The following is a 50,698-nucleotide window of genomic DNA, read 5'->3' as shown; positions in this document are numbered from 1 at the left end:
CACACACACTCCTAATTAGGAAGACCAAAACAAAACCAATCACAAGCCCTAGCTCATCATCTCGATAGCCATTTGCTGTTATTTTCCTTCTCTGGACATTAGCCAACTCAGAAAAGGGTTCCAAAAAAATTTCAACACTGCTGACAGTCATGGTCATTAATATTATTGACACTGTTTATTTTTTTTTAATGGCCATCTTCTAAACCCTTATATCCAACCTTCCAGAAGAGTGTATTTATAGGAGTGGAGCCAAATGCAGCGCTGAACGCTATCTATAGAGAGTTTCCAGCCATTCTAATGTTAACTAGGCTTCAGGTCCAGGGGATCTCCCCTCCTGTTCCAGCTGCCCTTGGGGTCCCTTCTCCTTCACGCCCCCTTGTCACTGACACACCCTAGAGAAGGGGCAGGGGAGGTGGCCGTCTCTAGTTTCTCTCGGTTTCAAAGCCAATCTCTGCGGGAAGCAGGGATGGGGCACAAGAGGCAGGACGGGGGCTATTGATAATGCCCACTTCTGCTTCCCTCCGCCTTCTCCCCTTCCCCCCAGCTCTGTCCGCTTCCTTTCACTGGAGGTGGCTCCTGGCTCCAGCAAATAACTGCCTTTCTCTGCCCCCTTTCTGAGCAGGGAGAAAGGAAAGGTCTTGATTTTCCCCTGAAAAGGAGACTAATCCTACTCTCCTCTTTGGTTTTCCAAATAACCCCTCTCAGCATCCCTAAAACCTTTGATTTCTCTCCAGTGGAGGTTCCCAGTGCAGATTTTAGTTTACATAAGAATCCTCCTGGAGATTAGGTCAAAATGCAAATGTCTTGCGTGCCCCTAGAGTTTGTCTAGGGATTTGCAGGATTAACGGACACTCCTTGAGAGCCTGATGCTCTCATACCTTTTTGTACTGCTTGCACTTTTTTTTATTGGGCACGGGGTGGTCCAGGATAAAACTTTCTTAAATATTGGTGAAAATTTCTAAGAGGGAAGAGCAGCCAGACCAGAAGCTGGAGTTTTTCTGCGTCACGCAGGGGAAGCAAACCATACCGATGAAGACTGGCTCCCTGTGAAGGACTGGAGCGGAGCCCTAGTCATATTCCAATGAGTATCTGGAAGGGAGTTTTCTGTGATGCTTTTATGGCTTCCTGCAGTCTTTTAACTTCCTGTTAGTAGTTCTTTTCTAAAACCCCTGGAAGATGCCCACGGGGCTGTTACTGTTTTTAGGACTGTGAGGGGTCCGGTGTATAGTATGGTGAGGGAGGCAACGCAGGAAACCCTCTTTGGAAGCAATGTCAGGGCAGAGAGCAGGGTAGGACCTTGCCTCCAGCCCTGCCCCCAGCCCTGCCCCCAGCCCTGCCGCCAGCCCCACCCCCGCCCAGCGCGGCCCTGCTAACACAGAGAACCTGAAGCAGAATTTATTTTCCTTCTCCCTACTTCTTATTCACTGGGTTGGGCACACACCTGATTAGGATAAAGGAGGCAGAGCCTTGGAAAGGTCCAATTACCTTGAGGATAGCACACCCTAAAGGCAGATGGATGAGAAGGCTCCTCTGCCTCTGCCCTCCATCCCCTGTGCAATACAGAAGGGCCCCTTTGGGGTCGAAGTCCTGGCTACTAGGTCTGGAAGAAGCAGGACCCTGTGAATGGGCACAAAATGAGATGAGAGGACCAAGGAGTCTATAAAACGATAGATTCTGGAGCCGAGTTAATAGAAATTGTAACAAAGGTTTTTACTGTGAGAGAGAACATGAATGATCGAGGGTGTCCAGGTTAAGAGGCCAAGAGCAAGAGGGCTCAGCAAGGTCACACCAAGGACATTTCTCAGAGTGAGATGAACACCCAGACAAACAAGACAAAAAGGGCCCCGTCTCAGGGCCACATGAAGCCACACAGCGTATTTAGGGAGCTGAGGGTTTGGAGTTGTTGGAGCCAAAATGTGAGTGTGAAGAGGAAGAAAATCATAACCACACCGGGGTGTCAATGCAGAATCAGATTGGAAATGTAGTCCTGTCTGACCTGGCCCTGCTAGGGTTTTACAGAGGCGGGGGATCTTTTGAAAGCTCACTCTAGAGGCCAGGTGGACGATGACTGAGAGAAAGGGAGGGGAGGTGGACGAAATAAAGTTTTTGCAGTAATTATTGTTGCTGCTCAGGGCTGTAGAGTCGGTTCCAACTCATAGTGACTCTGTACAACTGAACCGAAACACTGCCTAGTTCTGCTTCAAGTCCTCTTCCCTTTCAGCAAGCGAGGTTGTGTCATCTGCATATCGCAGGTTACTAATGAGTCTTCCACCAATCCTGATGCCTTGTTCTTTTTCATATAGTCCAACTTCTCAGATTATTTGCTCAGCACACAGATTGAATAAATATGGTGAAAGGATACAACTCTGATGCACGCCTTTCCTGATTTTAAACCACAAAGTAGCCCCTTGTTCTGTTCGAACGACTGCCTCTTGGTTTATGTACAGGTTCCTCATGAGCACAATTAAGTATTCTGGAATTCCCCTTCTTTCAAATGTTATCCATAATTTGTTATGATCCACACAAGCTTGGGACTCCCCATGATACCAACACTTCTGGCCTGCCAGCTACGAATTCAGGGGCTCCCTCTACCCCCTCAGGATACCAGCTGCTGACTCTCATTATTACCTTCAGGTCAGTAATTCACTGGAATAACTTGCAGAACTCCATGGAAGGCGCTATATTTACGATCACACTTTTATTACTGTGAAAAGGATACAAATAAAGAGATGCATAGGGCGAGGTCTGGGGACACTCCCAACGGGCTGCTTCTATGTTCCAAAAAGGGATGCACTACCCTCCCTTGTGCATGAATGTCTTTCACCAGACAGGAAGCCCGTGGAGATTATGTACAGAGTTTTAATGGGGTCTCATTACGTTATACAAACCCCAGCTCCTCTTCCCTGAGGTCGGCTGATATCACGAGGTGATCATTAGGTTTTTTCACATGGTGGGTTTTTCTGGCCTGGCCAGCCTCCACCCCAGAGTCACCTCATCACCTCACCTAACCTGTTAGTTATGTGTGGTCTGGAGTCCTTATTGAAGACACTTAAATACCTTTTTTTTTTTTTTAAAGATTACGTCTCAGAAACTAAGGACAAGGACTAAATCCTTTGGGTAGAGTTAATGCAAACCCCACAGCCACGAATTCAACTGGCTATAACCTAAAATTACTTTAACCTTAGTGTATGCCTTGCACGTGTGATGCTAGTTTTCCTGTTACAGCAGCCTGGCGGCACACTTCTTAGTCTTATGTCTTGCTCCGTAGGTGAGTGGGCCATTTAACTGAGTTCCAAGTAAGTGAGGTGTGACAAAACTTTCACTGGAAGCAAGGCATAAACACACACATGCACAATTTTGTTTTATTTATTTTCTCACTGGCACTGACCTACCACACTTAAAAATTCCCATGAGACTCAAAAATAATTTTATTTCTGAAGAAAGGAAATATTTTAAATACCCATATAGCATTTGCTTTTATTGCTCTATTGTTAAGATTTTTTTCTTCTACAGTGGAACGTGTTTTGGATTCACCCACTGCAAAAGCCTTTGCTACACATTCATATAGACTGGTTACTAATACATCTTCCTTTAGTAAGAAAATAAGATGAGCATAACTTTGAGTGACTTATTTTACTGTTCCTGAGCCTTGGTTTCTTCATGAGCAAAATGCAAGTCAGTAAAGATTAAAACAAGGTTATGTGGGAGGACACAGTAAAAGGTGTTTATTATTTTAACATGAATTCAACCAAAATCCCAACAGAGCAATACCAATGACAACACAGGCAGTCCTTGTGTTACGAACATCTGACTTCTGTACAATCATAGTTATGAACCAACCTCCGTAAAGCCTACTATATTAAAAATTGAAAGTACATACAATGGCTCTTAATAACAATTGGATGCTACTTATATACTGTATTATTATGTTAAAGAAGTTTTAGTGTATCTGGAAGTGTTTAATTTTTTTATGAATAGAAAGGTACACTATATACTACATACTAAGACAAACATCTGATTTATGTACACATTCGACTTACAGATTTAGAATGGAAATGGTTTATAATCCGGGGTCTGCCTGTATATTTACTATATAGCTTTAAAAAATTGTTCATTGCTGTCCCCTTATCTACCCAGAAGGAATGAAAGCTAGCCTGGGAGGCTGCCTGGCAGGACCACGGATGTGTGAATTGGAAGCCAACTATTCTATCCAGTTCAACCCTCCCACCTAGCAGATGGGAGAATGGAGGTGCAAGGGGTTTGTGAAACTTGGCCACAGATAGACGACTTTGGGCTGAGCCAAGTCGAAGACCAGGGTTCTTTTCACCAATACTTTCAGTATGTGGCTCTTTGCAATTTTACAAAGCATCTCCTCAGCTCCATGGCCTGACTTCATCTATTACATTGTAATACTCAGCTTCTGGAGATGGCTTTTTTTCTTTTTTTCCCTTCTTATCTTTGGCAGAGAGTCTTGGGTATTTTTTTTGCATTCTCAGACCCCAGTGTTGCAGCAGCTGATTATACACTAAACCTTAAATATATATAAATATGTATATACATATATGTGTGTGTGTGTACACATATATATGCATATACAGAAGAACCAAGTCTCCCTGAGTCACCCTGTGCAGGCCACACCCCTTCAGACTCACAAAGCATGAATGCGGGATGGCCTTCAGTTTGAGAATTCCCAAGCTGCCTTAATTCTAAATGCCTCAGAAGTGTTTACCCTTTCAAACAGGCGTGGGAACATTTATAGTCTACCCTTTAGTCAGTCTCGTTTTGAGAAAGAACGGTGAGGTTGGCAAGCCACTCTTCATGTCATTTTTGCAGTTAAGTCCTTCAAAGAACAGAGTGAAGCTAATTCATTTCTCCTTCCAGAACTTTCCTTCTTATTATTTTTCTTTGTTGTAAAGTAATGATGTTAAAATATGGGTATGTGGACATTAAAAAAGAAAAGGGAGGTCATGTGAGAGCAGGAATCAGACAAGAAATAAAGCAAAAAAAAAAAAAAAAACTATAGAAATAAAAAATCAACACTTGGGGGTAGGGTGGGAGGTGACACATTCTTTTCACACAGCTGTGACACACAATGCAACTGTCCTCAAAGTCAAGAATGGAAAAGAACAGACACACTCAGCTGCAGAATGAAGCTGTGGTCTTGGATTTATAGCTTTTAATGTCTTCAAAACTGGGCAGGGCATCAAGTGCCTTTTCCTGAATAGGCCAAGGAAGATAAGTCCAATTTGGTTTTTAAAGCTTTAGAAAGCTCTGTGGCCAGCAGCTGGTGGAGGGATACGCCATCGTGGGAGTACACCCAGTTTTTCCCGGTCCAATCATAACGCTTGGGCCCACTGGAAGATAAAACAAACACACAGTCAGTCCACAAGGACAGCCCTTTAGAAGAGGCACATACTGATCCCACAACACCTGCCACCAGGAAACTGACCGGAGTGAAGTTCTAGAAAGTAAAACTTAATGAGGCATATATCTGATGTCTTGTCTTAGGGTTCTTCTATTTAAGAATATTTACACATTTTACCCTCTGGGACAATTCCCAGAATGATTCTCAAGGCCTTAAAACATCTGAACCTTATTGTTGAATCTCCATTTATCACATTCTGACCCTCTTTTGCTTTTTCCTCATTCACACAATACCTGCTACTGATAAGGGATAAAATAAAAACAGAGGCATCTAACCTATTTGTAAAATAACTGAGCTAACTCAAGCAGCTCCAGGTAATCTCTCCCCCAGACTCTGCCTTTGTTGCCTAGAAGCCAACCCCTATTATTGTTAAAAAAAAAAAATAAGTTTCTTTGCGGTCAGGCTAAAGAATGTGAACTTAATGGAAACTTTTGATCTCAGTCTCCTCTGGTTTCTGACATACTGGGCAAAGCGCTAAGGAGCCCTGGTGGTACAGTGGTTAAAGCAATCGACCGCTAACTGAAAGGCTGGCTCTTCAAAAGCACCAGCTGCTCCGAGGGAGAAAGACCTGGTAGTCTGCATCCATAGAGATTTACAGCCTCGGAAACCCTATGGGGTCACTATGAGTTGGAATCAACTCCACAGCAGTGCGTTTTGGTTCAGGCAAAGTGACAGATCATGGAAACTCTTTGTTCCCAATCTCCTCTGGAGATTGATGCTCTGAGCAAGGAACTTTTTTTTTTTTCCTGTGAAGTTTGATACTTGTTTGATGTCTGAATGGATAGGTATATAATTCTTTTTTTTTTAATTGTACTTTAGATGAAGGTTTACAGAACTAGCTTCTCATTAAACAGTACACATAGTTTTATAACATTGGTTACCACCACCACATGTCAACACTCTCCCTTCTCAACCTTGGGTTCCCTATTCCCAGCTTTCCTGTCCCCTCCTGCCTTCTGGTCCTTGTCCCTGGGCTGGTGTGCCCCCTCAGCCTCACCTTGTTTTATGGGCCTGTCCAGTCTTTGGCTGAAGGGTGAACCTCAGGAGTGACTTCCGTACTGAGCTAAAAGGGTGTCCGGAGGCCATACTCTAGGGGTTTCTCCAGTCTCTGTCAGGTCAGCAACTCTGGTCTTTTTTTGTGAGTTAGAATTTTGTTCTACATTCTTCTCCAGCTCTGTCTGGGACCCTCTATTGTGATCCCTGTCAGAGCAGTCGGTAGTGGTAGCCGGGCACCGTCAAGTTGTCCTGGACTCAGTCTGGCGGCAGCCGCGGTAGTTGCGGTCCATTAGTCCACTGGACTAATCTTTCCCTTGTGTCTTTAGTTTTCTTCATTCTCCCTCGAGCGAGGTACTTTTAACAGATCACTCCTGAAAATTTCCACCATGTCATTGCTTTGTACCCTACATGAAAACTCCCCTTGACCCCATGTCTTACAATTATTTCTTTTAGCCAGTCAATGTACTCATGTAACCAATAATGTTAAAGATTATGCTTTACTTATCCTGCCTTTGACTGCCCTTAACTACCGTAAACCAACAAGAAAAACTGTAATTTTATTCTCCCCCTTCAGCACTATAATTACTTGTGACTTGCATTTCCCCCGAGATCTGTGATCTTCAGCCTGAGGCTTCAAGGTCCCCCAGTGCAATGTTACTTTGGTTTCAATAAATCTCTTTTGATTGTACGTCAGTGGAGCTGGAGAGTCTTTTCTCTACAGCACTACTTTGAGCAGTGTTTTTAAAATTATGGCCATTTGTGTGCCACTGACATGATCTGCGCCTTAACTCTACTATTATTTTTTATTAGGTGAAATTCTTATAACATAGCCATTTTAAAGTGAACAATTCAGTGGCATTTAGTATACTCACAATGTTGTGAAACCACCACCTCTATCTACTTCCAAAATGTTTTGTTGCTGGTTTTGTTTTTGTTGTTGATTTGTGACTAAGGAGGCCCCATGTGTTACAGGGTAGACTTGTTCCATAGGGTTTTCTTTCTTTTTTTTTTTAATAGTATTTTATTGTGTTTTTGGTGAAGGTTTACACAGCAGTTGAGGCTCCCATTCAACAATTTCTACACAAATTGTTCAGTGACATTGGTTCCATTCTTTACAATGCATGAACATTTTCAATATTTCCGTTCTGGCTGTTCCGTTTCCATTAATCTAGTTTCCCTACCCCTTACATTCTTATCTTTGTTTTAAAGTAATTGTTGACTGTTTGGTCTCATACAGATGATTTTCATAGGGTTTTCTTGCCTGTAGTCCTTAAGAAGCAGATCGCCAGGCCTCTTTCTTCCGCAGTACAGCTGGATGGGTTTGAACCACCAACCTTTTGGTTACCAGGTGAACACAAACAACTTGTGTCACCCAGGAACCTCTAGATCCAAAACATTTGAATCACCCCAAAAGGAAACTCCAGGTCTATTAAGCAGTTACTTCCCATTCTCTCCACCCTCCACCACCACCAACTACCTATACTTATTTTTTTTAAACATTTTTCTTAATTGAACTTTAAGTCTGTGAAGTGGGGAGTCTGACAGGCTGGTCCATCCACGTCAAGCTCATTTAGTGAACAACGGTGGTACACGCCTTTGGGAAATGCTGATATGGACCCAGGTGTGGCTGGTTCTTGCCATGTGTTGTTATTCCAGATGGATACACCTGTGCACCCTGCCGCCTAGTGGAGGGGTGTGGACCTGCCAGCAGATAAGGAGGGTACGAGAGGACGTCTTGATGGAGGTGAGAGCAGAGTATGTTGGGAGCACACGAGGAGGGACACCTGAGTCCACCTGGAGCACTGGGGAGAACTTCTCCAAAGACTGAGACTGGGAAGAGTTTGCCAGGGAGGGAAACTTAGAAGTGAAACATCTTTTAGGGCTTTGAAAACATCAACGATTCCTGTATTATCAACCAGATGATGGAATTTGAACACTGGCAATTTGAGTCCACCCAGAGGCACCTCAGAAGAAAGGCCTGGCGATCCACTTCAGAAAAATCAGCCATTGAAAACCCTATGGAGCACAATTCTACTCTGACACACATGTAGTCGCCATGAGTTGGCGTTCGGTTTGGTTTTTTGGTTTATTAGTTTCCTAGGGCTGTTGTAACAAAGGGCCACAAACCGGGCAGCTTCAAACAACAGAAATTTACTCTCTCACAGCTCTGGAGGCCAGAGGTATGAAACTTAGATGTTGGTAGGGCTATGCGCCCTCTGAAGGCTCCAAGGGAAAATTAATTCTTCCTGGCTTCTTCCTAGCTTCTAGTGGCTCTGACAATCCTTGGTGTTCCTTGGCTTGTAGTTGCATCGCTCCAATTTCTGCCTCTGTTGTCACATGGCATTCTCCCTGTGTCTCTCTGTCCAAGTCTCCCACTCCTTTCTCTTATAAAGACGCCAGTCATTGGATTTAGGGCTTTCTCTAAAACCAGGGGAGCCCTGGTGGCACAGTGGTTAAGAGCTCGGCTGTTAACCAAAAGGTCAGCAGTTCAAATCCACCAGCCACTTCTTGGAAACTCTATGGGACAGTTCTACTCTGTCCTATAGGGTCGCTATGAGTCAGAATGGACTTGACGGCAATGGGTTTGGTTTTTGGTTCTAAATCCAGGATGATTTAATCTAGAGATCCTTGTTGCTACTGTTAGGTGCTGTCAAGTCAGTTCCGACTCATAGTACTATGACTCCGACTCATGTACTACAGAACGAAACACTGCCTGGTCCCGCGCCATACTCACAATCATTGTTATGCTTAAGCACATTGCTGTAGCCATTGTGTCAATCCATTTCTTAAGGGTCTTCCTCTTTTTCGCTGACCCTCTACCAAGCACGACATCCTTCTCCAGGGACTGATCCCCCCGTGACAACACGTCCAAAGTACGTTAGACGTAGTCTTGCCACCCTTGCTTCTAAGAAGCATTCTGGTTGTACTTCCTCCAAGACAGATTTGTTTGTTCTTTTGGCAGTCCATGGTATATTCAATATTCTTTGCCAACACCACAACTCAAAGGTGCCAATTCTTCTTCGGTCTTCCTTATTCATTGTCCAGCTTTTGCATGTATATGATGTGACTGAAAATACCATGGCTTGGGTCAGGCGCAGCTTAGTCTTCAAGGTGACACCTTTGCTTTTGAACACTTTAAAGAGGTCTTTTGCAGCAGATTTGCCCAATGCAAGGCATCTTTGAGATCCTTAACTAACCCTATTTCCAAATAAGGTTACATTCTGAAGTTCGAGGTGGACATGAATTTTGGGGGACACTATTCAACTTACTACAAACATTTTCCAAATAATGGAGATAAAAGGGACAAACCAAACACAGAGGGGCCTTTGTTGAATGTGCATGAACGGCCAAACACAAACTGTCTGGAGACATACAAAAAGGAATAATAATCTAGACTAGATTCAGAGAATGTTCCCTTGGCCTCCTTGTACTCCGACTCTACTGCTGGGATGCTAGGCTGGGCCCAGGTACTCTCCAAGCCCTTCCACGCTGCCACAGGGGCTCTGCACACAGGCACTGATGATCCAGGTATCCGCCAGGCCTCTCGGGGGGGGCAAGGTGGCTGGGAAAGGGCACTGTTTTCACAGGAACAGAAAAATTGTCAACTGAAAACAAAACGAAACAAAAACCCAGATATGCACTCCTGTGAAAGTTATTTTGGACCAAAGTGGAAACCTGAGGGAGAATTAAAAAAAAAAATTTTTTTTTTTTTTTTTTTTGAGGAACACAGGAATCTGTGACAGTAAATGGCTGCTCAGATGATTTTATTTCCAAATTCCCATCATGCATTACAAATTAAAACAAAGTACAACTTGGATTTTCTAGGAATTTATTATTACCTCCTGGTAATTGCTGTTGTTAGCTGCTGTCAAATTGCCCCTAATTCAGTGACCTCATGCACGACGGAATGAAGCGCTGCCCAGTCCTGCACCATCTCCATGCTTGGCTGTGGATCCGACTGTTGTGATCCACAGGGTTTTCATTGGCTGATTTTTGGAACTATATTGCCAGGCCTTTCTTTCTAGTCTGTCTTAGTCTGAAAGCTCTGCTGAAACCTGTTCAGCGTCATAGCAGCACGCAAGCTTCCAATGACAGATGGGTGCTGGCTGGGCATGAAGTGCATTGGCCGAGAATCAAACTGGGTGTACAAAGCAATGCAATCTGTGAATGAGGGCCTTGCTAGAAAGCCCTGAGTGATTTCTAGTGTTCTTTTGGGTGAACTCTAACAGATCACCTAGACGAAGCTGGGGTGGAGAAGGCATAACGCTTTATTTATTCTGAACGAAGTATTACACATCACAGCATGGAAAACAGTATAATATTAACTGCCTAAAATGATGTCAACACTGGGGCAGGGGAAAGGTTATTTATATATATGTATTTTTTTACATGCTAATACCATTAGGCGTTCAAAGAATTCCTGGCTGGTTAGATTTCAGCCTTTCCCAGTTCCCAGTTAGCAAATTCCCCCGGAAGTGCTAGTGAATGCTTTGGAAGGTCTGAGAGGCGTCTCTCTAGTTTCTTACAAGCACTTCAACAGCAGCCAGATGGGTGATGGCCCTCTCTCCCTGCATGTTCTCAGGCCTTGAGACAAGGCACAGGCCGGTCTCCCACACAACCTTTTATTCATCTGGATCAAAAGCACATCAATAGACAAGTCAAGGAAGCATTAAATGCCCTGGAATAGGAGCTTAAAACGCTCACCCACCTACACGGGGCACCCAGCCCGATTCTGCAAATGGAATTCAACTAACCTTTAGCTGAAATGCTCAAAACAAATCAAACTTTAACTTGCTTTGAAGACAAAGTGTAACTTGCTTAGATGCTGAAGTTATGTAACATCAAGAAGTTTTACTAATGGCAGGGCAATGACTTAATAGAGAAAAGCTGTCTAGGCCAGATTCTGAAAAGTTATAAACTTTTCACCTCAGATCTTGCTAACAACCTGATGTGGCTTATAGTAGCCGAATTCTCAGCAGGGAGAAGCTACATAACCATAGTGAACTTTCCTACTGAGAATGAGACATGCCGTAAAACACCAGGAAAGTTCCACTTGCACAGTTACCAACACACAAGGGTGACGCTTTCTAAATGTCCACATTGTCATATTCTAAACAAGTCTAATGATGGCAGATTTTGGCTTTTGAACATACCTGGAAGGAGAAGATAGCCAGATTTGCTTGTTTGGGGTCTGCTTGTTGATCACGTAGGTTCCGAGATCTCCACCCAGTTTAATTGTTAAAACACCATTCTAGTTAATTAAGTGGGAAAAGCAGTGAAGAAAATAAAAACAAGACAAAGTTGGCATTTAGTCATAATTGACTTACATTTTCTTGTACCTCAACATTTTCCATATATACAAGTACACAATGTATACCATAAATGTCTTTAATTTAGTGTTTAGATATAGGAGATCATGTAGAAAGAATACTGCTCTCAGAATCAGAGTATGATTAATCATAATAATACTTATATTTCATAGTTCTTTCCCTCATTCTCAACAAGGCTGGCAGGGGAGAATGATCATTTTTCCCGTCTGAGATGAGGGAACAGAAGCCTGGAGTCTAAGTGACTAGTGTAAGGTCTTGCAGTTGGCAAATGAGAGGATTCATATCCTAACTGTTGGCTTGGTGCCCTTAACTACCCACCAGAACATACTGGAGAACATTAAAAACGCATACACCAATTCTATTAAATTACCATATCAGCCCACTTGAGATCAAAACATTCGATATGACAAGTGCAATAGAAAAAAAAAAGGAAGGAAGGAAGGAGAGAGAGAGAGAGAAAAGGGGTGGGGAGGGAGAGAAAGAGAGGGGAAGGAAGGAGGGAGAGAGGAAGGAATTAAACCACCTGCTTTGCTTGTCTTCGAAGAACAATAGCTTGAGCTCTATTGGTAGAAGGCAGAAACTGCAGACTACAAGTTTTTTTATTTCCTGATCCTTCCCACGCATCTCACAAGCTTCTCAAACATTCCTCTCCAGCTTTACTTTCCACTACCAAAAAAACCAAAACCACACCCATCGCCATCAAGTTGATTCCAACTCATAGCGAGTCTATAGGACAGGGTAGAACTGCCCCACAGGGTTTCCAAGGAGCAGCTGGTGGATTCGAACTGCCAACCTTTTTGTTAGCAGCCAAACGCTTAACCACTGCACCACGAGGGCTCTCTTTTTACTACCAAAAAAAAACCGTTGCTGTGGAGTCGATTCCGACTCATAGCGACCCTAGAGAAGTCATGAATTCCTCCAAAGCGTAGGTTCATCTCATTTAAATTTGAAAACACGCTATCAACAAAGAAACTCTTCACTCCCAAGGCCTAGTACTCTCTTGAGAATGCGCAGAATATTAAAGAAACAGCAACACAGCTAAGCTGCCTTTATACAAACTGCTGAGGAGGCTGTCTCTGGCTGTTCCCCATCCTGTATGTAACTCTCAGCGGCCTTTCTCTGTGCCTTCTAGAGCCCCTGTCCAACCAAGGTGCTCTGGATGAGTTTTATAACACACTTTTGCAAACGTTGTTCGGCACTGTGGATTTGGACTCATAGAGACCCCATGTGACAGAGCAGAACTGCCCCATAGGGTTTTCTAAGCTGTAATCTTTATGAAGGAGCCCTGGTGGTGCAATGGTTAAGCGCTTGGCTGCTAACTGGAAGGTCAGTGGTTCAAACCCACAAGTGGCTCCATGGGAGAAAAGGCCTGGCCATCTGCTCCATAAAGATTACAGCCTAGGAAACCCTATAGGGTTTCTACTCCGTCATATCGGGTCACTATGAGTCGGAGGGAGCCCTGGTGGTGCCCTGGTTAAGAGCTCGGCTGCTAACCAAATGGTTGGCAGTTCGAATCCATAAGCCGCTCCTTGGAAACCCTATGGGGCAATTCTGCTCTGTCCTATAGGGTCGCTGTGAGTCAGAATCGACTTGATGGCCGCTGCTTATGAGTCAGAATTGACTCGACAGTACACAACAACAAGACATTTCACTTATTTTTAATTTTTAAAGAATTGTACAATTTGGTGATTTTTAATAGATTCACAAAGTGTGCCCCCATCACCAGTATCTAATCCCAGAATACTTTCATTGCTCTATTAAGAAAGCCATACCCATCAGCAGTCACTCCCCATTTCCTCCTCCTCCTTACACACAGTTTTACAGCTTATTTTTTCATGAGACCTGATACCAGGCTCAGGGTATCAACACACTCACTTCTCATTTGCCCTATTTATAGCCCTTAAATGTCCTCATTGTGTTGAGAAGCATATGATACAGCGAAAAGACCCATCTCATCACTGACCGGCTGTGGGACTCAGGCAAGTCACATTAACCTCGCCTGTTTCCCCATGACAGTATCTGTCCTGCTTTCTTCAGAGACTTAGTGCGAGAGTCGAGGGGCTAATGTGTGTTAGGAGTCCCTGGGTGGCACAAATGGTTAATGTGCTCAGCTGATAACTGAAAGTTTGGAGGTTTGAGTCCACCCGGAGGTGCCTCGGAAGAAAGGCCTGGCAATCTACGTCCCAAAAATCAGCCACTGAAAACCGTATGGAGCACAGCCCTACTCTGATACGCATGAGATCTCCTTGGTTCGGAGTTGACTTGATGGCAACTCGTGGTACTGGTAATGTGTGCTCAAGGGTTCCATACCTGCTACGGATGGCCGCCATGCCTTAGAACAGGAGACCAAATCAGGGGACTTTGATAGATATAATACCTGAAAGCCAAAATCGACTCTTTCTGACCTGAAGTCTTTTGAGCTGGTCACTCTTCTAAAGAGTACACATTAATAAAACAGTGAGAATTTTCTAGATCCATAGGTCTCCAGCTGTTTCCTCTACCTGGCCCCTTCTCCAGTCTATGCCCTCCCCACACACCAGCAACTCCTCAGTCTCCACCATGCTCCAGGTCCCAGCTGAGGTGATTCTGAGAAGATTACCCTGATACCCCTCAGCTAGGTCCTGCCTCTCTTCTGTCAGCCACCTTAGCACTTTCCTCACTGCCTTTTAGCTCCTTGCTTGATTGCTTGGTGCCTTCCCCCTTCCCGCCAGTACTTTCAGCGTCTTGAGAGCAGATTTGTCTTTTCATCCTACCATCTTCAGTGTCAGATCCCTGGGTGGTACAAACAGTTAACAGGCTCAGTCTGCTAACCAAAAGGTCAGAGGTTCACATCCACCCAAAGGCACCTCGAAAGAAAGGTCTGGCAATCCACTTCTGAAAAATCAGCACTGAAAACCCTGCAGAGCACAGTTCTACTCTGACACACGTGGGGTGACTATGAGTTGGAATCAACTCGACAGCAACTGGTTTACTGGTTATCTTCAGTGTCCAGCACATTCATGCTTGCAGCAAAATACTGGATACAAAAATACATTTGTGCGTGAATGAATGAGTGGTCAAATGAAGAACGAATGATACCCAGGCACTGTAATAACAATGCCCCAAGTTAAGGGCAAGGTTACTTTACACAAGGCAGAAAATCTCAACACTCAACTTCCCCGCCACCAGCTCACTGCTGTTCACTGTGAGTAATTAGATCTTTTCCCCATGGAGCCTGAAGCTGTTTCCAAAGGAAAGCGGCAAGAGGGAGGAAACTAGCTGCCCTCCTGGTTCACCCAGAGTTCTTACTGCTTTTGGAACTGTCTGCAATTAGACCAGATAAAGAGGGCTTTTTATTCATTATTATTGTTCCTTAAGGGGCGATCTGAGTCTATTTTGGGCATGTGGGCAGACTTCAGTGCAGGGCAGGGGGAAGAGAAAAAGTTTCGCAGCTGCTGAAACATGGGCACTAACTAATCAGAACAGACCCTGGCCACAGCTGGTGAGGCTTAGAGACGCCCACCACATACCTGGAACAAAAACAGCAATTATTGTTGTCACCAGCTCATTTTTAGAAATACAGATGAGATGGCATGTTAACAGATAACACTGCCAAGAAAAACCCTATTACCCCAAAAAAAGTCACACGAGTGCAGGGGTTAGGACTTCAGCATATCTTTCTGGCGGACACAATTTGATCTGTAACAGGCCTGAAACCAGACACTGGCATCACCTGTCTCCTGCCCCACTGGACTGGATGACACAACAGGCAAGAAGCTGCTCAAATCTCCCGCTCCACAGGGAGAAAAGAAAACAAACATGTTCCTGGGTATATCCGGATTATTGGTTTCATTTTTCTAGTTGGCCAATGGCAAGATGGTAAAATACCTATAAATGCAGAGTGGCATCAAGGAAAGCATGTTTTGGAAAAGTATGCGGGCCCTGTTTCAATTACATAGTGAATCAACACTTATTAAGCCCCTACTATGTACTCAGCAAGGAGCGCTGGTGGGGCAGTGGTTAAGTGTTCGGCTGCTAACCAAAAAGTCAAGGTTCGAACCCACCAGCCACTCCATGGGAGAAAGACGTGGCAATCTGCTTCCTAAAGATTTACAGCCTTGGAAACCCTATGGGGCAGTTCTACTCTGTCCTACAGCGTCACTATGAGTTGGAATCAACTCGACGGCAGTGGGTTTATGTACTCAGCAAGGACAGTGGTGGTCCAGTGGTAGAATTCTTGCCTCCCATGCACGAGGCTCAGGTTTGACTGTAGTCAGTGTACCTATGTGCAGCCACCTCCCATCTGTCAGCGGAGGCTTGCATGTTGCTATGATGCTGAACAGGTTTCAGTAGAGCTTCCAGACTAAGACGGGCTAAGAGGAAAGACCTGGCAATCCACTTCTGAAAATCGGCTAGTGAGAACGTTATGGATCGCAGTGATCTGATCCTGTTGTGCAAGGGGTTGCCATGAGTCACGAGCCAAATCAACAGCAGCTAACAACAGCCTGTACTCAAGGCCTTGGGGATACCAAGAATGGACAGTGTTCCTACCACAAAGGAGCTCAAGTCTATCTGGGGAAGCCAATGTGTAAATAAACAACTACAACACAGGGGATCAGTTCTCCCCAGTCGTCCTCAGAGCGCTGGGTGAGAAATGAAGGGTGGTCTCTGCTTGGAGCATCCAGGCGAGCTTCACAAAGGAGATGCTTCCAGCAGGGACCCCGAGGGCAGGGAAAGACTGCACTCTGACAAAGCTCAGGTAACATGCCTGTTCTAGTGTCCATAAAGTACTTTCAGCTGATTCATCCTACAAGTTGTACATAAATTAGCATCTGAAGGTCCCTAATCAGGAATTCACAAGACAGGGTGGATAGTTAGCATTTCAAAATACTTAATCAGAAGCCCAAACTATAGTGGCAGCTACAATGAGCCGTTAGTTTTCAAAATCTACACCAGAGGGTTTCCTAATTAGCAAACGATTTGTTAGAAATACTTTTTCCCTGGTGAGTAGAGTGGCATTCAAGGCACGTGGTTTGAAAGGCACAGGCATCTCAGCCCTTGCAGGAATGGGCTGATGCCTGTGGAAAGCCCAGAACTGTTGTTAGCCGCTGCTGAGTAGATTCCGACTCATGGTGACTTTACAAACAACAGGATAAAATGTTGCCCGGTCCTGCATCATCCTCACAATCACCAGCATGTTCAAGTCCATCATTGTGGTTATTGTGCCAATCCGTCTTATCACTGAGGGTCTCCCTCTCCCTCAGCGGCCTCTACTTCACCAAACATGATGTCCTCCTCCAGCACTGGATCCTTCCTGATGACATGCCCAAAGCAGGCAAGTCGACAATGTTCTGTTGTGATCCATAAGGTTTTCATTGGCTAATTTTTGGAAACAGATTGCCAGACGTTTCTTCCTAGTGTTCAGGCTCCACTGAAACCTGTCCACCATTTGAAATACCAGTGGCATAGCTTCTAGCATTACAGCAACATGTAGCCACCACAGTATGACAAACTCACAGACAGGTGGTGGAGCCCAGCATTAGGAAAACTTAATACTTTTCAGAGAGACACTGGGGTGGGATCCAGGTAAGGGCCTGTGGCCCATCCCTGAGCAGGTTTGTCACTTGATTCGACGAGGTAAACCGAACCCTGCTGTTAGAAAACTGGCACATTTGCTTCTAATGAAACATTCGTGAAAAGCACTTGGGTAAAGCTGGTCTTCACTAATCCTACAAGAACAGGCTGCATGACTGTTTTTGTGGCTTGCTAATAAATGTTTGCACATGTGGCAGACAGAAGGCAACCTAAAATGTGCCTTCCCTGTAACTTAACCCCTGGTAGGTAGGCTGTGGGGAGTGCTGGGCGGTACAAACATTAAGTGCTGGACTACTAACCGAAAGGTTGGCAGTTCCCCCCACAGGTGCCTTGGAGGAAAGGCCTGGCAATCTACTGTCAAGAGGTCATGGCCTTGAAAACCCTATGGAATGCAGTTCTACTCTGACACGCACAGGGTTGCTGTAAGTCAGAATCAACTCAACAGCAATGGTTTGGTTTTTATTTTTTAGGGGGGCTGCAGGGAGAGGAGACCCATAACTTCCCCATCTCTCCATCATCACAGAATGGTCAAGCTGGGAGGTCAGTTTGTAACAGTTCTCAAGAAGCTCTGCCTCCGGGGCATCTGCATAAGCATTTTTAAGGCTCCACCCCAAAATTTAATAATTTGTGTAGCTGATTGATGGATATATGGGGTTTGTTACAGAAAAAAAGTGGTATCAGCTTAGCAAACTGAGTTAACAGAAGAACCAAAACCCAAAATGCTTGAAAGTAGGTGCCTATGAGGAATGGGACTACGGGGCAGCCACTCTTTACTGATTAAATTTTTACCTGGTTTGTGTATTGCTTTGTTAAAAATAAAAGCAATTTTGCAGAAGGAGAATTAATAAGTCAAAATCAGATGTATGTTAAAATCATGTTTTTCTTCCCCTATGTGAAGTCACTAAGTTGTATCAGTCAGTTAATGATAAATGCAGTTAAAAAAGCTCTGCCCCAACATTGCTACATTTTCTGCAGTGGACAGTAATAATTTAATCCACCTGGAAGGTATTCAATCCTTTCCTGATCCTCTGCCCCTATTTTTACCACCGAGTCCCTCACTGTCCCTAAAAGCAGGCTTGGCACCTTCTCCAAGGCTTTGCTGCCTACTCCATCTGATGGAGACCCTTCTCTGTCTATCCAGGGCTCCCAAAACAATATCCAACACCGTTTACATCACTTTGGCCTGATAGCTGATTGTCATATGTAAACCCATGATTTAATCCAAAATACATACTTGATGCAATTTCCTGGTATTAATTAATTGCTTTCAAGAGGATTAACCTCTGCAGGGGATTTTCTCCCACTGGCAAAAAAGAGCTGCTCTAAGACCCAAGTCCAAAAGTGGGCACTTGCTTGCTCAAGTCTGCCACCTGGTGGTCAATCAATGGTGGTCAATCAATAAAGACCAGCATTCCCTTGGCTTCCAGAAGCTGGAGCTGGTTTCATCCAACGCAGAGGTTCTCACCCAAGATGCACCTTCGAGCTTTAAAATCCCAACGCCCAGGCCACATCCCAGACCAATTAAATAAAAATCTTTGCAGGTGTAACCCAGGAATGCATGTTAGAATCCCAGGTGAGCCTTTCAAAAATGTGCTTCCTGGGGGCCTCCCCCTCCAGGGTGGAGCCCATCTCTGCAATCTGAATAACTCCTGGGCCTTAACCTACTCTTGCTCAAGAATTAGCAGTCTAGTTCAGTATTCCCTAAACCTGCCTGATGAGAGGCATTTTTGTAAGACAAGCAGATGCTCAGGTTCACATGCATAGATATTGAGGAAGCTTGAGAATCTGTCTTTTTAAACCAGAAATGAGGCTCAAAGAGGCCGAGGGGGTGGCCCAAGGTCACAAGCCTGGTAGAACCAGCTGGAACTTGAACCCTGGTCTTTTGGTCCCACCCATAACCCCATGCTTCTTAACTCTGCTGGAGCGGAATTCTTTATTTTAGTGAGCTAAAATTCTTATGGAGGAAAAAGAAAGATTAAAATAAGCCAAGAGGTACCCCAAATGAGACATCATAATCCTCAAATGTATAAGGTTTGTCTGCAAGGTCTTCAAAAAACTCTGCTAGGGAGTCCAGTGTCTCCTCTGCCAGTCTTTCATAGGCGGTCTCGTTTAGAGAGCTGTGGGGGGGGCGGGGAGGACAAAAAAAAATATGATTACCAAACCACCTCATTTTATTAATATCAAACGTACACATTTATTTTTTATTTAAATTTTAAGAGAAGGAAACTAATACATTTTTGCTGTTGTTAGGTGCCGACAAGTCAATTTTGACTCATAGGACCCCATGTGATAGAGCAGAACTGCCCCATAGGGTTTTCTAGGCTGTGATCTTTACAGGAGCAGATTGCCAGGTCTTTTTATTGGGTTCGAACTGCCAACCTTTTGGTTAGCAGCCAAGCGCTTAACCACTGCACCACCAGGGCTCCTTATCTAACATGCACAGAGTAAAAATTTAAGTAGCATGAAAGGGTTTACAGAAAGAAGTAAGCTTGTCTTCCCAAACAGGCAGCACCCACCTCCAGAGGCAATTATGATTAATAGTTCATTACGTACTCTTCCAGACTTTTCTCTTTTAAAATTATACACAAATTAAACATCTTGCGTTTTTCATTTAATAGAAATTGTTGCATATGTGTACATATGCATTTTTTAATTGTTGTAAAAACAAAAATATATATATATATAACACAATATTTGCCAATTCAACATTTAAGCATATATGCATTTTCATACTATTTTATTTAACCAGTCCTCTTCAGCCGGACATGGAGGTTGTTTCCATTGCTTTTGTTATTAAAATTTATGTTGGGCAAACCACAAAGTGGGAGAAAATATTTGTATTACGTATATCTAACAAAGGATTCATAATCCAGATTTTATAAAGAGTGCCTACAAATCAATAAGAAAAAGAAAACTCAATAGAAAAATGGGCATCAAGAAATATCCAAACAGCCAATAAACATATGAAAAGGTGCTCAACTTTGTTGATCTTCAGGAAAATTCAAATTTAAAAATCACAATGAGATATCACCAGAATGGCTAAAATGAAAGAGACAGATAGTATTGAGAGTTGGCCAGGAAGTGAAGCAACTAGAGCTTTCAGACACTGCTGATGAGCAAGTAAACTGGATAATCACTTTGGAAAACCATTGGGTAATATCTACCAAAGTGGAATACATTCATACGCTATGACCCATCACTTCCACGCTTGGGTATATGCCCAAGGGTATATATATACACGAGTTCACCAAAAGATATGCACTAGAATATTCGTAGCAGAACTCTCCAATAGGCCCAAACTGGAAACTGCCCAAACGCCCATAGGTAATGCAACAGATAAATACACCAACTCCTCACTTATCGACTATCTCATTCTCTGACATTTAGCATTTACGACAATAGTAAAAAACCTACTATGTGACTATTTTGCACGTTAACGACACACACCTGGCGGTAATGAATGCCTAGGTGCGAGGCAAGAGTAACGCTGGCTGTGATGGTTAAGGTTATGTGTTAACTTGGCTGGGCCGTGATTCTCAGTGGTTTGGCAGTTGTGTAATGATGTAGTCCTCCTCCATTTTTGTATAACGCCGATTTTCACATACCGACCTGGTCTTTGGAACTTACCTATGTTAAGTGAGGAGTGGGTGTAAATTGTGGTATATTCATATAGTGGAATACTATGTAGCAAAGTAGAACTCTCTATAGCTACAAGAGCATTATGGGCAAATCTTACAAACATGATGGTGATTGAAGGAGCTACACACAAACATATTTATACTTAATGATACAGTTTATATAAAGTATAAAAACAGGCAAAACTAATCTATATTATTGGAGGTCAGGATGGTAGTTACTCTGAGGCAGGAGAGGTTAGTGTCTGGAAGTGAGCATGTCAGGGAGCTTATGGGGACCTGGTAACATTCTATTTCTTGAGCTGGGTGCTGGCTGCATAGGTATGTTCAGTTTTTGAAAATTTATCAAGCTGTATACCTATGACTTAGAGACATTTCTGTATGTATACTATTTATCAATTTTAAAAATTGCTACAAAACCATAGAGGCAGAAAGTAGACTAGTGGTTGACAAGGCCTGGGGGGAGGGGGAAATAAGGAATGATTGCTAATAGGTATGAAGTTTTTTTTTGCGGGGGGCAATGAAAATGTTTTGGAATTAGATAGTGGCAATGGTTGCACCCACCACCCATCTGTCAGTCTGTTGTATCGTTGGTGGTTTGCATGTTGCTATGCTATAGATATTTCAAATACCAGCAGGGCCATCCACGGTAGACAGGTTTCAGTAGAGCTTCCAGACTAAGGCAGACTAGGAAGAAAGGCTTGGCAATCTACTTCTGAAAATTAGCCAATGAAAAAAACCCTGTGGACCACAAAAATACTGTCCAATATAGTGTTGGAAGATGAGCACCCTAAGTCAGAAGGCACAAAAAATATACAGTGGCTGCAACAATGAACTCGAGCATACCAATGATCATGAAGATGGCATAGGACTGGGCAATGTTTCAGTCTGCTGTACACGGGGTCACCATGAATTGGAGCCAACATAAAGACAACTAACAACAACAAAGATCCTAGGGGATGTAGAGCCACAAGTCAAAGGGTCCTGGGTCCCTACAACATCTCAGCTTGGGGGAGACCTGCCCAGACTGTTACAGTGTGAGAAATAAATTTCTATTTTCCTTCAGCTATTACCTGTTGGGTCTATTTGTTGAAGTGCTCAGCCTAATTCAACTAATACAGAAATTACTGGAAGGCAGAGCACGAAAGCAAACACCTAAAATATGCTGCATGCAGCACTGGCTTACAGACCATGTGGCAGGGGTCAGTGAACAGACTGAGCAGGCTGGGAAGCTCGTGGGGTTCACGGGACTTGTTAGCAACAGCAAAGCACCTCAGAAATCTGTCTGCAGTGATAACCTGGAAGGCAAACGGTGTGCCTATTGAACCAGCAGCTCTGAGTGACTTAGTATTCCTGTATTTGGTCAACTCCTTGCTGCTTTAAGCAGGCACTACAAGAAAATGGTGAACCTGGAGGGAACTGGTGTGTATGCAAGTAGACGGAATGAAATGGAGCGTTTTGGGATTAAAGGCCCTACAAAGATGGAAAAGCCAAGGGGAATATATAAAGTTTTGAACAACAACAACAAAAAAACAGTTGCCCTCAAGTTGATTCTGACTCATAGCGGCCCCTATGTGTGTCAGAAAAAAACTGTGTTCCATGGGGTTTTCAATGGCTGATTTTTTGGAAGTAGATCACCAGGACTTTCTTCCAACGTACCTCTGGGTAGACTCAAATCTCCAACCTTTTGGTTCGCAGCTGAGCACTTAACCATTTGCACCACCCAGGGACTCCTTGAACAAAGGCCTCCCATTAAGCCATAAAATGGACCTGACCTTGTTGCAAAAATCAAGTTAAGGGTGTTGCTGGTCCCCAATCTTATCGTTTGATACTACGTCAAAGTACCTACCCTTGGGTTGAGAGAGCTTGGCATGGGGGCAAGGATGCAGAGAAACAAAGGCAGCCTGAGGCTCCCATCCAGGAAATTAATTCGGATGTGGTTACTGCCACCTGGGAGTGGCTGCGAGCAAGTAGGTCAGAAGCCAGCTAGGTTTTTGAGGGGATCATAGTACCAAAGAAAAATGAGCCTGGCCTAAAACAGCCTTTGGAACCCCAAACTGTTATCAGCAGGTGGCAGATAGCAAAAGCGGTTCACCCACAAGGGGGGTCACACTTCCCACTCCCTATCTCCTCTGTGGGTAGAACCAGGGTTTCATGAGGAACTGCCTCTTTTGCCAGGGGAGAGGTCTTCCCAGTGCTGCCAGCAGGATTCCATTGCTGCTATGGGCCAGAGACTGTCTCCTTCTGAGTGGGAGTTGTTAATGCAGGTATCCTGCCCCTCTCCATCACTGGGTGTGGGCGTATGCGCGTGTGTGTGTAGGTCACGAGAAGCCATTCCCAGACCTGACAGAGAGGATGCTGAGGTGGATGGAGTGACTGTATGGGCCTCTAGCTGACTCCCTTAGGGCTGGGGGTGAATGTGTGTGAGCTTCCCACTGGAATCCCCTGCCCCCTCCTCCAGGGCAAAGATCAGACTACATTTCCCAGCCTCCCTACAGTCAGCTGGGACCACTGGAATGTGAGTGAGGGGACAAGTGGCACAGTAAGGCACCGACAGGTGATGCTGATCTAGAAAGTGAAGAAGCCTGGTGCCCTGAGTCATTTCATGGAGGAACACTCACCCGGGATTGTTTGGAGAGGGGGAAATAAACCACTATTGGTTTAAGCCATTACATTTTGGGGTCTGTTTGTTATAGAACTTTGCCCTAACGCCTCAGATGAAGCACTGGTGGTTCAGTGGTGGAATTCTCACCTTCTACAGGGGAGACCCGGGTTCCATTTCCAGCCAATGCCTCTCAGGTGCAGCCACCACCTGTCTGTCAGTACAGGCTTGCATGTTGCTATGATGCTGAACAGGTTTCAGCAGAGTTTCCAGACTAAGACAGACTAGGAAGAAAAGCCAGTGATCTACTTCCAAACATTGGCCAATGAAAACCCTAGGGATCACAAAAATCTGATATACAGCTGATCCTGGGGATGGAGCAGAACCAGGCAGTGTTTCGTTCCATCGTACATAGGGTCAGCATGCGTCGGGGGCCACCTCACCGGCAGCTGACAACAACAATGGCTAACTACTACGAGGATATCTGAGAATAACAAAGCTCTGGAAACAAGGTAAACGTCCAGCTCTCTGGGATGGGTTAAATAAATGATGGTAGATAAATGTAATTTAGTAGTATTTCATTAAAAATAATGAGCTATGTAGTTAGCGATAAGGAAAAACGCTTATGAGTACTGCTGCTAAGTAAGAAAATAGGTTCTGGGAGGGAGGGTCTTTTTTATTTGTTTCTTTTAAAAAAAAGCAAGAAAAGAGGAAAAAAAAATTAAAACTGTATATATAGAGAGAGAAGTGTGTGTACATGTGCATATGTGTGTATGGAGAAAGAAAGAGAAGAGGGAAGGAGGGAGAGATTGCTGACATGGAAAGTGTTTTTATCTTACCTTGGATCACTCAAAGTTCCTGTTTTCCTCAAATTCATCAAATGGACACTCTGCTTTTTGACATTCAGAATCTGGTTGAGGCAGTAGAGGTTCAAACTCTAAAAGCAAAAAGTTAAAAAGAACATTGCTACTTTTCAGGATATTATAATCTGTTGTTGTTGTTGTTAGGTGCCATCGAGTTGGTTCCAACTCATAGTGGGACCCTACATACAACAGAACGAAACACTGCCCGGTCCAGGACCATCCTCACAATCGTTGCTATGTTTGAGCCCACTGTTACAGCATTATTTAGTGCATAGTTAAATATAAGAGTAGTCACGTTAAACTTCTTCAGGAATATTTCTTAGGAATAATTGTTTCCTTCTTTTAATGCATTATGTTGAGTTCTCCTGTCTCTCTCTAAGCCTGTGCTGTCCAATGTGGTAGCCATGAGCCACATGTAGTAAAATAAAACGAAAAATTCGGGTCCTCAGTGGCACTAGCCACGTTTCTAGTGCTCCGTGGCCACATGTGGCTAGTGGCACAGACAGAACACTTCCATCTTCACAGAAAGTTCTATTGGGCAGAGCTGCTCTGCACTGTTTGGGTTATGTGGAGGTTAGCCAAGGGCAAAATTCAGCTCCAGGTCAGGGGCATTACAACTGCTGCCCCTGAAGCCACCAGTGACCACCCTTCCTTCTGATTCCTGGTCACCAAGGAGCCCTCGGACTATATGTCATGGGAGATTTGCCAAGCTTGAGTCTATGGGGTTCAATCACTCTGTGTGCTCAGCACAGGGCCAGGCTCATGGGATGCATCTGAGTCAGGAAAGCATCAGCAATGCTCCTAGAATTTGACTTTAAAAAGCAACAAAAAATAGCAAGAGGCAGAAGTCCGCGGAAGTCCAAAAACGAGGATTTGACTGCTATCTGATGGATCTTATTAACATGTTCTGCAGGAGGCAATGTGACCTGTTGGTTTTTTCAGTTTGTCACTGCTGAGAGCCCAGGGCCTGGCCCTGAGGAGATGGGTCTGAGCTGAGAACCACCAGCTCTGTTGTGTGGACCCTACTGACCAGCTGGAGAGAGAGATGAAATAACTGGATGAGCGTGAGATGGTAGCAGAAGTGGGAGCCCCATCAGAAGGACCTGGCCCAGTGCAGAGAGGACAGAGTCCATCGACAGAGAGAAGTAGTAGAGCTAGGGTGGGGAAAGCAGGGGTGGTGATGGCTGGAGATGATAGAGGGGGCTAGAGGCATGTGGAAATGGCCACAGGGCCTTGTGAAAGAATGCAGTGAGTGGACTTCATCCTGGGAAGACGCCAAAGGGTTTTAAGAGGTTGGTGATAAGATTTACATTTTCTAAAGATCACTCTGGTTGTCATGAAGAGAAGGGGTCAGGGGCCATTAGTTACTGCTCTTGAGCCATCAGGACTCTTGGCAAGCTCAGAAAGGGGAAGGCAGAGGGCCCTATGATAAGGAGTGAGCAGACAAGGAGGAAAAAGAGGGTGGGGAGTGGCAGACAGCACATTAAAAAAGGTTGGCTCTTTCTGTAGAAGAATCCTGATCAAAAGGGAGGAAATGCAGAGCAGAATTTCAAATTCTCATGGGATCCAGACTTTCTGGAGCCACTGAAGCTGGATGAACACCCAAAGCTATTGCTTGAGATAATCTTTAAACCGTAAACCAAAAATATCCCCTAAAGGTCTTAAAAGCCTGTGAGCAGCCATCTAAGATACTCCACTGGTCTCACTCCTTTGGGAGCAAGGGAGAATGAAGAAAATAAGATACAAGGAAAAGATTAGCCCAAAGGACTAATGGACCACAACTACCACAGTCTACACCAGACTGAGTCCAGTATAACTAGATGGTGCCCGGCTACCACCACTGACTGCTCGGACTGGGAATCCCAACAGAGGGTCCTGACAGAGCTGGAGAAAAATATGTAGAACAAAATTCTAACTCACACAAAAAGACTAGACTTACTGGCCTGACAGAGATTGGAGAAATCCCGAGAGTATGGCCCCTGGACACCCTTTTAGCTCAGTAATGAAGTCACTCCCGAGGTTCACCCTTCAGCCAAAGATTAGACAGCCCCATAAAACAAGATGAGATTAATGGGGCACAACAGTCCAGGGACAAGGACTAGGAGGCAGGAAGGGACAGGAAAGCTGGTAATAGGGAACCCAAGGTTGAGAAGGGATAGTGTTGACGTGTCGTGGGGTTGTTAACCATTGTCATAAAACAATATGCGTAGTAACTGTTTAATGAGAAACTATTTGTTCTGTAAACCTTCATCTAAAGTACAATAAAAAATACATATATATATATCCCCTAAAGTATTCTTAAAACCAAACAACAGTTTAGCTTAATTAGTAAAGAATATCTGTCCTGAGCATGATGCTCTTTTAAAGAACTATACGGGATCAAATAGACAACAGCAACTTGAAAGGTTAGACGGAAACTTAGGGGGCAGTGAGTTTATGTTAATAGGGTAGCATGGATTGAATTGTGTCCCCCAGAAATATCTTTCACCTTGGCTAGGTCATGATTTCCAGTATTGTGTGACTGACAGCCATTCTGTCATCTGATGTGATTTTCCTATGTGATGTAAATCCTATCTCTATGATGTTAATGAGATGGGATTAGCGGCAGTTATGTAGACTCAATCTACAAGATTAATCTACAATTTAAGCCAATCTCTTTTGAGATATAAAAGAGATAAGCAAGCAGAGAGATGGGGGACCTCAGACCACCAAGAAACAAGAGCCAGGAGAACAGCATGTCCTTTGGACCAGGGGTCCCTGTGCTAAGAAGCTCCTAGTCCAGGGGAAAATTGATGACAAGGACCTTCCCCCAGAGCCGACAGACAGAGAAAGCCTTCCTCTGGAGCTGATGCCCTAAATTTGGACTTCTAGCCTACTAGACTGTGAGAGAATAACCTGTTGAAGCGTCCACTTGGGGTATTTCTGTTATAGCAGCAGTAGATAACCAAGACATGGGGAAAGAACAATTAGGAAAAGGAGGGTGAGAATGGTTGTACAACTTGAAGAATGTAATCAGTGTCATTGAATTGTGCATGTAGAAATTGTGGAATTGGTGTATGTTTTGCTGTGTATATTTTCAACAACAATTAAAAAAAAAAGGCTGGTTCTGAAGGAGACTTGAGAGAGTAGCCATAATAACCATAATCCTAGCTACGGCACATTATAGAGTATTCACTATGCTTAGCACTGCTCTCAGTCTTCATACAAATGGACTCATTAAGTCCTAACAATACTGTGAGGGAAGTACTATTATTATCTGTATCTTACGGATGAGGAAACTGAGGCACAGAGAGGCTAAGTAACTTGCCCAAAGTCACACAGATACTAAGCGGCAGAACTGTGGATTTGAACCCAAGCTGTCTGGCTCCAGAGTCCCTGCCACAAGGAAAAGGATCATACACCTGGGAATCAGAACAGGGTCCAAAACATTGAGGGGAAAAGTGTTTGAGGATGTTGGGCTCACCTCGGGGAGTTTTCCTTTTGAAGTCCTAGCTGTCTTAGTCTCTCTGATGCCTTCACACAACTGTTTTTCTGTGTTTTGTTTTTGTTTTTAAATTTCATATAATTCTGATAGTTGTTCTTGGTGGAAGGTTTGATCCGATGCAAGCTACTCGTTCATAGCCAGAAGTAGAAGACTTTATTCAATTGGTTTTGATCAGAAAAAGGTTGGCTCTGAAGAAGTGAAAGCCGTTGCCAAATACTCCTTGTTTCTTGTCTGTTCCTGCCATCCTTACACTCCCTGGGCAAACTGCTTAAACTTTCGTAGCCTTGGTTTCCTCCTCTGAAGCAGGGATCATAATCCTCTCCTTGTAGACTGGTTATGAGGAATAAACAAGAAAACATGAACACCCCCAGTAGAGGGCTTGAGGGTGTTCAGCAAATTTCTGCTTTGAAACATGTCAGCAAAAGCCTGGAGACACAGGTGGTCAGAGGCACAATTCAACCCCAGCCCAGGAGAGAGGCTGCTCTGCTTCCCTAGAGGGAGGCGGATGGAGCTCACTGTGGGGAGGGTCACATTACCACTGCTGCCCCTGAAGCCACCAGCGGCCACCCCTACTTCTGATTCCTGGTCACCGAGGAGCCATTGGACTCTGAGGTGGGTTTGTCTAGTTCAAGTCTCCAGGGCTCAATCATTCTGCACGCTCAGCACAGGGGCAGGCTCATTTAAGGAAATGCATAAAGCATGTATTTAAGGAAACATCAGATAGTTTCTAGGCCTAAAGTCTTAGGCTCAGACCCTGGGACCAGATGACCCAAATAGTGCCCATCCCCTGGTGAGGCCTGGCCTGGGTGGCCAGCAGGGAGGCTAGCCTTCATCCTGATGTCCCCTCGTCACCCTGAGCCTTGTTAACAGTGGAAGAGTGAATCGGTTCTCACCCACTGCTGGGGGAGGGCAAACTGGTACAATCACTCTTGGCATCAGATGAGTTGAATATTTGCCAACCCTTTGACCAGCAAATCCATCCTGAAGAATTTGCCCAAGAGGAACTTCCGTTCATATACAAGCAGACTCACAGCAGCACTGTTGAGCAGAACACTGAAGTCAACATGAACGTCAGCAGAAGGGGACTGTATAAAATGAGATACTTTAAATGACTTTAAAATGAACTAGGGCATAATCAGCTTGTCAGGCCTAAGGTCAAAAGGTCACAGGGATGGTGATGTCCTTCTAGGAAAAACAAATGGTGTCTAAAAACCTTCCAAATTCCAGAGCTCTACACACAGTTTGGTTTGAACCTTACCTGTCTCCTCCTTCACCCACAATACACCCTGGAAGTGACCCCCTTCTACTCTCCTCGCCTTTGCTGTCCCCTCCCCTTGGAATGCCTGCTGCTGCACTCCAAGTTAAACATCTGCTGTAAAGTCTTCCTCAGCCCCACAGCCATTCTTTGGGATTCCCCCCTCAAGTCGTGAAGAAACTGAGTCAGATATTTCTTTGCATCCTCAAGGGGAAAACAGACCTATAAGTGCTGAAGACTTCATATATGTTAACTCAATTTAATCTTCACACCAGCTTCAGAAAATGGGTGTTACCCTTTATCACCTCTCTACAGAAAAGGAAACTGAAGCTTCGAGAGGTTCAGGGGATCCCCTGAGGTCACACAGTTCTGCTGAGTAGTAGATGAAGAAATACCGTAAAAGCATTTCATTCATTAAAGCCAAGGCTTGAAAACGTTGCACTAATATACCAAAAAACCAAACCAGTTGCCATTGAATTGATTCGGACTCATGGTGACCCCACGTGTGTCAGAGTAGAACTGCTCTACCAGGTTTTCAATGACTATCACCTTTTGGAAGTAGATGGCCAGGCCTTTCTTCCGAGGTACCTCTGGGTAGATTCGGACCACCAATATTTTGGTTAGCAGCTGAGTATTTAACTGTTAGTGCCAGCCAGGAACTCTAAGTATACAGTTGTTGTTGTTAGCTGCTGTCGAATCAGCCCAACTCACGGCAATCCCGTGTGTTGCAGAGTAGAACTGTTCTCCTTAGGGTTTTCTTGGCTGTAATCTTTACAGAGCAGTTCACCAGGCCTTTCTTCCATGGGGCTGCCTGGGTAGGTTCAAACCGCCAACCTTTAGGTTAGCAGCCTATCCCAAATGCTTGTACCAGCAGGCTCCATACATACTGCATGTTGTTGCATGCCCTCGAGTAGATTTCAACTCATAACAACCCCACGTGACAGAGTAGAACTGCCCCATAGGGTTTCCTAGGCTGTAATCTTTACCAAAGCAGATGGCCAGGTCTTTCTCCCGTGGAGCCGCTGGGTGGCTTTCAGTCGGCAGCCAAGTGGTTAGCTGTTGTACCACCAGGGCTCTTTATACACTATAGATTATTAAATTTCAGTTCTAGCATCAGGATTGGAATGACAAGCTTAGAGACAGCCATGATGGGTACAATATCTATCTTTTCATTAGAAAGCAGAAGCCAATTCACCCTTCAGCCAAAGATTAGACAGGCCCATAAAACAAAACAAGATTAAATGAGCATTCCAGCCCAGGGGCAAGGATGACAAGGGAGGAAGGGTCAGGAAAGCTGGTAACAGGGAACTCAAGGTTTAGAGGGGAGAGTGTTGACATGTCTTGGGGGTGGCAACCAATGTCACAAAATAATATGTGTATTAATTGTTTAAGGAGAGACTAATTTGCTCTGTAAACCTTCATCAAAGCACAATAAAGAAAGGGGTGGGGGGAGGGGAGAATACAGAACAGAATTTCAAATTCTCATGGAATACAGACCTTCTGGAGCCATGGCAGCTGGATGAACCCCTGAAACTACTACCCTGAGGTAATCTTTAAACTTCAAACCAAAAATATCCCCTGAAGTCTTCTTAAAACCAAACAATAGGAGGACCTCATATCATCAAGAAAGCAGTGCTGGGAGCAAAGTGCGCGTCCTTTGCACTGGGGTCCCTGTGCCGAGAAGCTCCTAGTCCAGGGGAACACTGATGAGAAGGTTGAGAGAGAGACAAAAAGGCTTCCCCTGGAGCTGACGCCTTAAATTTGGACTTTTAGCCTACTTTGACAGTGAGGAAATAAACTTCTCTTCGTTAAAACCATCCACTTGTGATATTTCTGTTGTAGCAGCACTAGATAACTAAGACAGAATTTGGTACCGAGAGAGTGGGGTGCTGCTCTAACAGATACCTAAAATGTGGAAGCGGTTTTAAAACTGTGAATGGATAGACGTACGGCAGTGACAGAGGACCAGCAGCAGCAGAGAACCTACAGCAGCAGAGAAGCGGTAGTGGCAGAGAACCAACAGCAGCAGAACCAGGAGACCGGTGAAAGATGGTGCTGGAGCCAACCCTCGGAGCGAGAGAGCTGAGTGCCTGTGAGCAGGAGGCTTCCTGGCGGAGTGGGGTGCCTCTGGGCACTTATCGGTGGAGCTAGGCTTGCCGACCCACGGAGCAAGAGAGCTGAGCGTCTGTGTGCAGGAGTCTTTCTGGCGGAGTGGGGTGCCTCCAGGCACTTATACCGGTGGAGCTACAGAGCTTTGGAACACTTGCCCCAGCAGGGCAGATGCGGGCATGAGGCCCGAGGGCCAAGAGACCACAGGAAACAGAAGCAGAAGCTGAAGAGACACGGGACACAAGAAGCCGAGCTGCCTGAGTCTCAAAAGGTATGGCCATGACCTCAGGGGTTTCAAAGGCTGGAGCAATGGCCTCTGGTGCTTCTAAGGGTGGAGTCGCCACTCAGATGGACTAGGAGAATGGTGCCCCTAAAGCCAAGGGAGCAGAGTTGCTGTCCCAGGGGGCCTGTAAGGCAGAGCTGAAGCCCAGGGCCGAGGGGCCTCCACTCAGAATCCAATACCTAGAGTCTGGAGGGCAGGGCCATTGTGTAAATTGTCTCAGAGAACAGAGGATTATTTTCAATGCGTTGAGGGCTAATGTAATGCGTTCTGCTGACTTGCTTGGTGCCTGTTATCACTTCTTTTCCTCTAGTTTCTCCCATTTGTAAGGGAAATGTCTAACTTGTGCCTGTTCCGCCATTGTACCTTTAGAAGTAAGTAACTTATATTCTAGATTTCACAGATGCAGAGGAATTTTTGTATTTTGGACTTGGAGTTAAGACTTTTGCTATGATATGATGGGGTGAATGTTTTCCATGTTGCAAGGATGTGATTTTTGGCGGGCCAAAGGGTGGAATGTCATGGTTTGAATCATGTCCCCCCAAAAAATGCGTGTATCAGTTTTGCTGAGCCATGATTCCTGGTACTGTGTGATTTTCCCATATGTTGTAAATCCTGCCTCTATGATGTTAATGAGGGAAGATGGGTGGCAGTTGTGTTAGTGAGGCAGGACTGGATCTACAAGACTGGACTGTGTCCTGAGACAATCTCTTGAGATATAAAAGAGAGAAGTGAGCAGTGAGACGGGGGACCTCATACCATCAAGAAAGCGGTGCCAGGAGCAGAGCGCGTCCTTTGGACTGGGGTCCCTGCGTGAGAAGCTCCTAGTCCGGGGAACATTGATGAGAAGGCTGACAGAGAGAGAAAAAGCCTTCTCCTGGAGCTGACACCCTGAATTTGGACTTTTAGCCTACTTTGACTGTGAGGAAATAAACTTCTCTTCGTTAAAACAAAAAAAAACAAAAACAAAAAAAAACCAAACAATAGTTTAGCTTAACTAATAAAACAATGTCTACCTTGAGCATTATGCCCTTTTAAGAACTATCTAGTTGGGATCCAGTTGACAACAGCAACTCAAAAGATTAGATAGGAAGCTTAGGGGACAGAGTTTATGTTAATGGGGAGGAAAAACTCAGAAAACAAGGGTGGGAATGGTTGCACAACTGGAAGAATGTAATCAATGTCACTGAATTATACACGTACAAACTGTTGAGTATATTTTGCTGTGTATATTCTCAACAACAAAATAAATAAATTTTAAAAAACAAAACAAACAAAAAAAGCTGAAAGTCAGCGAAAATGTAACCCAGAGAAAGAGTAAAGGGTAGGTTGCAACGTCGCGCGGCCAGCCCAGGCCCCCGTCCCCAGCAGGGCAGCACGTTCCGTGACCGCACAGCGCCCCCACCCCCACCCCCCGCCCCCCCCCCGCCCCCCACGCAGCGCGCGTCCCCGACCCGCCCGCCACCGCCAGGATCCGCCTCCAGCACTCAGCGCGTCCCGGGCCCGAGCCCTTGGCCCGAGCGGGACGAGCGTGCCCGAAGCGCGTCCCCAAACCGTGTCTGGCGTGCGCGGCGCCTTCCCCCGCCGGCGTGCGGCCCGCGGCGGTCGGGGCGGTGCTAATACTCACAGCTTGGCACGGCGCGCAGCCCGCGGTGGTCCCGATGCGCAGGCCCCGGCGATCGCAAAGCCAGGCGTCTTCCGTCGGCCGGGGGACCCCGGCGCGGGCCTGGGTCAGGCCCTGGGGCGCCGCCCGGGGCAGGAAGCCGGCGGCCGCGCGGCGCCCGAGCGTCCACATGCCGCTCCTGATCTGCTGCCTGCTCCGCCCTCCCGCGCGACGACACCTGGTGGCCGCGGGCCGCAGGCGCACCAGCTCTGCTCCCGCGCTCCGGTCCCCTCTTCTGTAGCCTTTGTGGAAACGGCTGGAGGTTAGAGCTCAGGAAGAACTTACAGCGTTGCATCCGTGCGTTTAACAAAAATGGAGAGCCTGCTTTGTGCAAAGCACGGAACTTACCCGTTGGCAACGTGGTGACTGCGAAACCAAGGTCCCTGCCCTTAGGGAGACTTCAGTGACTCCCCTCCACTGCAGAAATTCTGTACAGGAGGGATTTGGGATCAGCAATCTGTCTGACTGTGTGGGGTACCGGCCTCGGCCGGTATAGTTTACAGCGATTAAGAGTGTGCAGCCAGGAGCCAGACCCTTAAATCTGGACTCTGCCCAATTCCTAGCTGTGTGACCAGTGGGCAAGTTAATTAACCTCTCTGTCCTTCATCTATAAAATGGGGTTAATAAAACGTACTACTTAGTAGGGTTGTTGTAAGAATAAAATTAGTTAATCCCATGTAAAGTTTTTAGGATGAGGCCTAGCCCTTGTTAAGTGCTCAATAAATGTTAGTTATTATTAATACAAGGTCTCCAGGTGGGGCAAACGGTTTGCTCTCACCTACTAACCAAAAGGCTGATGGTTGGACTCTACCTAGCACTGCCATGGAAGAAAGGCTTGGCTATCTGCTTCTGTAAGATTACAGCCAAGAAAACCCAATGGATCAGTTCTACTCTGAGGTACATGGGGTCACCATGAGTTGAAATTCACTCAGTCGCAATGGGTTTGGTTTTTTTGGTTTTATTATTAACACAATTTTAAAGAAAAATTTACTTAGGTTGTATATTATAAAGGAATGCAAATTGTGAACGTTTTCTTTACATTTTGTATAAAAACCAAACCGGCTGCCATTGAGCCAATTCCAGCTCTTAGCAACCCTATAGGACAAAGTAGAACCGCCCCATAGAGTTTCCAAGGTTGTAAATCTTGACAGAAGCAGACTGCCACATCTTTCTCCCGCAGAGAGGCTGGTGGGTGTGAATCGCTGACTTTTTTGTCAGCAGCCAAGTGCTTTAATCAATGTGCCACCAGGGCCCCTATCCATTTTATATGTGCGTTAGAAAATGTCAGCTGTTCGTACCAGAACCCATTGCTGTTGATTCGATTCCAACTCATAGCGACCCTATAGGACACAGTAGAATTGCCCCGTAGGGTTTCCAAGGAGCAACTGGTGGACTCAAACTACCCACCTTTTGGTTAGCAGCTGAGCTCTTAATTTTTACCGGGAGGTAGTGGGCAGAGAAGATGAGAAGTTGCTAAAGTTCCTCCAAAACCAAACTTGCTACTTTGTGAATAGCAGAGATAAGACATGTGCTTAAACATGACAAGTGTCATTTGCTAAATAACAAGTGTCAAAAGAGGGACTCAAACTATGAATGTCAGCATTGCATGGGAAGGAGCCCCAGTGGTGCAATCATTAAGCGCTTGGCTGCTAACTGAAAGGTTGGTGGTTCTCTGAACTCCCCAGCAGCTCCTCAGGAAAAAAGACCTGACGATCTGCTCCCGTAAAGATTTACAACCTAGGAAACCCTATGGGGCAGTTCTACTCTGTCCTATAGGGTTGCTATGAGTCATAGTGTAAAGGAGGTGGGTTTTGACTGGCCATCAGAGAAATGGTCCGGGACATTCTTCCGGGTGAGAGGCATTCTTCTGCGTTTAATAATTTCCAAGCAGCCATTTATCGAGCACCTGCTATGTACACGCCAGGTGTGGAGAAGCCCTCACACTGAACCCAGCAGTTCTCGGTCAGGAACGATTTTGCTTTCCAGGGGACATTTGAAAATGTCTGGAGATGTTTTTGATTGTCACACTGGAGGGGTGGCACTGGCAACTAGTGAGTAGAGGACAGAGATGCTGCTAAATATTCCACAACGTACAGGGCAGCCCTACAACAAAGAACTGTCCTATCCAAAATATCAGTGGTGCTGAGGTTGAGAAGCCCTCACTAGAGCCACCCAGGAAGAACCCATTGGAGGCAAAGGGGAGTGTTTTTGTTGTCAGCCATGGTCCCAAATACTGCCACAGTGACTAATGAGGTGAGGGCCCCCTCTTCCTCTTACCTTCAGAGCTTTGTTAGACACTTCGTTAGACACACTTAGAAAGTTCCTGCAAATTTGATATCACTGCCTCATCTTTTCAGCTGAGGAAACAGGCTCAGAGCAGCAGACCAGAGACTATTAAGGCCTCACAAGAGCCAGGCCATCTCCAGTGGTCAAGGGATCAGGCACACTTGGTCAGAAGCTGGGGTGTTGGGGCTTGTGCAGACACAGATGTTGAAGGCCCCTGTGGTACTAAACCAGTGCTAATGGTAGGTATTAGGTAGGGGCCTGCAGCCAAACCTCAATGCTTGTCAGGCTGGAGTGGGTTGGATTTCCCCAGACTCACATTCCTTGCCTGTAGGGTACTTTGCTAGGACTTGGTCTAAGGCAGCGATTCTTAAAGTATGGTCCCTGGACCAGCAGTACTAGCACCACCTGGGAACTTGTTAGGGAGGCATAGTCTTGAGATCTACTAAATCAGAAACGCTGGGGTGGGGCCCAGCAATCTGTATTTTCACAAGCCCTCCTGGAGATTCTGATGCTTACTAAGGTTTGAGAACCACTGGTCCAGGGTAAGTCTTGGCCAAATTGTGAATTAAGCCAGTGTCACCGGGGTGATATTTCTAAGTCTAAAAATTGAAATCTAAAATGTGTATCTAACCATAGCACTGTCTTTCAGTTCCCTTATGCCACCATCAAGATAAATTCCAGTGTCCTTAGTATGACAAACTAAGCTTTCTTGCCCAGTCTAGCTCTCCAGCCACCCTCTTTCCTCTCCCTGCCATGCACCCTACTCTCCAGCTAATCAAGCTGTATCAGTTAGGATTAGATGCTGAATATAACAGAGAGCCTGAAAATAATATTTTAAAGAAATTCAAATTTTATTTCTCTTTCACATAAAAAGATGTTAAGAAATTGGCAATCCAGGGTTCTTGGGGCAGCTCAACAAAGTTACCAGAGACCCAGGCTCCTTACAGCTTACTGCTCTAATAATCGGAGTATGACCCTAGTCCTCATGGTCCAAAATAGTTGCTAGAACTCCAGCTATCACATCTGTATTCTAGGCAGCAGGGTAGAAGGAAGGATGCCCTATCTCTTTAAAAGACACTTTCTGGAATTTCCACCGAATACTTTCACTTACATCTCATTGGCCAGAATTTAATTATACAACCTTACCTAGTTAAAATGGAAGCCAGAAAAAATAGTCGTTTTGCTGAGCAGTCAGTGTGTCCAACTAAAATTTGGAATTCTGTTATTAAAGAGGGAAGAATGGATACTGGAGACATCCATTTGCCTCTCCAAACTAAAGTAGTTCCCACAACCAGCAATACTTTCTTTCCCCTCTGGATTATCCCTCACGTTGTCCTTTCTTCTCTTTGCCTGGTGTGGCAAATCCTGGTGATCCTTTTGTTTGTTGTTCACATTTAAGAGTTAGGCAGTAGATAAGCTAATTGGGAACTCTGAATAATTGGGTAGCACTTGTCAACTGAGAGGCTTTGCTTAGGGTGAGCAGGCAGGAGGCTGGACATTTCATGGGGGGGACTCCTGGTGACAGTGCGGATATTGTTGTGTGGTGAAATGAGTTCCTTTATGTGGCCTTTTGCCTTGGTTCTTTGGAAAAACAGCTCGAGAGATTTTCTCCCCCAAACCCCGAGGAGTTACCTTTGCCCTAGTTTTCTGCCCCAGAACATTTATTACTTTTGTCCAGTTGATTGACATTTCCTGGGTAAGCTGTAAACTACTTGGTTTGATACTTTTTGTCTGGCCCTGGGCTGCAGCGTGCCCTGTGATTGGTATATACTTTGCAGACATTGGTCAATGGACTATGCAAATGACGTGACTATAGCCTACTAAGCAAATGAAGTCTGTCCCACCTTGAGGGGATTGGTCAGTTTGTGCCACCCCCAGAAATTGACAAAAATTATATGTAGGCAGCCAACCCCGCAGAGGTTTTTCAGACAGAAAGAAGCAGAAGGAGAAGCATCAGGAAGAAACAGAAGGAAAAAAGAAAACAGAAGAAGCAGAGAGAAGAGGCAAGGAACCTCCTGAAAGAGCTGTAACACAGCTCAAGGGCTGTAACACTGAAGACAGCAAGAGGCGTGGAAGGGGCCCAGTGGCAGAGCCGGAGACAATAGACAGCAGGGCCAAAGAGGAGCCTATCCTCAGGGGCTAGAGGAGGCCTGCACAGCGAAGAGGAGCTGAAGAGAGCTGTCCTGCACTGCAGAAGGAAGACTTTGCCTGCATGCTTCCTGATCCTGATCCTGAGTTGTAACCTGTTCCTTAATAAACCACTTAACTGTAAGTATGGTCTGTGAGCTGTGTGGCCATTGCAGTGGATTATTGAATCCAGCAAAACAGTAGAGAGTGCTGTGGAAGGGATGGCTGGTGTCAGAATTGGTAAAAAGGTTGGAGAGTGGAGGTATGTCTAACCTCCATCTCATAGGGATCATCCTTGGGCTGATGTTGATTTGCATTATTCCCCCTGAAGTTAGACATGTTCTGATATTATTACTATTACTACTCCTACCACTTTACATGTTGTTAGTTGACATTAAGTCGATCCCGACTCATGGTGACCCCATGTGTGCACAGTAGAACTTCTCCACAGGGTTTTCAAGGGTGTGACCATTTGGAAGCGGATTACCAGTCCTGTCTTCTGAGGAACCTCTGGGTGGGTTTGAACCACCAACTTTTTGGCTAGTAGTCAAGCACTTAACCACTTGAGCCACCCAGGGGCCCCACACAGAGTGTGGTTGTCTTGAGGCTAGAGCGCGGGGGTCCTGCAGGAGCCTGCCTAGTTCTGGCTTCCCAGACAGGTCTTTCTATGTTTTTCAGACCATAACCCTTCCTCCCTTCATTCCTTTTTTGGCCTGGAGGCTGATGAGCTATGAATCACGCTGATTCTCCATCCTTCGGTTTTTGTTTTTTTGGTTATTTTTTGTCATCTTGCAGAAAATGGAACTCTTTCATTCACTGATGATGTGGGTTTCTATCATTTTATATTACTTTCCTGTCATTTTAATGGGGCCTCAGGAAGGACAACAGATAGGAACATGTGGTCAGTCATTCTTTTTGATGGGTCTCCTTTTGTGAGACCACAAAAGCTGTGAGGTACAGCTTCTGAGAATGGAAATTTATCTGCAAGGTACATGAAGAGTATACTCCTCAGAGATGTGTATTTCTTCTCACTCTGCACTATTCCAGAGAAATAACTCAGCATTATTCTTGAAGCTGGTGTTGTCCATTTTGAATTGGACAATCATATAGTCTACTATACTGGGAATGACAAATAGAAGAGGAATGGTGTCACATTCATTGTCAAAAGAACATTTCAGGATCTATCCTGAAATAGGTCTGGTGGCACAGTAGTCAAAACACTCAGCTGCTAACCGAAAGGTCAGTGGTTGGAACCCACCAGCTGTTCGGTGGGAGAAAGATGTGGCAGTCAGCTTCTGTAAAGATTTACAGCCTTAGAAACGCTATGGGGCAGTTCTACTCTGTCCTGTAGGGTTGCTATGAGTCGGAATCGACTTGATGGCAGTGGGTGGGTGGGTATCCTAAAATACAAGGCTGTCAGTGATAGAATAATAGCCGTATGCCTACAAGGAAGACCAGTTAATATGACCATTATTCAAATTTGTGCACCAACCACTAATGCCAAAGATGAGGAAATTGAACATTTTTACCAACTTCTGTAGCCTGAAATTGATCAAACATGCAATCAAGATGCAGTGATAATTACTGATGATTAGAATGTGAAAATTGGAAACGAAGAAGGATGAGTAGTTGGAAAATGTGGCCTTGGTGATAGAATCAACACGGAGATAGCATGAAAGAGTTTTGCAAGACCAACAACTTATTCATTGGAAATACTGTTTTTCAACAACATAAACAGTGACTACACACATGGACTTCGCCAGATGAAACACACAGGAATCAAATTGACTACATCTGTGGAAGGAGATGATGGAGAAGCTTAATATCATCAGTCAGAACAAGGCCAGGGGCCAAATGCGGAACAGACCATCGATTGCTCATATGCACGTTCAAGTTGAAGCTGAAAAAAATTAAAACAAGTCCACGAGAGCCAAAGTACAACCTGAATTGAGAGACCATCTCAAGAATAGATCTGATGCATTGAACACCAATAACCAAAGACCAGATGAGTTGTGGGATGATGTCAAGCATATCATACATGAAAAAAGGAAAATGTCATTAAAAAGACAGAAAAAAAAAGACCAAAATGGATGTCAGAAGACACTCTGAAACTTGCTCTTGAATGCAGAGTAGCTAAAGCAAACAGAAGAAATGATCACATATAAGAGCTAAACAGAACATTTCAATGGCAGCTTGAGAAGACAAAGTAAAGTATTATAATGAAATGTGCAAAGACCTGGAGTTAGAAAACCAAAAGGGAAGAACACGCTGGGCATTTCTCAAGCTGGAAGAACTGAAGAAAAAATTCAAGCCTCAAATTGCAATATTAAAGGATTGTATGGGAAAATTTTTGAACGAAGCAGAAAGCTTCAAAAGAATATGGAAAGAATATAGAGTCACTCTACCAAAAAGAATTTGTTGATGTTCAATCACTTCAGGAGGTAGCATATGATCAAGAACCAATAGTATTGAAGGAAAAAGTCCAAGCTGCACTTAAGGCATTGGTGAAAAACAAGCCTTCAGGAACTGATGGAATACCAACTGAGATGTTTCAACAAACGATTGCAATGCTAGAAGTACTCACTTGTCTATGCTAAGAAATTTGGAAGACAGCTATTTGGCCAACCATATTCATGTCCATTTCAAAGAAAGGTGTTCCAACAGAATGCAGAAATTATCAAACAGTATCATTAATATCATACACAAGCAAAATTTATGCTAAAGATAATTCAAAAACGGTTGCAGCAGTACATCAACAGGGAACTGCCAGAAATTCAAGCCAGATTCAGAAGAGGATGTAGAACAAGGGATATCATTGCTGATGTCAGATGGATCTTGGCTGAAAGCAGGGAATACCAGAAAGATGTTTACCTGTGTTTTATTGACTATGCAAAGCCATTCGTCTGTGTGGATCATAACAAATTATGGACAACATTGCAAAGAATGGGAACACTTAATTGTGCTCATGAGGAACCTATACTTAGACCAAGAGACAGTCGTTCAAAGAACAAGGGGATGCTTTGTGGTTTAAAGTCAAGAAAGGTGTGTGTCAGGGTTGTATCCTTTCACCATACCTGTTTAATCTGTATGCTGAGCAAATAATCCGAGAAGCTGGACTATATGAAGGAGAACATGGTATCAGGATTGGAGGAAGACTCATTAATAGCCTGTGATATGCAGATGACACAACCTTGTTTGCTGCAAGTGAAGAGGACTTGAAGCACTTACTGATATAGATCATACACTACAGCCTTCAGTATGGATTACACCCCAACACAAAGAAAAGAAAAATCCTTACAACTGGACCAATAAACAACATCATGATAGATGGAGAAAAGATTGACGTTGTCAAGGATTTCATTTTACTTGGATCCACAATCAACACCATGGAAGCAGCAGTCAAGACATACTGCATTGGGCATATCCGCTGTAGAAGACCTCTTGAAGTGTTAAAAAGTACAGATGTCACCTTGAGCACTAAGATGTGCCTGACCCAAGCCATGGTATTTTCAGTCACCTCATATGCATGAGAAAGCTGGACAGTGAATAAGGAAGACCAAGGAAGAATTGACGCCTTTGAACTGTGGTGTTGACGAAGAACATCGGACTGCCAAAGATAAACAAATCTGTCTTGGAAGAAGTGCAGCCAGAATGCTCCTTAGAAGCAAGGATGGTGAGACTTCGTCTCACATACTTTGGGCATGTTGTCAGGAGGGACCAGTCCCTGCAGAAGGACATCGTACTTGGTAAAGTAGAGGGTCAGCGAAAAAGAGGAAGACTCCCAATGAGATGGATTGACACAGTGGCTGCAACAATGGGCTCAAACATAGCAACCATTGTGAGGATGGTGAAGGATTGCACAGTGTTTTATTCTGTTGTACACAGGGTTACTGTGAATTGGAACAGACTCAAGGGCACCTAACAATTCTTGAAGCCTGCCCCATGAGGCACCTGCTGTGTTGATCAATATGTTGCATTTCCATGGAAGCCTTAGCTGTTGGTATGTCAACTTTATTCTCCAAGCAGACTGGTGCAGAGCGTGCGTTACAGATATGTAGGTCACCAACTGTTTCTTGCTATCTTCCTTGCCTTTTGTACCTTTTTCCTCACATTTCAAGAACCTTCATCTATGACTGATGTTACTAAGAGGGCTAGGGTTCTATATAGTAAACTATGGCCCTGGTACATTGTTATGGATTGAACTGTGTCCTCAAAAAATGTATTGTAAATCCTAACCTCTATGCCTGCAGTTATAATCCCTTTTGGGAATGGGTTGTCTTTGTTATGTTAATGAGGCAGGATTAGTGCAGGGTGTGTCTGAAGTCCATCTTTTTTGTGGTATAAAAGATTAAACAAGCAATCCAGCAGACAGAGATGGGGAAAGAGAGACAACAAGCCACATGAAGACTGCCCAGGAGCAGAAGCTCAGAGAGACAAGGATCTTCCTCTAAAGCCCACAGAGTGAGAAAGCCTTCCCCTAGAGCTGGCATCAGAATTTGGACTTCTAGCCTCCTAAACTGTGAGAACATAAATTTCTGTTTGTTAAAACCATCCATTTGTGGTATTTGTGTTATAGCAGCACTAGATAACTAAGACATACACCAAGTCAAATCCATTATCTGAAGGAATGTAACCATGCCTCCTAATAATGTGTGCCCTCAGAGTGGACAGGACACTAAGCAGCAACACAGTTTGTAGGGTATAAGCTTTGCGATCAAAGAGGACTGGGTTTAACATCTGAAAATACGTGCTAAATCCATTTATTGTACTCCATCTTCTCTGCTACTACCTGAATCCAATCCACCAACATCACTCTACTGGATTTCTCTAATGGTCCTTTAGCTGCTCTCTGTTCTTATTGCATACCACAACATATCATTTGGCTGATCCAACCGCCATCTCAACTTCCTTAATCCTAACCAACCTTAGAGTTAGGGGCAGTTCTGACACCATTCTGTCCAATTAATTGTAAAGGAAAGTCTCTTAAGGAGTTTTGGGGAAAGCTTTGCTTTCTTGATATAGGTATATAAGTGTTGACACTTCCTCTTTCCTTTTTCATCTTACTGGATTGTTTCTGTGATGGCTGGAGCTGCAGCAGCCATTTTGAAACAATGAAGGTTGTTGTTGTTAGGTGTTGTCTAGTCGGTTCCCACTCACAATGACGCTATGTACAATAGCATGAAACATTGCCCAGTCTTGTGCCATCCTCACAATCGTTGTTATGCTTCAGCCCATTGTTGCAGCCACTGTGTCAATCCATCTTGTTGAAGGTCTTCCTCTTTTTCACTGACCCTCTACTTTACCAAGCACGATGTCCTTCTCCAGGGACTAGTCCCTCCTGATAACATGTCCAAAGTACGTGAGACCAAGTCTCACCATCCTTGCTTCTAAGGAGCATTCTGGCTGGACTTCTTCCAGGACAGATTTATTCATTCTTCTGGCAGTCCATGGTGTATTCAGTATTCCTTGTCAACCTCATAATTCAAAGGCGTCAGTTCTTCTTCAGTCTTCCTTATTCATTGTCCAGCTTTCACATGCGTATGAAGCATTCAATGAAGGTTAGTCCGGGAAAATTACAGAGACATCTGCCCTCACATTTCTGAGCCTCTGTTGGGGCCCTGGTGGTGCAATGGTTAAGAGCTCAGCGGCTGACCAAAAGGTCAGCAGTTCAAATCAACCAGCTGCCCCTTGGAAACGCTGTGGGGCAGTTCTGCTCTATCATATAAGGTTGCTATGAGTCGGTATCGGCTTGATGGCAATGTTTTTTTTTTTTGGTGGGGGGAAGGGGGGAACTAATGTTTATGAGAGAAAAATAAATCTCTGATTGTTCATGTTGTGGTCACGCTGCAGAGGTGGGATAGCACCCCCTCCCCCTAACCTAAAATTTGGTTTGGATGTCAAGACTGATGATGCCACATACGCACCAAGAGGGCATAAAAAGTTTTATTACTAACACAGTGAGGCTTTTTGAGGAGAGTAGGGCCATTTCCTGAGCATATCCAAGAATGGCTTGAGAGAGTAGGGAAAGGAGACTGGCTCTGGGGTTTTATGGTGGTTAAGGGGTGAGACTGGGCCGAGAATTCTCATGTGTGGTCAGGGGTTGCATGATTTGAACTTCCCGCCAGCGCCAAAGGAAAGAGCACCTGGACTTTTTTATCAGCTTGCTCAGATGGGGGGCAGAAGGAGAAGAGGGAAGGGTGGGACTTGAAAGCTGTCAGTGGTCAAACACCAAAAGTGGAATCAGACTCTTTATTACAGTTCAGTAGTTGGGTTTTCTGTCACTGGCAAAAGAAGTCCTAACTGATATATACTCTGTACTCTAAGTTATATACATCAGCCAAAGTAGGTTTTAAAAAACAGATCATATTACCCCACTGCTTTAAGACCCTTCAGTAACATCTCTTTGAAGTAATAATTTCAAATAAAAATTTGAACTCTGTATCACAGCCTACATGGCCTTGAATGATCTGACCCATTTACCTCTCAAACTCATCCCGCACACCCTCTCCTCATTGCTCCGTCTACTCCTGCTACGCTTCCTTGCATGCCCTTCCTTCTTTTCCTCAGGCCCTTGCACTTTCTGTTTCTCTACCCAGAACGCTCTTCCTCCAGCTTATCACATGGGTGCTGCTTGTCATCATCAGGCCTCAGTCTGCATGTCCCCTCCTCAAAGAGACCTTCAGTGGCCAGCGTACCTATTCAGGGGACTTCTCCCTCCTTGTTTCTCTCCATCACTTCTCTCTATTGATTTCCTTCATAGCATGGATCCCAATTGTTAAGTATATTGTCTATGTGTTTGTTTTTTTACTTCTTAATTAGATGTCTCCGGCACTATAATATAAGCTCCACGTTTGTTCTTGTTCACCCTTGTATACCTAGTTGTAGACATTATACCAGCAGAATGGTTAAGTTCTCAATGACTACTTGCCAAATGTGAATGGATGAGTAACCCTGGCTCTGTCACCTACTAGGGCAATTTACTTTCCTTTTTAAACATTCTTATTTGTAGAATGGGGACAATCATGGTACCCACCACATAGTGCTGTAAGAATAAAATGAGATAATACATATAAATTCTTGGGACAATACCTGGCTTAGTTTCCTAGTGCTGCTGTAACAGAAATACCACAAGTGGGTGGCTCTAAAGAACAGAAATTTATTTTCCCACCATTCTGGAGGCTAAAACTCCAGATCACTATCTTGGCGGTGTCAATTCCTTCCTTGTAGGTAGTCCTGGGCATTCCTTGGTTTATTGATGATCCTCACACGTCGTCTGTCTTCCCCTGTGTGTGTCTCTGTGTCTAATCTGCTCTTTTAACTCAGAAGTAATTAGATTTAGAACCCACCCTACTTGGGTCTGATCTAATTAACATAACAAAGAAAACTATTTCCAAACTGAACTATATCCATATATATAGAGGTTAGGATTCCAATACATATTTTGGTGGGCTACTATTCAGTCCGTAATACTGGCACACAGTAAGAGCGCAACAATTATTATTTTCTTCTCTTTCCCCATCCCTGAGTTCTAGGCAACTCTGACCCTGGGCTTGGGCAACCTTGGGCTAGTCACTGAACCTGTTGGGCTGTTGGGGTTTATTTAATCAACAAGTATTTATCAAGAGCCGACAGTGTGTCAGTCACTCTTCTAGTGCTTTGGATATGGTGATGAGCAAAAACAAGCAAAAATCTCCACTCTTATAGAACTTACATTCTAAGATCTCTAAGGGCTTTGATGTTTTCACTCAAATTCTTATAATTCAGGCACTGGAATTACCTGGTGGAATTTTGATTAGAGGAGGGAATGAGGAATGACCTAACTTGACAGTTGGGTCTGGTTATCAGCTTAATTTTGTCCAGCTCCAGCAGGTTTTCTACAATTATCTTAGCAGACCTCCTCCCTACTGTGGTTGGAAGGGGGCATTTGCAGATGACAAGGTGCCTGGTGTTGTCACTGAAGTTCTTCACTCTGACAGCAGATTAGAATCAAGGAGTTAGATGTCTGCCAGCGTGCCTTCTGGCCAGAGGGTTTTGAGAAGGGTTGAGGGAACAAAGGAGCACAGGCAGTGACAGCATCCAAGGGGCTCCAGCTGCCTTGGGATTGCATTTCTTCTTATTTCCCACCTTCTTGTGTCCCTCTTTCTAAAAAATAAAACCAGTGTCCTTGTAGGAATGCATTCTTATTGGAAAGTGCCATGTGCATATGTCTATGTGTGTGGCAAGTCTGATACAATCCTCTTGAACCTGCATCTGATTTACAGATGGAAGTCCAGGGAGTTAAGTGTGGATCTAGAACCCAGAACATCCGATTTCTGGTCCACTGCTCTTACTCTAGTCTTAGACAACAAGAGTTTAATACTGTAGAGTTATATCAGTCCCAGGGACTGCTATATCAGTTATATTAGCTTCAGTATATGAGTCCCATGGAAGAGTTCTGATTGGTTCTGCTGGGATCATGTGCCTACCCCTTGGAACAATCACGTTGCTAAGGGGATGGGAATGTATGATTGGCCAGGCTGGAGCTGGGGGAGGCAGGTAATATTACTAGATGAAGGGGGGTGGGAAAACTTGCCAGGTTGCCAAAAAGGAGAGCTATTCATAAACCCTTACATCTTTAAATTCCCACTCGCTCTTGCTTGGCCTTGGGCTTTAGCTCAGCCATAGCAACAGTGCTCTGACTCAGAGCCTAAAGACTTAACTTCCTGCCAGGAGATGACTTTGGCTCAGGTGAAAAGTTGTTACTTGCCGCCCTTCAGAAGCAAACTGCCAGGCCTATCTTCTGAGGTGCCTCTGGGTGGGTTCGAACCCCCAACTTTTCAGTTAGTGGTCCAGCACATAATCTTTTGCACTACCCAGGGATTGCTGGTGAAAAGCTAGTCCACTGCATTTGCTTAGATTGATTGATAAGATTGCCAACATTTCTTCTAACATTTGCCAAGGACATATTTTTCTATAATGAGGAATGAGAAACAGCAATAAGTCCTAGGAGACTGATTAGGGGGCCAGAATCTGAATCCAAGCTCTGGAATGAAATTTGCTACATTAATTTGAATTTAATATAGATTAAGGTAGTATGGTATCCAGCAAATTAATTGATCAATAATTCCAGAATGTTTTTGACAATAAATATTAAATCTGTGAATAATTTAAATAATATGCTAATCATGAAAGCTTTCAGCGGCCGGAAAAAAGGAGGTTTGGACTAATTTGTGGAGAAAGGTTCCCTGCAGGGTCCCTTGGGGCCATATGTGATAATGTTCGATCCTTGATCAGACAGATTATGAGAGCTTCATGCAGGGGGTTCTCACTTGTGCAAAAAACTCTCCAAGCAGACTGATGGAGAGGACAATAGGAAAGAAGCATATGATATTCAGGATATCACCTTTGGAGAGTCATTCTTCATGTTGAGTAAGGAATTTGCACTAATAATTCCAATAGCCCTCAAGGAAGCAGTCTGGTGGAGTGGACGTGTGGACTTTATGAAGCCCGACAGATGTATTTTCAAAGCATAACTTTCAGCAAGTTAAAAATGTAATTTTCATACAAATATTTAGTGAACACATGCCAAACATTTAATTAATTAGAGAGGGAGCCAGCAGGAAGGCAGAGCTGGTTGAAAGACTAGAAGAAGCTGATCTATATAGTCATGATACAAAAAGAATGCTGCAGTAGGATTACTAAATTAGGTACACAACTGGTTAGTGTCCTGCAAGTATAAAAACTATAACCCTTGGGGTTACCTTCCTAGGCAACAATCATTGGCATCATTTACAGATCTGTTTTCTGTAAATTGACATTCTTGAGACCTAATCAATAGCAAATAATAAGTCAAACGAAGTTACATTACCTTAGAGCGGAGTTTTTCAACAGCAGAACTGTTGACTTATTGGAGTGGGTCGTTCTTTGTTGTGGGCTGTCCTATGCATTGTAGGATGTTTAGCAGCAACCCTGTGTCTCTACCCACTTGATGCCAGTAGCACCCCAGTTGTGACAATTGGAAATGTCTCTAGAAGTTGTGAAATGTTCCCTAGGAGGTAAAATTATCCTAGTTGAGAACATTGTTCTAATACAACTTTGAATTAAAGGCCTAAAGTCATCTTTTTCCTTCTTTTGCCTTACTTTCAAATTTTAGATAATTTTTCGCAGCAGTGTTCAAATCCTTGGTTTGTGTCTTACTCCCTGTGTAATCCTGGCTATTTTTAACTGCTCCCAGTTTCATTGTCTTCATCTGTAAAATGGAACTAGCTAATACCCCCTTTCCTCAGAGGTCTGTGTGAGGATTAAGTGAAACAGTATCTGTAAAACCCAGAAATCAGCAAACATTAGTAACATGTTTGGCCTCATGGTTAGCCGTGGTGCCTTTTTTTTTTTTTTTTTTAATAATTTTAACAAATGTTTTATTTAGCCTCCATAGATTCAAAGCCATAAGAAATTGTCATCTTTTTAAAATATGTATGATTTTAATTTTATCGTGCTTTCAGTGAAAGTTTAGAGCGCAAATTAGTTTCCTATCCAAAAATTTATACACAAATTGTTTTGTGACATTGATTGTAATCCCTGCAATGTGTCAGCACTCTCCCCCTTTCCATCCCAAGTTCTCCGTGTCCATTTGTCCAGTTTTCCTGCCCCTTCCTGCCTTCTCGTAGTTGCTTTTGGGCAGGTGTTTCCCATTTGATCTTATATACTTGATTGAACTAAGAAGCATATTCCTCACGAGTGTTATTGTTTGTTTTATAGGCCTGTTTAATCTTTGGCTGAAAGGTGGGCTTCGGGAGTGGCTTCATTTCTGAGTTAGCAGAGTGTCCAGGGGCCGTAGTCTTGGGGGTTCCTCCAGTCTCTGTCAGACAAGTAAGTCTGGTCTGTTTTTGTGAATTTAAATTTGAATTTTGTTCTACATGTTTCTCCTGCTCTGTCCAGGACCCTGTGTTGTGATCCCTGTCAGAGCTGTCGGTGGTGGCAGCCAGGCACTATCAGTTCTTCTGGGCTCAGGCGGGTGGAGGCTGGTTCATGTGGTCCATTAGTCCTTGGGACTGATATTTTCCTCGTGTTTTTGGTTTTTTTCGTTCTCCTTTGCTCTCTAATGGCTAATGAGATGCAAATCAAAACTACAGTGAGATACCACCTGACCCCTGCAAAAATGGCAGTGATCAAAAAAAAACAACAAAACAAAACAGAAAATAACAAATGCTAGTGAGGTTGTGGGAGGATTGGAACTCTTACACATTGCTGGTGGGATTGTAAAATGGTACAACCACTATGGAAAACAGTATGGTGCTTCCTCAGAAAGCTAGAAATAGAAATACCTTATGATACAGCAATCCCACTCCTAGGTATATATCCCAGAGATATAACATCAGCGACACAAATAGACATATGTACACCTGTGTTCATTGCTGCATTATTCACAATAGCAAAAAGATGGATGGAAACAACCTAAGTGCCCGTCAACGGATGAATAGATTAACAAACCATGGTACATACATACAGTGGAATACTATGCAACTATAAAGAATAAATGAGGAGTCTGAGAAACTTTTTTTTTTTGAGGATACGATTTTTAAAATATTTTAATTAAATCAAGTTTTATGTTCCCTGTTCTTAATTTCAAAAGTGTAAAGATTGCTCGCATTTTAGGCCTGATCTGGTCCTTAGAAATCATCTATAATTATTCACTGAATTTTTTTTTATTAAGATGACTTCAGGGGATATTTTTGGTTTAACATTTAAAGATTATCTCAGGGCAGTAGTTTCAGGGGTTCATCCATCCTCCATGGCTCCAGAAAGTCTAGAGTCCATGAGAATTTGAAATTATGTTCTGCATTTTCCCCCTTTTGATCAGGATTCTTTTATGGAATCTTTGATCAGAATGTTCAGTACTTGTCTTAGGCTGGGTTCTCCAGAGAAGTAAAACCAGTAAAGTGTACAAATGTATATATAGAGAGATTTATATCAAGGAAATGGCTCATGTGATTGTAGAGGCTGGAAGGTACCAAGTCTGTGGGTCAGGATAGAGACTTCTCCTGATTCATGTAGCCACAGGGGCTGGCGAACCCAAGATCGGCAGGTCAGACAACAGGGCTTCTGCTTAGAGGCTGTGAAGATCAACAAATCCCAAGATCGGCAGGTGAGCTGCTAGCTCAAGTCCCAAGAACCAGAGGTCAGACGAACAGGAGGCAGCTGCAGGTTACAGAGGGCAAAAGCCAGAATGTCCACTTATATTCAGATGCAGGCCACACACCCAAGGAAACTCTTTTTCAACTGATTGGCTACTCACAGAAGATCCCAGATGGAAGCGATCACATATAAACACTGAGAATCATGGCCCAGCCAAGTTGACAGACAATATTTTTGTTGTTGTTTATTGTTGTTTAAATGAAGTTTACATTTCAAGTTAGTCGCCCATACAAAAATTTATACATATGTTGTTATGTGATCCTAATTGCTCTCCCCATATTGTGACAGCACACTCCTCCTTTCTACCCCTGATTCCCCATGTCCATTCAACCAGCTCCTAACCCTCTCTGCCTTCCCATCTCACCTCCTACGGACAGAAGCTGCCCATTTAGTCTCTTGTACGTACTTGAGCTAAGAGGCACACTCCTCACGAGTATCACTTTATGTCCCACAGTCCACTCCAATCCCTGTCTGAAGAGTTGGCCTTGGAAATTGTTTTAGTTCTGGTCTGATAGAGAATCCAGGGGCCATGCTTTCCAGGGTCCCTCAGTCTCATTTAGACCATTAAGTCTGGTCTTCTTACTAGAATTTGAGTTCTGCACCCCACCTTTCTCCTGCCCCGTCAGGGGCTCTCTGTTGTGTTCCCTGTCAGGGCGGTCATTGGTGGTAGCCAGGCGCCATGTAGTTCTTCTGGTCTCAGGCTGATGAAGTCTCTGGTGTATGTGGCCCTTTCTGTCTCTTGGGCTAATACTTTTCCTTGTGTCTTGGGTGTTCTTCATTTTCCTTTACTGCAGGTGGTTGGGACCAATTGATGCATCTTAGATGGCCGCTTGCAAGCTTTTAGGACCCCAGACACCACTCACCAAAGTAGGATGCAGAACATTTTCTTAATAAG

General features: G+C 44.3%; 1 protein-coding gene across 1 annotated transcript; it reads right to left on the bottom strand.

Moving 5' to 3' along the window:
* Nucleotides 1–3,409: 3,409 nt before the first annotated feature.
* FXN (frataxin) lies at nt 3,410–33,348 on the bottom strand. Its single transcript, XM_004375844.3, has 5 exons — nt 33,181–33,348; nt 24,402–24,499; nt 19,322–19,442; nt 11,575–11,672; nt 3,410–5,354 (listed from the first exon to the last, which is right to left on the bottom strand). The coding sequence occupies exons 1-5, from the start codon at nt 33,346–33,348 to the stop codon at nt 5,204–5,206; spliced, it is 636 nt and encodes a 211-aa protein (XP_004375901.2). The 3' UTR covers nt 3,410–5,203.
* Between the last annotated feature and the right edge of the window lie 17,350 nt (nt 33,349–50,698).

Source organism: Trichechus manatus, unplaced genomic scaffold (assembly GCF_000243295.1).
Source record: "Trichechus manatus latirostris isolate Lorelei unplaced genomic scaffold, TriManLat1.0 scaffold00038, whole genome shotgun sequence".
NCBI lineage: Eukaryota > Metazoa > Chordata > Mammalia > Sirenia > Trichechidae > Trichechus > Trichechus manatus.
Note: the sequence above shows the minus strand (reverse complement) of the source record. Positions and strands in the feature narration are given on the sequence as shown.

Excerpts from the sequence above, each read along its gene's own strand:
- FXN (XM_004375844.3), bottom strand. The coding sequence starts at position 33,348 with ATGTGGACGCTCGGGCGCCGCGCGGCCGCCGGCTTCCTGCCCCGGGCG. Across the intron at positions 24,500-33,180 it reads GCTGCGCGCCGTGCCAAGCT|AGTTTGAACCTCTACTGCCT; the intron begins GTGAGTATTAGC and ends TTTTGCTTTTAG. Across the intron at positions 11,673-19,321 it reads ATTATGATGTCTCATTTGGG|AATGGTGTTTTAACAATTAA; the intron begins GTACCTCTTGGC and ends TTAATTAACTAG.